The following is a 72,089-nucleotide window of genomic DNA, read 5'->3' as shown; positions in this document are numbered from 1 at the left end:
TATGGATCAATTTTACAAAAGGTATTTTTTTTATGTTTTGATTCTGTGTTGGTTTTGATACAGGTTAAAAACACTGGTTACAAGTATTTTGATATAGGTTGGTTTGAAAAAAAAGAAATACTAATAGGTCATTTTGAGTTACTTTAAGGTTTCGAGTAATGACTAACATATGATTAAAATATTGCAGGTGCAACCAAACATTCCCACACACAATTAGCTTTTAATCGGTTATGTTGGTCAACAATCTGCATATGGGGCAATTTTACAAAACCGAATTTTTTTACGTTTTCATTATGTATTGGTTTTGATACGGGTTAAAAACAATGGTTACAGGTATTTTGGATATAGGTTGGTTTGGAAAAAAAATAATAGCAGTTCATTTTGAGTTAGTTTTAAGGTTTCGGGTGCCAATCAAAACAAAAAATTTACAATCAAGGGCAATTTTGTATTTTAAAAAAAAAATAGGAATACAAGTTAGGTGATCTTTTGGACTAGGGTATATTTTTGACAGCTTGAGATTTAACAGTATGTTTTAATTGTTTGCTTTAATGGTCCCACTGAAATGTGTGAGTGTAGTTTAATTCTTATTGCAACAAATAAAAACATGAATTCATTATTGAGATAAAAATACAAATGATAGTAAACAAAGAGATCACGTCCCAGTTGGCCCGTGGGGTATGGCTTTTTATCAACTTTACATCATCTATCGGTGTCAAATGGGTCATGTTTGCTGTTTTACAGGTACATAACCCCAAAATCGTTAAACACACAAGAACCCGAACACGACCCGCTTGACCTGAAAGTTTTTTTTTTTATTAATGTACATCCATGAATATGATGTATCTTAATTTAGTAGTAATTATTTGTTGTATACTTGGAGTGTGCCACTGTTAATACTCTTTTTTGTTGGTAAACATTACTTATTTTTGTGTGTGCAGTTACATGCTTTGTAGAAAATCGTGTTACTGGATGTTTGCATGTTTGGATGTTTAAGTTTCCCTTTCTGTCAATAGGTTTGTTTGTTTTTTTGGTTGCATGTTTCTGTACTGACTTTAGTATGCCTGTTATACGTGCTTTAGCTTAGATTTTGGAATTACATTGACCCAGACTATAAATACGTGACCAGTGACTAACATATGATTAAAAATTTCGGTGCAAACAAAATTCCCACACAATTAGCAATAATTTTTATCATCTTTATATCATCGGTATCAAATGGGTCATGTTTGCAGTTTCGCAGATCCAGCACCCCAAAATTGTTAAACACATATGAACCCGAACATGACCCACTTAACCTGAAAGTTTTTATTAATGTACATCCATGAATATGATCTTATTTTATTTTTAGTAGTAATTATTTGTTGTAATTGAACAATATTTTCAATACTTGGAGCGTGCCACTGTTAATGTTCTTTTTTGTTTGTAAACATTACTTATTTTGAATGCATGTGCTCATATATTTTGTTATTGGTCGTTTGGCATTGCTTATTGAAATTGTTTTAACCATATTTATTTATTACACAACTAATGTCTATTTATTTACATACAGGTTTTGCTGTTGCTTTGATTTAAAAGTTGTTGCAGCTGCTTAGTTAGAGGTCAGTGTCTTTCCATCTATATGTTTACTTAATCATAGGTATGTTCCCTTTAGTGTTGGTCTCATAGTTTAGGTTAAGGTATTATTTTCGTAAAATTTGTAACCTGTTTCTTTAACACCTTGCTAGGTTCTATGTGTTTTCAAGATATCATCACTGGCTAGGTTCTATGTGTCCCCCTCCTAATGAAAGACCTCGTTTCTTGCAAATGTATATTTATGACACTGAGAATGAAATCTCTAATAGACTTCATGCTTTTAGTAATGACAATCAATGTCGTCTGAACGTTGAAACCGTATCTGCATTGGTAAACGTACTTGAACATTGCAACGAGTTGGTGAAACTTTTTAGAACTGCTAGAGATCTCATCTCCTCTCATGAGACCCCCAGTTTTAGTGTCTGTCTTTATGGTTCTGATAGGATTCGTTCGTACGATCGACCATCCGGCGGGACCCTTGGGGCCATTATTTCTGATGGTGACCCAACGTATCATCAGTATGACATTGTTATTCGTCATAAAGATGATAGAGTACAACGAATAAGCAAATTACACCCATTGTACATGCCACTTCAGTACCCATTGATTTTCCCATATGGTGATAGTGGATGGTCACCGAGTCTTATCTTATATGTTCCTAATGGTACGCGCGAGAAAAGGTTGACTGTCAACATATACTATAGTTATGTCCTTCATGATCAGCGTAATCTGTATACTTTACCTTTGAGAAGTGGTCGTCTGTCACAACAATATATCGTAGATGCTTATATATGTATTGAGGAAAATCGACTGGACTACATAAGAAACAACCAAAACATATTCCGTACCGAGTTTCTTCAAGGCATACATGATGCAGTCCAACGTGGTGACACTGAGGCTCGAGACGTCGGTAAACGCACATTCCTCCCATCTACGTTTACCGGAGGGCCACGTTATACGTATAAGCATTATCAAGACGCGCTGGCCATTTGTAGAGGACATGGTATTCCTTAGTATTTCATCACTTTTACATGAAATGTTAAGTGGCCAGAAATTGAAAGACACATGTCCAAATTCCCGTTAATAAAGCCACAAGATCGTCCTGACATCATTGCTAGGGTCTTCCAACTGAAAGTCAAATCGTTCATCAAATTCCTAAAGACAAAAAAGCCTTTTGGTGAGGTTGCTGCAGGTTGGAATCCCCTCTTACTATATGTGTATTCTTAAACATGTTCTGCCTTTAGAACATAATGATCTAACCACGCCTTTGTTTTCGTGATATTATAGATGTTTACACAATTGAGTTCCAGAAAAGAGGTCTTCCACATTGCCACTTGCTTCTGTGGGTAACTCCTACATACAAGTTAAATATGTATCTGATGTTGACCAATACATTTCTCCACAGATTCCAGACCCTTCCGCTGACCTCATTGTATCAGATTGTTACTGATCTTATGATACATGGCCCATGTGGTTTGTTAAAGCCGACATCACCATGTATGTCTTCAGGAAAGTGTTCCCAAAGTTTCCCTAAAGCTTACCAACAAGAGACATCATTTGACGACAACGGTTATGTACATTACAAACGTCCATCAGACGGTCCTAATGTAGTCAAAGGTGGCGTAAAACTTGATAACGGATTCTTTGTCCCATATAATCGCACTCTTTCTTTGCATTTCATGGCTCACATTAATGTTGAGTATTGTTGTTGGAGCATGCTTATCAAGTTCTTTTCAAATACATATCTAAGGGTGCTGATCGTGTTCGTTACATCATAACAAGTATGCAATGTCCGGCAAGCACTTCACAACAACAAAACCTGTAACGTCTAAATGAGATTGAAAACTTCCTCGATGGTCGTTTCATATGCCCGCATGAGGCATCTTGGAGGATTTCAACTTCCGTATTCATGAAAGACATCCAGCTGTTCAAACCCACGCTGTTCATTTAGAGAATATGCAGAACATAACCTTTAGGGACAATTACCTTCTTCATAACATTTCGTCAAACAACTTTAGCAGGCGAACCATATTGACAGAGTGGCTTCGTAACAACATGTATGACAGCTCCGACCGTCACCTAAGATACTTAGATTATTTTACAGAGTATTCATGGAAGTCACAATCAAGATCTTGGGTCAGACGTTCGTTAGACATTCAACCCACAATCGGAAGACTTATTTACATACACCCAAGCTGCGGTGAGACCTTCTACTTGCGTATGCTGCTAGGATACTAAAAGGGATGCCAAATATATGATTGCATACGCATAGTGAATGGCAACTACCATCCAGCATTTCGTGCAGCATGTGAAGGTCTAGGGCTTCTAGGAGATGACAAAGAATGGCCATATGCAATTGATGAAGCATCAGATGACAAAGAATGGCCATATGCAATTGATGAAGCATCATGTTGGGTGTCCGCGTCAGAATTGCGTGCACTTTTCGTACATTTACTTTTGTATTGTGACATCTCAAATCCTGTAGAACTCTGGAATAAACATTGGCGAAAGATAGGAGACGATGGTCAACGTATATATAATATTCGCAACGAAGATGACTTAAGCAATACGTCCTATGCATGCCAATGCCAAATGAAAACATGTTATGTCTTCAGAACAAGCTACTTATGGAAGAAAAAACTATGACCGACATTCGTTAGCTACCAAACACATGTCCTCCCTACAACTACTCAACCGACAACAAAGGTTGGTAGATGATCATGTTATGCATGCTTTGTCATTAGGTCAATAGGCATTATGCTTCGTGACGGAACAGGCAGGACATTTTTGTGGACAACAAATATTGCTGCCCTATGTTCCACATGTAAAATTGTTTTGGCTGTTGCAGCCTCTGGTATTGCGTCACTACTACTTCCTTCATGAAGAATAGCCCACTCCAGGTTTAAAATCCCATTAGACATGGCAGACGAGTCAACATGCAAAATCAAAAAGAACACCCAACTTGCACAACTCTTGCAGGAAACATCTTTTATCATATGGGACGAGACACCGATGAATCACAAGAAGTGTTTTGAAACACTAGACAGGTCACTTAAGGAATTATTCAATAATTGCCGCCAACCATTTGGTGGCAAATCCATATTACTTGGTGAATAGGCAAACCTTACCAATAATACATAAGGCATCAAAGGAAACTATAATAGCATCTTCCCTAGCAAGGTCTCACTTTTGGCCACACTTCAGTGCGTACAAGCTTACAGAAAACATGCGATGTAACATCCCGAAAAATTTCATAATTATTTTGGACTAAAAATGTCAATTTTGAAAGATGAGTGATTAAAAATATTCTCAAGACAAGTAATGGGAAAAATATTCTCATGTTAAAGAAATAAGAAAATCCATCCCGTATGGAAAGATGGAAGAAAGTGGAAGCATTCCACATGGATATAAATAGGAAAGATAACTTTCATCTCACATGGAAAGAAGGAAGAAAATTGAAGCTCTTTATAAGGAAGAGAGTTTCCATAGTAATATTCTTATGTGGCTAACCACTCTCGCTAGTCCTAGTGGAGGGTGCAAAGCACCCAACGCGCACTCGCTCGGACTCGGACTCGGGCGATGGACGTAATGTGGCATTTTGATAGCGCACTTTGCACTTCGCACGCTCGCATCACCGCATAAGGGCCGCTTTAGTATTTTTGGATAGTACAAGTACTAAAAGTAAAATTCTGAATTTCCTTCATTCGCATGACGCGCACGGATTAGATATAAGGTCTTCCCGCTACGCAAAAAACAAAATACTGAAACCGAGAAACCGACATTGAACGTCTTCATGCTACGCGAAGTACCGAGATAGGTTTTTTCGCGCTACGCGAAGAAACTATTCTGCATGCGTGACACGTGGCGACCCACCTGATGACTCAACAAATTGTTGGCGGTTCGCGCGACGCGAACAGCTAGATCGTTTGTCCTTTGCGCGACGGGAAGGAGCCCAAAATCCACTATAAATAGGTGGGTGTATGGCACTTTCCAAATCACACATTACTTTCACATGTTTAGCCTCAAGAAGCATGCTGAGTATCGTAGAACGTGCCAAGCTTCGAAGTTCTGATGGTTTAAGCAAATGTTGTAAAAGTAGGTTTACAAGGCCGAGGGGGAGTACTCGCTACAAGGTACGTCGCTGAGGGGAGTTTCTTTAACTCCGCCTAGTTACTAAGAATCGATCAAAGATGGTCAACCTCAGCCAGAATCACTTGTAGTTGGTGGACTTTAGCCGATGTTTACTTAAAAAATAAAACATAATTCTTATTTCTATAATATTAAAGAACAAATATTATTATTTTTTAATTAATGATTAGTAATTCTTAGAATAATTTTTTGTGTATTCTTCTATGTATATTGATATTTACATATTTTGTTATAAATATTAGTAAAATAATGTTATTTGACATATATATAATATCCAAAAATTAATTTTCTTTATATTTACCATGTTCGAGTACTCTCCGAGTACTCCCCGAGTACTCCAAGTACACCCAACTCCCCAGTCGACCGCCTAGGGTCTGCATATTTACTTTTGCAACCATGGATTAAGCTCTAGAACGCGATAGAGAGTAGAAGTGTTGCTTGATCAATCTTAGGCATCTAACTCCTAATACCCGTGTAAGGTAGGGGTTCCGCTTAAGTATTATTTTATTGTTATAATGGCTTAGACCATAGTCGGGGGTATAGCCCAAACCTTGATCCCGGTTAAGCATAATATAAATTTTCATGAGTAAAGGTTATAATTAAAATAATGTTTCTTTATGATTAAGAAACGTAAGGGATATAATAATATTTCTTTATGATTAAGAATATATAAAAAGATTATAGTTAAATTAATGTTTCTTCTTGTAGAAGAAACCCAATATAGATGTTTCTTCCTGAAAAAGAAACATAGTATATGATTGATGAATAGACAAAGGGACTAAAGATCCAAATGTTTTATAGAAGCAAATGATTTGTCAAGGTTAAAGCTATACAAAACAGACTATAGGTCTGAAGCTAGATCATTGATCTAGATATTTATACAAAGGTTATTCTCGTACTATAGGTCCGAGATAGCAGGAACACATAAATCAGTAAGACACACTGATCGAACAAAGGTGAATACGCTCAACCTTTTTATAGTATGAATACGCTCAAACATAAATACGCTTAATATGTTTAAAGTTTCTTTACGATGTGAATACGTCTATGTATGGTCTTTTTAAAAGATGTTTACTCTTTTAGATTATGGAGAGTTATCTATATGTAAAGAGTTAGAAAAGTTTTTTATATGAGGATTAGTACGAATCCTCTATGTTTATGAAATGTTTACTCTTTTAGATTATGGAGGGTTATTCATATCTAAAGAGTTAGAAAAGAATTTACATGAGGGTTGGTTCAAATCCTCTAAAAACGTTTTGATACATGGTAGTACTAAACACTCAGATTAAAATACATGTGTCTAGACTCTTACATATCTGTAGTGGGCACTGTGCCCACTACAGGCATATTAACCATGAGGCAAGTGATTGTCTTTAGGGCGAGTGAAGTCCAATTATCTACGGGTATTTTTAGTTCCGATGAGATGGGATTGAGACCCACTGATTCGTTGAACGCTATTGGTGTTGTGTCATAACAAAGGTGATTTTGTATTAACGAATGTGATTTTGTCTTGATGAATTATGAAACCTTTTATTGAGTCAACGTTATTCACTAGCACAAAGTTGACGTATTTTCCCCCCATTTCAAGGAAATAATAAAGGTTAGAACAGACAAGGAAGGCAGATTAGAAGATTGGGGATATAGTCATAGACGTTATCTGATGGCTTAAATTTTTATTCAGAATATTATAAAGAGTTATAATTTCAAAGACAGGTATTTTGAAATATTAAACACGTATTCAAATCATGAGTTTTCAATGTAATGATATTTATTCAAAAGACCGCTAAAAGAACATAACTCTGATGTATTTACAAAACAAATACCAGCTATTGGTCATACGCCTAAGCCCTAGGTCGGGGTGTGACATGCAAATTCAAAGACCCACCTAACTACTGAACAAAGTGATCATATCTCCTCTTTTTCGTCATGGTTGGTAGACATAGGTGATGGAAACGTTGGAACACTGGATCCTACTGACCCCTAAAGTACAAAGAATGTTGAAATCCCTACACAATACCTGGTACCAAACAAAGAGGATGCATTAACAGATCTCATCAACTTTATCTATGACAATGAAACTTTACAGAACCCATCTACAAAATCATTTCATCTCTACAGCTATTGTTTGCCCTAAGAACGAAACGGTTCATGAACTAAACTCATCAATCTTTGCTATAACTCCAGGTATAACACAAACATACCTCAGTATTGACTCGGTAGTAGTACAACCAGGAGACCGCACTGACAACGAATCTATATACCCTATTGAATATCTTAACCTGCTTAACATTAAAAATCTGCCGCCACACAAACTAGAACTAAAGATTGGGGCACCAATAATACTTCTTAGGAACCTAAACCCTTTTGACGGCTTATGTAATGGTACACGATTAATCATCACACAGCTCCTACCAAGAATAGTCGAAGCCCGCATTATGACAGGAAAGTTTATAGGATGTCGCGTCTATCTGCCTAGGATCACACTAACGCACAAAGATAAAGAGTTACCATTCGATATGAAACGCACTCAATTCCCGATACGACTTTGCTACGCAATAACAATAAACAAGAGCCAAGGACAATCTCTAGACAAAATAGGCATATACCAACCACATCCAGTATTTGGGCACGGACAACTATACGTGGTGTTGTCAAGAGCAACCTCACCACAATCATTAAAAATTTTGATAGTTCCACAAGACAATGAAGAACCTTAAGTCACCAAAAATGTAGTGTATTCTATTTTCTACATGAAATAAGCAAAACATGCAACTAACATAAAAAAAAGTAATAAGTAACCATAAGCATAGTCATAACATATAACACACAAATTTAATCGTCACCAATACACATACATACTTAAATTAAATTATTTCATTTTTTCTTCTTCGCATGCTTCTTTATACAGAAATGAGAACCATATGTATTACCAACATAAAAGAAGGACAAAAACCAGGGATCATCATTGTTCGTGTACTAAAAAAATGGACATCAACAGGCTAACGTCTAGATGTGTGTTACTTATTTGTTGACCACCATGTAAGTAGCAAACAACATTCACAACCCTATTTGTGAATTTTGATATTTATTTCAAATAAATTAAACAATATCATACACAACTCAAACTAATTTCATCTGTTATCTTGCTGCAGAGAGAAGCAATGGATGTTGTCGCAAACTTACATAACAAGTCACAGTTTGAATCATTGATCAAGGTTCAATCATGCTACAACATAACCGACTACGTCGCAATCCAATCAAAAAGATCAATGTCAGTTACTTCACACAACGCTTCAATATGAATCGGGCTCAAAGCTGAATTCGAACTCATACATGATGACACCATTCCAAAGTCCTACTACAGCTTCGTAAGACATGAGGTCCTAGAAGAACGGCTTGGATCATGGAGATACTCACAGGTAAGCATAAACTTGACAAAAAAATAATAAAAAATATCACACACCACCTCTAACACTCTTAACCAAAAAAACGCAGATTACATCGGACATGCCATCAACAACTACCTGGCAGATGTAAAAGAAAAGAAAAAAAAGAAGTCATGAGAAAGATAAAAATAAAAGACGACAGGTAAACATCAGTAATCTTTCAACCCATTATATATAGTACTACCAGTAACACATTACCTAACTTGATTTGAATGTCAAACAGCAACAAGGAGGTCCTCATAACCTTATGGCCAGACAAGAGAGACCTGGTTGACAGCACAACTACTTTTTATAATAGCAATCACATCACAAGAGTGACAAAATATGACTATACGTACTTACACTAACATATAAAAAGATTACAATACAAAGCAAAAAATAAATATGAATTGTATGCAAACATGTAGTATTAATCACGCATCATCAGAAGTGTAGGGGTTGTATTGTAAATAGTTGAAACTATGTTTAGTTATGTTTTGTAGATGTTGTAAAGTCTAGGGTTTAGAAGTGTCAAGATGGAAGTTTGTAACTTCCATGTACATGTGTCAGTATGTGAACGATGTTTGAAAGGTTGCAACCCTAGAATCACACCTTTTGGTGATCTATAAATAGGGGCAACATCAGAACGTTTAAATTATTCAATCAAAGTTATAGTTTGGATCAAAGTTTTGTTATGCTTATCATCTTCATCTATTATCATATCAATTCTTTTATCAAAGATCATCAAGTCTGGGCCAACATTGGTATCAGAGCGTTAGGGTTTTCTTGAATTGATTATTGGTTTGAACAATTAAATATCGATGGTAGAATTTCGAGATCCGAAAACAAGTTTCCGGCCAGAAAGAAAGTGCAGCAGCAGTTTCCGGCGATAAGTGCAGATTCCGGCAGAGTTTTGGGCCGTCGCGGTTTTCAGGTAGGATTTTTCGGACAGATTTTGAACAACGATGGTTATCAAAGGTGGTCTCCGTTGATACAGTTAAGGTTCCGGCAAGAAGGAGAAGCAGCAAACGGGCTTTTCCGGCAATCATGGTTTTCCGACAAGGGGATTCCGACAAAATCGTTTTTACGACAGAGGTTTGATTTGTGGTGGTGGCCGGCGGTATTTTTCTGGCAAAGAAAGGAAAAAAAACAGTGGTTCGGTGTCTTTCCGGCTGCTGATTTTGTGGAAATAAATTGGAAGTAGTGGTGGTTGTTTCCGGTAGAACAGGGGCAGCGGTGGTGGATTATTAAGTAGGCTGCTGAGTTCTTACGGTGGAAACAGAAATTTCGATAGCGTGATATATCGAAAAGGAAAACAACGGTTCAGAATTTTGGTCAGGGGAATTAAAGATCAACGCAGGAGGCGGGATTGATAGTTAACGCAGGAAAGCGGGATTGATTGTCAACGCAGGAGGCGGGATTGACTTTCAACGCGAGCGGGATTGACTATTAACGCAGCGGGATTGATCGAGATCAACGCAGAGAAGACGGGATTGATTGTTAACGCAGGAAAGCGGGATTGACTTTCAACGCGAGCGGGATTGACTTTCAACGCAAGGCAGGATTGATTGTTAACGCAGGAAAGCGGGATTGATTGTCAACACAGGAGGCAGGATTGACTTTCAACGCGAGCGGGATTAACTCTCAACGCAAGGCGGGATTGATCAGAACCAGTGGATCAAAGAACCAGGGAAGAAAAGTTTGCCAGAATAGGGAAAAAAGATACGGAAGATGTGTCTGAGAGGTTACTATTCAGCGGGACAAACGGAACTTAGGCTTTACAGGTGTGAATGTCCAAACTTGGAAGAAAGAGAAGAAGCGAATTTGGTTCGAGATGAAGACGAGGAACCAACTTTGCTGTATGCATATCTTGAAGAAGATGATCGCGATTAGGGGGGTGAATGTAGTATTAATCACACATCAATAGAAGTGTAGGGGTCGTATTGTAAATAGTTGAAACTATGTTTAGTTATGTTTTATAGATGTTGTAGAGTCTAGGGTTTAGAAGTGTCAAAATGGAAGTTTGTAACTTCCATGTACATGTGTCCGTATGTGAACGATGTTTGAAAGGTTGCAACCCTAGAATCACATCTTTTGGTGATCTTTAAATAGGGGCAACATCAGAACGTTTAAATTATTCAATCAAAGTTATAGATTGGATCAAAGTTTTGTTATTCTTATCATTTTCATCTATTATCATATCAATTCTTTTATCAAAGATCATCAAGTCTAGGCCAACAAAACAGATATGGAACAGCTGGAGTCAACCCATATAACAGACGCCATTGTCAACCCAATAGGACCCCACTTCCAACAACACATTGACAAGTAGCCTACAAATATTTCTTTTCAAACAAACAAAACGCATCTACAACTTCATGTTAACACTAACACAAACATTTGATAAAAAAACAGGTTGATGCAACTTCCATATGCCCCACAAGACACTGACGACATAAGACCAATAACCATCCATGAGTTATTGCAGACACTACCTCCACATGGCTCGGTAAGTAACCACAAACCAAAAATACACTATGAAGGAAAATTAGATGAAAATGGGACATTTTATTTTCAAATAAAGCATAAATTTGGATTCCGATTAAACGAGTTATTAACTATTTGGCTAAATGGCTTCCTCGAAAAATGAATATACATGCTTGACGGGTGTTGCTGAATAGACTTCCAACCAGAGTAAACTTGGAGAGTAAAAATTTAGATATTTTGATCACTTTATGTCCGATTTGCCAAAACAAAGAGGAGTTTAATAAGCATATTTTTTGTAAATGTGAGTTTGTAAATCATATTTGGCATTTAATTATGTCTTGGTTAGGCCTTCTGATGATGAAATCGTTTAGTCCGGGCTATTTTTTTAACTAAGTGTCAATTTTCATCTAATCAAAACATATCATCTTTAAAAAAGTTTCAAATCAAGTCATACTTTCTAAAAAACATCAACATCCGGTCAGGTTTCAACCTAAAATACATCACCAAAGCACAAACACAAAACCTATTATATGTTGAGCATTCATAATGCCACAATATGTTTGATCAATTTTAAATTTTTTAGCTTATTTTAATACTTCATTATTCTTAATACAGTTGAACTACTGAATCGCCCCTTCGTTCAATACACTGATACTACAATTCTTATTGTGTTTTAGCAGTTTGCTTCATAACTTGAGATGCAATTATTTATGTGGACATTAACCACTTACAATGAAAACACTACTGCACAATTTGTATCAAAATATTATTTATGTATATGCAGCATCAAAAGAAAAACTACACATGCAAGGCCAGAATCTATGAAGTTGAGACTCACAGAAATTGGTACTTCGCACGATGTTTAGATGCAAGAACACACTACAAATACAACATAATGCGAAACCATCATTCGCATGCGCTGACCACGAGATTATGACCCCAAAATTTCAGTAAGTATAAATAGCAATTAACTGTTGGTATATCAGAAACACAAAATTGATAATATGCACAACAGATTTAAACGAATATATAATGGATTAATGAATAATCTTGGTGAGTTTACAATGATATAGATGAGTTTCTTATATAGCCTAGGGTTTGAAGGGACGCGACGTTTAGAAAGGTCGCGATGGTTAATAAGAAACCATCAATAACGGTTTATATTAACTGCCTGCAATTAATTCTGCAATCCAAAATTAAACCCTAAGTATAATCCTAAATAATAATATGTCACAAATAATAATACAAATAAATATAAACTTATAAACTAAATAATGTTTATCTTATATCTAATATTCCCCCTTAAACATTATTAAGGTTAAGAGGGTTCTTGGGTAAACTTGAACGGGCTTCCTTTACTGCTTCCGTTGCCTTTGCAAAATCGAATGTCTTCCTTTTGATTAATCTCTTTGCTGCATTCCAATCTCCTCCTAAATAGAGTGCATAATCTTCTTCATATATATCACCTGTTTCATTAACTTTTGTTTCTTGATTACCCAATGTTCTTGAGATTGCTTCTTCTTCTCCTTTTCCTCGTTGCTTCTGACCATATGATATCCCCATTCCAAGACATCGAGATATTGTGCATAAAGAACCCGAACCAAGTTGTAATCTTCATATTCTAAATTCAAACCTTTCGCAACCAAGGTCCACATATTGTATTCTGTGACCTTTTGATATCCACCTTCCATCTTAACAACCATGTAAAGATCAAATAATTCTATTCTTTTACTTTCCTTAAACATTGGTGGAATTGGGCGATCCAGAATCATTAAATAGAAGTGTAAAAACCAATCCACCATTTGTAAAAACTTATCTTTCAATATTTCTCGATGAGCCCAGACATCATTTGTTGTTTCAATCAAATCCAATAATGCAAATACAATCATTAAAAGTACGAAACTTCAAACCATTTATCAACCTATCTATCTTATGAAACCGGGTTTGATCTTGACCTAATTCAAGAAGTTCAAAGTAATTATTAAGATGCTCTTGTTCATAGTTATCATGCACCGTTGAACTTCCCAAACTTAACAATAATAATTTGTCTGACATAACATCATGAGTTTCTCTAAACATATTCTTTAGTATACATTTGCCATTCTTCAATTCTATCACAATTCCTTGAAGCCTTAATTGCTATAAACTTAACACGTTCTTGTCTAAATTAGGGGAATAATATACACTATTAATCTTGATCTTTTTCCCATCAATATCTAAGAGAACTTGCCCAGTACCCCTAATGAATGCAACAGTATTTCCTCCTATTCGGGTATCTATTCCAAAGGAATGTTTAATTTTCTTAAACTGAGAAAGATTACCCGACATGTGTTGATGAAAACCTGTCCAAACAACCCAAATTCCTGACCATAGTCCGGTTCTCTGTGCCATGTATAATGTATTCCTCAGTGTAGTCTGCAGCGTTGATGTTCGTCTGAGTCCCCAGTTCTACCGTCTGGCGAATCAAAAACCGTGGTATCATCCTGCTCTTTGAGTTTACACTTATGAATTAAGTGCCCTGGTTGTCTGCAATAATAACATAGTATCCGTTCCTTTTGGATTCTTTTCATAAGATTTCTGTGTTTTCTTCTTTCGTTCTCCATAATCAAGTTCTGTGATTTTTGTGGTTGTGCGATCTTGTTAACTGGCTCTGATACCAGTTTGTTGGTATATCAGAAACACAAAATTGATAATATGCACAGCAGATTTAAACGAATACATAATGGATTAATGAATAATCTTGGTGAGTTTACAATGATACAGATGAGTTTCTTATATAGGCTAGGGTTTGAAGGGATGCGACGTTTAGAAAGGTCGCGATGGTTAATAAAAAACCGTCAATAACGATTTATATTAACTGCCTGCAATTAATTCTGCAATCCCAAATTAAACCCTAAGTATAATCCTAAATAATAATATGTCACAAATAATAATACAAATAAATATAAACTTATAAACTAAATAATGTTTATCTTATATCTAATATTAACAATACCAAATACAATAAACCCAACTAAATCCTAATTACTATACACACAGGTACTGCCTAAATGCGAAAAATAGCGATGACACGGATACAATCAAAGTCGTAATCTACAATGAAACAATCATGGACTTCCTGCAAACCGACTGCCAGGTGATGGTGCAGGACATGGGATACTACGAACAAAAATTGCTACCACCACCAATCTCTACAATGATAGGGGTAACCATGGACTTCACCTTAACAGTGAGGAAAGACAAGTCAATTACCATATCCAAGATTTCAAAGACATCCACCAATGCAACTCAATCAACTTCAGCTACTACAACCACAAGTCTGCCACCACCAACAGCAGACCACAAGTCCAAGAGACCTATGCAAGAAAGCCCAGGTACTGACATAACCCTAATCCACATACCTATGCCATCACCTAGCAATATTAGAATTATCAAGTATTATAACTAGACAACTAAACGAGCCAAGCTCTAACAAATGACAGATCCGGGCGAAAAGAAGTAAAAATGCAATGAAGAAAATAGGGGCGCTAGCATTTTGGGAATGATAATAACAAACCGAAGACAATGCTACTGGCAACATAGGCCATATTTTTTTGGTCAAAAACATGTAATAGCTTCGTAAATCCTAGAAAACCCACATAGAACATAGTCGGAAACCTAGGTTCTTTTGTGTAAAAAATACATGTAGTTGCTTAGTATGTTATCTAATCTCATCCATTAGACTTTTATAAATGTATGTTAGTGCCTGTGTGTGTGGATATATATAGCTAGCCATCAGGGCGCAATGTGAGCGACCGGTTAGGGCACTAATTTTCGGGATATATAGGGGATGGTTCAAGAGAGAAGTCATCTTAGTGTAAGAAGTGCGAGAAGTGAATTATGGCCATTAATTAAGATTGATCTATGAATTACATTGAACATGGCGTTATTGTAATTATTGGTTGTTGATTTTAATGTTTTTTAGTAATAAAGGATAGTGTTGTAATTTTACTCCAACATCAAATGTAGAAATGTCCCTCAATTTAGGAATTTATCACAATCTGATTCCCACTTTTCTAAAGTGAAACAATGAAAATTAATCTTTAAACAATAATACATTATTTACTTCTTTGACTTAATTCTTTTGCGGCGTCGCATTTTTAACTCAAATATGATACTTTTAATTTGTCAACTTATATTTAGGATTAAATTCTATATGTCACTTTTCAAAATATGTAAATGTAAAATTTACTTTTACAAAGTTGTTTATTTTACAAAATTTCATTATTTATATTTATATGATTTAACATAATAATTTGTGCACATCTTTTTAAATTAAACATCTAAATTATTTTCTTTTTTACATCTTAAAGATGTTATCTCAATTTATAATATATTATTTAAAATCAATGGTACTTTTCTTTCCTACATTTATTATTTAAAATCGATATATTTACATCCTACACAGGATGTTTTATCCTATACAACCTATTTACGCACTACATATTTACACACCATTTAATCCTACACAACATACACGCTGTATTTACATCTTACACAACATATTTACGCACTATATATTCACACAACATTCAATCCTACACATTATGATACATCCTGCAAAATATTGAAAGGTTGTGTAGGATTAAATGTTGTTCATGATGTAAGTATATTGTGTAGGTTGTGTAGGATTGAATATTGTGTAAATATATAGTGTAGGATGTAAATATATGGCTCAATAATTTTCAGACATTTGAAAAGTAATTGAATCAACTTACGCATTTGGTCTAGAATAATAAAAATGTGAATAATTCATAAATACTGAAATTGGTATGATCTACTCACTAAAATTGAATGAACGTGTGTTGATCGATCTTTTATTTGAAGAGGTTATTAGTCGATGATTTCTTTGAAAATTTGAACGTAGGATCTTGATAATATTTGATTTAATTAAAATATGTGTTTAAAAAATAAAAGGAGATCAACAAGTTATAGCGTGACACGATTTCTTTTTAAATCTTAAATAATAAAACAAAATAATATATATATATATAGGAATAATATTTAATCATAGAGCACACATTGGAACATTCGTTGAAATAAAATAATATAACAAATAAATAAATAAATAATAAAAATAAAGTTGAAACTTTCAATTAAAAACATTAATAATTACCATATATAAAAATTATAACCTTTACCATTATGCCCTCATATTTAATTAAATAGAAAAGAAAAAGAAAAAATCTGATTGGTTGGAATTATTTCTTACACTTCTCACACTAATATGACTTTCACATGAACTTAACCCTATATATATATATATATATATATATATATACATACTAGCTTTTAGCCCGAGTGTTACACGGGTTACTTAGTTTTTTTTTTTTAATTGTGAATATATAGTTTTCATGTGTTTAGGTATTAAATTAAATTAAAGGTTACGTGAACGTATAAAGTATCTTATATTTATTAGTTTGAGTTCAATAATAGTTTGTTAGTTTTATTTTTCGTTTTCATTTCAAATTGGGTCTTATGGATCTATCAGTTAATGTGGTCCAAGAGGGCACTTAGATTTGACTAAATCCAACTTGTGATATTTAATTACTTCTACCAGAGAAAGAAGTGACTTCACTCATACCTGTAATTTCCATAAGTTTGGATCTCCTCATCTTGTGATTTGATCCGGTGCAGTCCAAGGTAATAGTTGACCACACTTAGAATGAAAAAAACCAACTTGTACACTTTAAAATATTCCATCAATGTAATGGCTGTACAAATCATAAGGAATCCAACATTTTGACTATGACTAAGAGCATCGTTGACTTTTATTTTCTGAAAAATCTATAAGACGTTCATTTTGCTTTCCTTTTACTTGGGCTCATTCACTTCTTTTACACACAGATTGTTGCTGGAACTTATTCGTGTTCTTTTTCTTCCATTTCCCAACATAAATTATGAGATCAAAACTGTGTAAAAATTTTCACAACCAAACCAGTGTGTTAGGCCAATCTTTACTTTCTCAAAGTCAACAATGCGCTTTTGACCAAATTGATACCCACTTAAAACGATCCATTCACCCGAACCAAATTGATTTGTTAAAGGACCCATTTTTACCCAAACTATATCGTACCTTTTTATGGCCAGTTTTGAGCCAAACCAAATCGATATGACTTTAAAAAGACCCGTAAAACCCTAACCAAATCAATACCTTGTATAAAAAAACAAAAGCGTTTAGTACAAACCTTTTAACTACTCTCAACCTTTTTTCCAAAGATATGATGGCCTTTCACGTTAAGCACTTGGTTTCCCGAATGTATAATACTAACTTTCAATTATAATTTTTATAATAAATTTACTATTGCAAAACATCAAATGAATACATTATACAGAATGAAAGTTTTAATACCGTATATAAGGGGCACTCACCACTAATCAACAAACTTCGTCTTCCCCTCTTTTTGCTTCTCTTCAAGCTCATCCTAAATAACAACAAATCAATAACTGAACATTGTAAATCACTACATTTTTTAGCATTTGGTATTAGACTATCAGTCTTGCTATTCATGATATGTTTGAACAATTATACCGAAATATTTTATAAAAGGTCATACAACTTTCAGTTTTATAAACTTTTCTCCTGAAATAGTCTTTAAATAAACAGATAAATACAAATCACCCACTAATGATTTTGTTGTTAACCCCTAATATATGTAACCCGAAATGATCTTTTGAACCAATATATATCAGCAACCTAAAGTCAAATTTAACCCGAAATAAACTTGTGACCAAAATGCCCTTTCATCATATCTGAAAACCGAGACCAAATCTAGTCAATCAAAATTACTGTAACTCGAACGTTGAATGTTACAACATTACGTTTAAACTAAAAATCAAAATTAAGTCTTAATGACATGTATTTATCTTTGACACGAACTATTGTAACCTGAACCAAAAATATCTCAATATCATGACCCAACTTACTTTTTTAAACCAAACAAAAAATATTTCAATCTCTTAACCCGAATACTTTTATGAACCGAACCAAAAATATCTCAATATCTTGACCTGAATTACTTTTATGACCAGAACCAAAAAAAAACCCAATCTCTAGACTTGACCCATTTCAAAATTTTTAGTTTCCTATTATCAAACTTTAATTTGCAACTACACTTGACCCAAACCGATCTTTCAATAATAATGACTTCGATCTTTCAATAAAATGGTTCACAAGGCTCTATGTAATAAAAGTAACCTTTATACAACTTTCAAATCATTCGATCCATTCAATTTTTAGTTAAAAAACTGTAAACCTGTTTAATCAATTAGTTGTTCAAACCTATTAATAAGTTAGAACACGTGCTTCATATTTAAATAACTTTTAAAAATTAAACATAATTTAGAATAAAAATATATAAAGTTTTTCAAAAATCAAATGTACCAATTCAGGGTATCTTGGCCACTTAATGCTTGCAAGCAAAAGACCTTCTTTTCATGCTTTTATCAGCATACTCCACTCTATATAACACAAAATTCCCATCAAGCATATATTAATGTTAACAAAGTAAGAAATCAAAACTTATAAATTGAAGCACACCTCATATATATTCACACTACAAAAATCAATCATAATGACTTCATAAGAGCAACATTAATTGCACCCGTCTCCAGTTCAGGGGTCCCAACTTCTTTTTGCATATGCAAATGCAAACGACATTATTGCAGTGAAATATATATTGCATGTCTAAAATGAAAAGTAAATAAATACCGACCAAAATCCCATAAGTGCATTAACTTTTCGAATAATAAGAGCCGGTTTCTTCAGTTGGAAGTCAACTTAAATGGTTCTATTTCCTATACTTGTTGAGATATCATCGTATATTCTTTCAACCCTGCATTCAAAACACATAAATGAACTCCTAAATTATTTTATTTCAAAGTTGAGATTATCAATGCAAAAATATAGTGACGTTTAATCATTTTAAACACGTTAATTATAGATGCATTTACCACGCCTTGCCATCTTTGTCTAAAGCCAAGGTCAAAATCAGCTTGTAGTGTATAACCACTCAACAACTGCATATTTCATGTAAACGTCTCGTGTTCCACGATTCCTGTTGTGAGTCGCTCTCGGCTGCCATATCTTTAGCAATGGATATCTAAACATAACAATAAAAAAATATAGCGTTAATGATAAATCTCACATAATAAAAATGAAATATAGACCAAAATTTGAAACTGTTTTTATTAACCTTGCTGGCTAAGATAAAAGAGGCCACTGAACCATGGGAGCAAAGTTGGAATTTTTTGGCATTTGAAGCAATTCCATTTCCCAGAAAACAAAATGCATTATAACATAATAATGTGAAATAAACAAAGCATTTAGTAAGACTGTGAAAATAAGAATATAATATACTCAAAGTATCATCATAGCCACAAAATGAATGTCAAAAGGCCTAATCATAAAAGGCTCAGAACTGTATCATGGCTGCAACAAAATTCGCCACGACAAAAATCAAATCAACAAAAGATGCCACGCCAATAACCGAATCATCATCAAAGCCATAAGCCAACAGATCAAAATAGTGTTCAAAAACCCGCCATCGCCATAAACGGGCGGAAATGGCTGCCCACAACAACATCGCAGCCCTAAAAGATTTGGGTTTTTAGCAGACAGCATATCAAGAACAAAAGTAGGGTTTTCACCCATTAGCATCTTATCGCAGTTCCGGTGAACACCCAAATTAGGTCAATAGCAACAGTGCATGTCGGTCAAAGCTCAGGAGACCATCATTGCTTCAACGACAAAAAAACGGAGGCCATAATCTTCATCAAAATATAAACATAACATGATTGTCTCAACTGCAGCCACATAACCCAAATCTTATAAATAACATAAAGAACTTGTTACCTTGCATCGAGCAAACGACGGAAATCGTTATACTTCGCAATAAATGAATCAAAGCATTCAATCGGCATCCATCTTGAAGGAGTAACCACCACTGGTTGTGCTTTGGAGGTCAATTAAGGCTGTAATCAGGACCTAGGGTAGCGGTTGTGAAAGGTTAGCGTTTAGAATGGTGAAGAAACGGGTTAGTTGATATCCAGGTTTGGAGGATCCATTTGACACCCGTTTGACCCGCGAATTTCTTTTAAAAATCACAAAGGCCATCATTTTGAAATGGAGCAATCTGGTAACACGAGAGGATGTGGGGAGCAACGTGAGGGCTTTAGTGGTAGGCAATTAGTTAGATAGTTAGATTAGATTATATATATATATATATATATATATATCATTTCAGAAGTTTTCTTATTGCGAGAAGTGCGAGAAGTCTTTACAGCCAATCATATAACTTTTTTTTTTATGTTTAATTAATTACTAGAGCATATTAGTAAAATTTTCATGTTTTGTTTTTTGGTAACTACTGAATAAGTTAGGAGTTTCACATATTATTTTCTTTTTATCCTTTTTTATATTATATTGATTATTAATTTTTCATTATTTCGAAAGTCTTTTTACAATTCCAGATTTTAATATAAATAAGAAAAACTCATTCCGAATAATTATCCCTACACATTAAAAATATATGCTACACACCAATGTTAATAACATATCCTATATACATCATACAACATATCCTACACATTAAAAATATAGGCTACACATCAATGTTACCAACATATCCTACACATCATACAATGCATCAGACAGCATATCCTACACAATAAAAATTCATTCTACACATCAATCTTAATCATATATCCTACACATCATATGACATATCCTACACATTAATTAATCAACATATCCACAACCCATATATGAACCTACATAACACATAAATGATCCTACATGTAATAAAATTTACACGTACAAAGTTCGAAATACGACCTGCACAGTACATATATAAACTTACGCGCGAAAAATTTACACGTACATAATTCGAAATACCACCTCCACAGTACATGCATGAAGCTACACACAATAAAGTTTACACATACACAATTCAAAATACCACTTACACAGTACAAAATAAACTGTTTTTTTTATATATTAAACTATGTATAATAAATAGCGGATCATGCTAATAACCTACAATTATAAAATTTTCACATACATGAATGTCTAGCTTAATGAAAGAAATAAAATAGTAAAAATTACATATGACACCATAATCATTGATTAAACATAAAAAAATGAAACCGCTAAATATCACTTACACAGTACAAAATAAACTCTTTTTTATATTAAATTACATATAATAAATAGCGGATCATGCTAATAATCTACAATTATAAAATTTTCACATACATTAATGTCTAGCTTAATAAAAGAAATAAAATAATAAAAATTATATATGACACTATGATCATGGATTAATCATAAAAAATGAAACCGCAAAATGCATTAATGTCTAGCTTAATAAGGGCTACATCACAAAGGACATATGCACCCTTTTTAATTAAAAATATGTCATAAACATGTATTTGTATTTACGAATTTGCCATTTCTTTTGTTGACCATTGATTAAACACAGTCAATGGTTCATATTATCTTCTCGCACTTCTCACTGTAATATCACTTCTCGCAAGATCCATCCCCTATATATATATTGTGTATGTATGAATGTATGTATATATGTATGAAAAGAAATATGTATATTTAATGTTTTACTCTAATTATACAATAATTAGCTTGGTCTAGTGGTAAAGGGGTATGAGTTCCAACCCAAAGGTTGTAGGTTCTACTCCCACTTGAGATAATTTTATACAGAAAGTTTTTACACAACCTAAATCATAACCAACCAAGTAAGCCCATTAAAATTTTTAATTGTTTAAACCAAACAAAAAACCATTTACATAAGGCCTAAAATTTTTTTTGCTTATATTATTTCTAACTCATTAGAGTCTACGGACCTTTTTTTTCTGGATCGGTCGAGACATATAAATTCTCGGAGACGGCTCTGCCAGCCATATATAGATTATTAATCAGACATGGAGGATGACACAACCAAATAGCATCATAATATGAACTAAGCCTCATATGTTTGCGTCAAACAGTTTACGGCCCGACTACGCCACAACGCGGCGGGTAATTCCACTAGTAGGAGAACATATAAGGAGCATCTACTAACAGCCATATAACCATATAAGGAACATCTACTATCAAGCATATACATACTAAATACAATAGGTAACCTGTCTTTGAATTTACTTATAACCTGACCAAATATAAGTGTACTCGTTTATTAACTTGCAGCAAAACATTACCATTACCATGTAAATCTCTTCGTATGTATACAACCCTAAAATGTTTAAAGGAAAAGGGGTAAAAAAAACTCATATATATGAATTATCTTTATCGAACTTGACTAAGTGAGGTCCATTCTTGCAGGCCCGGGTCCGAGAAAGCAAAAAAAATTTTGGGCCGAAGGCGAAAATTTTTTTGGGCCTTAAATAAAAGAAGTATTTTGTTGTTGGGTTTAAACAATTTAATTTTGATATGGGTTTAGTTGGTTATAAATTAGGTTGTGTAAAAAACTTTTGTATAAAAATAGGATTAAACATATCTCAAATGAGACTAGAACCCATAACCTTTTGGTTTGAGATAACACCTCTTTGCCACTAGACCAAGATAATGTTTATGCAAATGAGTTTAAACACTAAATATACATATTGTTTTAATAAAAATACATATAATTTAAAAAAAAAATCGAGCTTAGCGGGTGTCGGGCTTATGGCTGTCGGCCACCCAGCCCCCCCTATGGGCCAGCCATGCGTTCTTGAATACTGGTCTTGTTTTGTTGTTAAAAAATAGTTATTGATTAATAACCAAATTAACATAAACTAACTAGTTACATAAGTATAGACCTTAAGTGATCCCTAGTTCAACACTTTTAAGTGATCCTTAGTTCTACACTTTTTAAGCGATTCACATTTTTAAGCGATCTAAGGTTCAAGCATGCTTTTAAAGCAAGTTTACTACTTTAGTTCATATCATGGCCCGATCTACTTGTTTTACGTATTTTTTAAGTAGTTTGCCAAGAGCATAGATCTATATCAGGTACAGGTACGTACGTTATTATATAGGGGAAATTCCCCAAATAGCCATTTTTTACAAACACTTTCCCAGAATAGCCACGGTTTTGAAAAAATTCCCAAAATAGTCATATATTATTCCGCCGTATAAAACGGAAATAAGAATTGATCCGATAGATTAGTATAGCCTATCGGATGTTGACACGTATTCAAATATTCCTACGGATCAATTTTTTTAAGCTATTTGATGGATTTGTGTTCTAGACGACGTAATAATAAAGAGTCTGATCTCATGCTTCCGTTGGATCCGACTGTTTAATTTGTCCGTTGAACACTAGATTTTCAGTTCCGAGGTTTTTTATTTTGAGTACTAAAGCGAAATTGAACACTATGGTTGTGTTCTCCTCAAAAAACTAAGCGATTTACACTATGGATTTGTTTGATTTTGTGAAGAAAGATGGAGATAAAGGTTAGTTATGGAGGTTTAGGGTTTGAGAGGTAAAAGAAGAAGAATTATGTCGAATCCATTAGAAATTCTGTCGGATCCATTAATACATTGACACGTGGCTCGTTTTAAAGGTCCACAAATTCCAGCAGACAGTTGTTTGGTTTTAACAAGATTATCAAAGTGATAAAACCTTACTTTTACCAAAAACGCAGCGGATAAATGTTTTAAATCTTGTTAGTTTATAGTGTTTAAAACCAGTTTTATACATGCAAAACCCAAACCCGGATTCATATATGAAATACATACTATCAAACACATGCATGTCACTATAAGTTCATGCATGTTAAACTACCTTTCAAGTAAACCAAAACCGGGTGAAGAAAGAGTGATTGAAAGACAAGAACTTGAATATGGAAGCTCCTCAAGCTAGCATACCCCCAAGCCTCCGACAATACACCTTTGTTTAGCTAGGATTCACTTGAAAAACCAACTCCTCCTTGATGTTCTTCCTTGTGGCCGAAAATGGGAGAGAAAAGGAAGAGAGAAATGTTTTTTTTTACTTGCAAAAATGTTGTAAGAATGAATGAAAGAGAGTTAGGGAGTTAATGGAAGCACCATTCATGGCACTCACTCACATCCAATGCATGTCTCCACTAAAGAAAACATAATAATATAAAATAAAAGGTGTAAGAGAGTAGGGGGGGGGGGGGGCGGGGGGCGGCCACCCTCTCACCCATTTCAAATTTTATATATTTTTTTCTTTAAATAAGTTTTATATCATAAAACTCACATTGTGTTATTTCCCAAAATAAATATAACACAATATAGGTAATATGTTTGGTAACCATTATTCACATATTGTTATTTAACCATCTTAAATAATACTATGGAATGCTCTCTCTCAAAGTATAAATCATCCATATGATTTATTTATTTCACAAGTACAATGTATTTAGAAACCCATTTCCAAATAACTCAAGTATTAATATTTGTTTGTTATGATCATATCATATATAACAAATATTATTGGTGTGTGTCTAGCTTGTTATTGGGTATGACCCGACTTGGATCATAACGTACTAGCCACATCAATAATAATATGTGTCTTGGACAGACCGAGTCCAACAACAGTGTTGAAATTCCATCGGATCTGATAGAAAATAGAAATGACTATTTTGGTATTTTTTTCAAAAGCGTGACTAAAATTAGAAAGTGTTAAGTAAAAAATGGCTGAGGGGAATTTTCCCATCCTATATATAGTTTGTACTGCATGAAGTTGTAGTACAGTTGACAACATGATCCACGTACGTACGTAGTGTACTATCAATGCTAACTCCAACTTATTATCATTATTCATTATCCTGTTACATGCGCTGCTGCACACATAAGCTAATGGCGTCCGTCACCACAATCGCTCCCCATCTAACCTGCGCCTTTGTTATCGCCCCAGGTTTTTCCACATGTTACCCTTATAACTACACTATTAACTGTTAATTATTTATATTTGAATCTATTGCAGAATTTGGTAGATTATCACATACCTTGAACCAGTCACATAGGCAGGTAAGTTGTCCCTGGTCAAATTTTTCGTTTATAATCTCAACAATTTTTAGGTATTACATAAAATGAAGTTAGGTTATATGATGTTCCACAATTAAATGTCATCATATCCTTGTGTTGTAATGGCAAATGGCAATATTCACTCAAAAATGCCCTTTCAAATTTAAATAGATTTGTTATTTTTGTTTACTTTTGTTTGAAGAAACTAAATATGTTATGTAGAGAACGAGTACTAGAAAATCTGTTTATGGGACAATATCAGCAAGCATTGATTTGAAGCCACCTCCTTATGCATTGGTATGGATTTTTTTTTATTTTTTTGTAATTCTAGGTGGTTTAAGAGACCCCTTTGTATATGTAAGTGGTTTATTTATTTTTTTTTTGTGAAACTAGATAACTCGCAAGGGAGGGGGGGGGGGTTGCGAGTTTAACCACAAATTATAAACTCGCAATGGGGGGCGGCGATAAAAAAAAATCTGACAAAACTTTTAAACTCGCAAGAGGGGGCAGCGTGGTTTGAATACATCAAATCACTTTCCGTAACTACCCATGCTTTTATTCCATGCATATTTTAGAGTAGGAATCTTATAACTCATTCACAAATCATATGTTTTTTATTCCCTCCATATGTTTTATATATCAAATCATTCCCCACGTTGATGCTGAATGAAATATAGGTCCACTCAAGAAAAGCATAGTCAGTGGCGGAGCCACATAGTGCCCACCAGGTTCGGTCGTCTTTTTTGATTTTATATATAACATATGTATCGAATTAACGAGTGAAACTAGTATCATTTTAAAAAATTCGAACCCATTAATTATTAAAAAAATTAGTAATTAATATTTTTTTTATAAAATCTAAAAAGTTTTAAAATAACTATAAAATTACTAATAAACATTATAAATGAACCGGTAATAACTGATATATATATATATATATTATTAAAAAAACCTAAAATTATTCATAAATGGACCAATAATAACCAGTTAACTTTTTTAAACATAATACCTAAATAAAATTTAAATTAAAGTTGCGATTGAAAAGGTGTCTTTTTTAAAGTCGTGATTGAATATGTTATGTGATTGAATATGTTATGAGTCGTTTTCAAAACATGAAAACGCGTAGAGAACTATTATAATATATAATATATTTTTAATATAATTTGACTTTGTATTTATTGATTGTTGATGACGTGCTTTTGTTATGATAGTGATATTGCATTTTATCTATCTGACCGACCTGATCGACCTATTCAGGTCCGAAAATTTGGCGTTGGAAAAAATCGAGCACTAAAAAATCCCAAACCCATAGGAAAAAAATGTCTAGCTGCGACAATGGATGTAGTGTAGTGATATGTTATGTTGGTGAACTTATTTAAAGCATATAATGGATTCTTGTGTGCTTATAACAGTAAAAGAGGAAACAAAAGATGTTTTTATTTTTATTTTTGTAAAAATTACGTATAAAAGCTTTAGGAGAACCCGTGGCCACATCTTTTTTTTTTCAATAATCTCATCATAAGAATCTTTGCTGAGAAAGATCTAATGTATCAAACATATGCTATATTAAAACACATACAGGGATAAAAATATAGGTAATTTCTAAAAGTGATTTGATGTATTCAAACTTTGCTCCCCCCCTCCTCTTGTGAGTTATCTAGTTTTACAAAAAAAAAAACTACAAATACAAATGGGTCTCTTAAACTACCTAGAATTAAAAAAAAAAATCATTGGTATGAGTTCCAAAACTGTACTATATATAAGTCACATAGTTTTATTATTTGGAAAAATGACCAAAATAGACGTTTTGACCACCCAAATTCCAAGACTAGCCTCCCTTTCTCGAAAATACCCAAAATGCCCATCCAAGAACAATCGGTTCGACTAGGTTAAAACCTGCCATCCACCAGATTATGGGACCATCAAGATCGATCTAGCCACTTGTCCTAATAAAAAAGGCAGGTCTGACCGAATTTTAAAAAAAACGATGATTTTTAACTATTTGTAACAAGACATATGGACATCCAAAAACAGTCGGCCCAATGAATTTCAAAGAACTTATGCCGGACCGACAGTTTATGGACCCGCCTTTTTTATTAGGACACGTGGCTAGATCTTGATGGTTCCGTAATCCGGTGGATGGCAGGTTTTAAAGGGTGGACCGACTGTTCTTGGATGGCCATTTTGGGTATTTTTGAGAAAGGGGGGCTAGTCTTGGAATGTGGGTGATTAAAATGACTATTTTGGTCAGTTTCCCTTATTATTTTTTAATGCGTGTATTCTGTTTTGTGTTGCATGTATGGTAGGATGCTCTATAACCACATATGAGCAAAGACACATTGGAATATCATTGGGGAAAACATCACAGAGGTTATGTCAACAACCTAAACAAGCAAATTGAGGGAACTGAATTACATAAACTGTCATTAGAAAACATAATATTAGCTTCATATACTAAAGGTGATACTCTTCCCGCCTTCAACAACGCTGCACAGGTTTGGAACCATGAGTTTTTTTGGGAATCTATGAAACCTGGTGGTGGTGGAAAACCGACCGGAGAACTTTTAGAATTAATAAACAAAGATTTCGGTTCATTTGAAGGCTTCATTAACGAGTTTAAGCAAGCTGCTGCTACTCAGTTTGGTTCGGGTTGGGCTTGGCTTGTATGTAAGTGTTTGTTCCACCAGATGATAACCGAAAATCTGAAATAAGTTTGACCCTTTTTTGGATCTTAATTTATCTGTAGATAACACATCCGCCTCAGAAGAGGACAAGAAGCTTGTTGTGATTAAGAGCTCAAATGCAATTAATCCTCTTGTGTTGGAGTACCATGTGAGTATTTGGTTATGTTTATTTTAAATGAATTCTTAATTCTTGTGTTAACCAGTGTAGCAATGGATGAAATAGTTTTCGGCGTTATAATTCTTGTGTATAAATATGGGAGGGAATCACATCTAACATGAACCCTAAGGTCCACTGGGCTACTTACAATGACGACGGTAATCTTAACTATTGTGTAACGTATAATTCTAACAAGCGGTTTCTTTTTCTTTGAATTTGCAGCCACTTCTCACCATAGATGTCTGGGAGGTAACATTTCTTCACTTACATTTTCCTCAATATATACACTATATATGTCCATGACGCATTCACCAACTTCAATTTGAGTCTGAACTGTGATTGCAGCATGCATACTACCTGGATTTTAAGCCAAGAACTTCCTACTTTCATACAGAAGCATTTATGCATACATACATGCACACAATGGCTGATCTATGCAAAAAACACTACGTACTTCGAGAACACAGAACAAAATGAACCGCTAATTTTTCAATATTTAAAAACTTAAATAATAGAAAATAGTAAATGAACAGTTTCTCATTAAATTCAAACAAAAAAAAGTACCAAAATTATATTAAGTGTGTGCATGAGTTGGTTAACGGTAGAAAATTATAAAACATATGAACAGTTTAGTTTGATGGACTTTTCACATAACCTACACGTGTGTATGCAAGAAGCGCAAAGTTTTATAACCAAAGAAATGGAGCATTACCGTTAAGAAAATGAACCATTGATCAAAAAGTTAGACAATTTTGCTTTGTTCGGTTTGTTCTCTGATATTTAACGTTCCCAATGATCCCCACCCTATATATGTTGGGGGTATTCAACTGAGTGCTAAAATCACTTTTAATTGATAAGGTGATTCTGATTGTGACGCCTAAATAATAAGTACGTTTTGCTAATAGGTTTCGTATCTGCCATACAAAAATGACCATTTAAGAAATATTAAGATAATTAGCATCCCACATTTTCATTGTCAATAATAATTCTAGCATAATATAATTGTTAGAATTAAATAAGCTAGAATTTACTTTAAAGCTTCATTAACAAATTGATAAGAGATTTTCAGCATCAAATTATAATCAGTTGTAAAGTGCATGTCCAAACACCCTCTAATGCTTGATTAATGTCACACTAATGGTATTAAATTTATTGTCGGTTACAGAACCTCAGGTCCGATTATATATCAACTTTCCTCGATAAGCTTGTATCATGGGAGACGGTGAGTTCCAGGCTTGAAGCAGAATTGATGCAATTGATGCAATGCATAAAAACGTCACGATAAAACCCAAGAACGGGGCTGAGGATTTAATTTCCAGATGATGAATGTTTGATTTTGGTGTTACGCAACTGTTGTTTTGTATCAAGCTTGAATGACAATTTCGGTCAACACTAAATAATTGTATTTGTATTTGTTTCTTCAGTCACTTGGGTCAAAATACTAACTTGTTTCTAATGCTTATAGACTAAGAGCCCGTTCGTTTCACGGACTTTTTTTTAAAGGATTTGGAATTGGAATGGAATGTTTGAGAATCCCTTTCATGTGTTTGGTTGGTTAATATGTATTGAAATTGGAATCTTCTTCATTTTCGTTTTTTTTTTTTTGAAGAATGAGGACAACGAAGGAAACGTTTTAGTTTTTTTACATTTTACGTTTTTTATTTATATTTTGAGTTATGATTTTTTTTATTAATTTTTTTGAATTTTTTTTGAAGTGGTTTTTATTTTTCATAACAATCCTTTCAAATAGGTGGGATTTTGAAATCCCATGAAATGTGAGATTTGATGAGATTTAGTTTCCATTCCCATTCTTTCATTTAATGAAACGAACATATCAATTCATGGGATTTAAAATCTCATTCTTTAGAATTCCTTCCAAATCCTTGAAACGAACAGAACATAAGAGTTTGATTATTTCCCCTGCTAGGCAACTCGCTTTCTAACTTTACACTTTTAGCCCCAAACTTTAATTCTCCGCAACTTTTCTTGAAACTAAAACATTTCAAGTTAAATCCTTTTTTATTAATAACCGTTTTTTTTATTAAATTGATATACTTGATTTATTATACATACTATTAAAATACAAGTGCAGTACCCTTATTAGCTATTGTGTTTATGTTACTGTAGCTTCTTTAAACATTTTATTCGTTGAGTTTTCATTTGGCATTGAATTTTGGGATTGACAGTAATCTGCATTAGAATGAGTTCATCATATCATTGACCTCCATTTTGACAGCTTCAATCAAGAGCAGCATAATCCAAGTTCACTTTGACTTTTATCAACCTCTCCAAATTAGTCATCATATGAACTCAGCCTTCGAGCAATTGACTTCCGTTATGACCAGTCACATAACGGCTCCATTCTAACCTTTTGTAATCCACCCAGAAAACACGCTGCGGGTCTTTATTGATTGTACTCCGGCTATTGACAATGCACTAAGCTTTCGCAAAATTTGAGCAATTATTCAGTTGACTTTCATCGACCCACTTTACTAATCTCCAAAAATCAATCAATACATCATTAAAATTTTGACTTTAAATTTTGAACACTCCAATTAGACCGCATTAACCTTCCTGCTCCATCTCAAACAGTCCCCACGACCCATTTGACTGGATTAAAAAAAGCCTCAATTTGAGAATAAAAAAGTTTGACCTGAAAAGGTTTCCATTCAAATGGTCAAAGGCCAAAATGACCAAACCGAAGAAGACTCGTGATTGACTCAAACCCATAAAAAAAATATTCGCGGTCCCAATCCACACTGACCAATTAACGCCAAGCCTCAACACACCAACGTTTATCTTGAAACATTCCAAGGATTTTTTCCTGCCAGATGAAGTAAACCGTTGAACCAATACATAGTCATTAAATGATACTTCCAATTGATTTATTCTTTGGCTAAGGGCTTATATGATGAATGAGCAACATTCAAAATAATAAGTGGTTATGGCTATCCAGTTGAGATTTACAAAATGCCAACTTATATTATCTCTTGCTTTGAGTTAATAAACTACTTTTACATTTTGTAGCGTTCGAACCAAATTTTGTCACAAATGAGTTTAAAAAACTCCAAGATGAATAGCCATATAGAATCTATATATGGATGACTCTATCCCTTTAAACTAATTGTAATGCTTAATATATGTATATTGGTCAAGTAATTTATTGAATTACAAAATCAGGATTACAGAAACGAATGCCATACAACAAAAAGTTAATAGTACGAATCAATATTTTATTTTATCGGTGTCAATTAACCCATGAAAAATAATATAGCAAGGTAATAACATTTAATCTTGTCTTTTAAATGGAGAAAATCACAAATATGGCCGTTTGTTGATATATAATAATTTTTAATTACCTGATTACTTTAATTTCAGAAATTCATACAAATAAAAATGAGAATTATTGTGTATGGTGGTACAATTCTTTCACTATTATGCCATTATTCTAAAACCATAGCCTTAATTACTCAAAAGACTGATGCATTCTACATTTACAAACTTGCATAAATCAACTAAAACAATGCATTTAGTGATATATAACATTAAGACTGATACATTCAGTTAATTAACTTACACTGACTGTTTGAACATCAGTTGGAGTCGATCAATTGCTTCAACAATGATTGCCAGAAAGAATATGGATCGCAAATTAGTACACCATTGATATATGCCTACACGAAATGTCATCAATGTTACTCTACAACCACTTCCAAAATTCAAATCAAAATAAGACCATTAATTAAAAATTAATAGAAGAATACCAGTAATAATACTTGTTTGCGATTGAAATCATTCCTTGAGTTCATGAGGAGATTGATCATTTTGTGAGTGCTTAATGTAGAAGGAGGCCGTGTTTGTTGAGATTTCTAACAAGGATGTAAAACCATACGACTCAAGCCGCCACCTCGACCCAACAATAAACAGACCTTTCAGTTGAAAAATGCTCTGTGGAAGATGCCTTATACCTGCATCTTTTATATTTAACTCTTCCAAACTTTTCAAGCATCCAAATTCCTCAGGCAATTTCTCAACTAGAACACAATTGTTGAGATCTAAATGCACTAAACTTTTCATCATACAGATGCTATCTGGAATATCTCGTAAGGATAAACAACCCCTTAGGTGTAGCTCCTCTAAACACTCTAATCTGCCAAGGTCCTTTGGTAACTGCTCAAGAGCCAGCAAGATTTAAGATTAAGATATTTCAGATGTTTCAACATACAAATGTTATCCGGAAGATGCTTAATCTCTTTCATGCATAAAGTTAGCTCCTCTAAACTTTCTAACTGGTACAAATCTTTGGGCGCCTCTGGAATACCACCTTCCAGTGTAAGCTTTCTTAAATGCTGTAAACCACAAATACTTGCTGAAAAAGAATCAAGGTTTGTGCAAGCACATAGACCAAAAGATATGAGCTTCTCAAGATTTCCAGTGGATGAGTATTCAGGTTCATCATAAAAACATTTAAACTGAAATTTTGGCAAATTATTGTTAAGATGCAGTGGGCATGTATCTAATGACTCCGCAATTAGATGTAACATAGCAGCGGAATCAGGACCATACTTTTTTTCAACCATAAAATACTCAAACCTTGAGCATCCACTTAAATTTAAGTAGACAAGCCTTTCTAGACATCCCATGGGAGCGTGAACTTCATGAAGATAATAACATTTTTCAAGTTTTAAGTTCTCAAGATTTGGAGTGCGTCCTAGGGTAAGGTTATTCACCTTAGAGCTACTTAGGTTGAGTGATTCGAGCTTCCAACAATTAACGGGCATGTGGAGTTCTACAAAGTCATTACATCCTCCAAGATCTAAGGTCTTGATATTTGGAGTGAGCCCAACGTTAAGGTTACTTAGCTTAGAACCACTTAGGTTGAGAAATTTTAGCTTTGGACATTCAATGGGCATATGGAGTTCTACAAAGTCTTTACATCCTCCAAGATCTAATATTTTGATATTTGGAGTGAGCCCAATGTTAAGGTTACTCAGCTTAGAACCACTTAGGTTGAGAAATTTTAGCTTTGGACATTCAATGGGCATATGGAGTTCTACAAAGTCTTTACATCCTCGGATCTAATATTTCGATATTTGGAGTGAGTCCAAGGTCCAAGTTACTCACCTTAGAACAACTTAGATTGAGCAATATGAGCTCTGAACATTCAACGGGCATGTGGAGTTCTACAAAGTCCTTACATCCTCCAAGATCGAATCTCTTCATATTTGGAGTGAGCCCAAGGTTAAGGGCACTCACCTTAGAAGAATTGAGGTTGATGTTTTTGAGATTTTGGCATTTAAAGGGCATGTGGAGTTCTAAAAAGTCATTACATCCTCGAAGGTGTAATGTGTTGAGATTTGGAGTTATCCCAAGGTAAAGGGTTCTCAACATAGAACCATCAAGGTAAAGAAATTTTAGCTTGGGACATTCAACAGGCATGTGGAGTTCTACAAAGTCACAACAGTTTTGAACATATAACGTCTCAAGATTTGGTATCAACATGAGGTTAAGGGCTCGAACCTTAGAAGAATTGAGGTTGATGTATTTGAGATTTCGACACTCAACAGACATGTGGAGTTCTGCAAACTCATTACATTCACCAAGGTCTAAGGTTTCAAGATGTGGAGTCATCCCAAGGTTAAAGGTACTCAACATAGAACCACTGAGGTTAAGAAATTTCATTTTGTGGCATTCAACGGGTATGTAGAGTTCTACAAAGTGATAACAGTTTTGAGCCCATAAAGTCTCGAGATTTGGAATTAGCGCAAGGTTAATGGTTCGGACCTTAGAAGAATTGAGATTAATGTATTTAAGATTTCGACACTCAAAAGACATGCTGAGTTCTACAAATTTATTACATCCTCGAAGGTCTAATGTCTCGAGATGTGGAGTCATACCAATATTAAGGGTACTCAACATAGAACCATCAAAGCAAAGAAATTTCAGCTTGGGGCATTCAACAGGCATGTTGAGTTTTACAAAGTCACAACAATTTTGAACCCATAATGTCTCAAGATTTGGAATCAACGGAAGATTAAGGGTTTGAACCTTAGAAGAATTGAGATTGATGTGTTTGAGTTCGTAACTCAATAGGCATCTGAAGTTCTACAAATCCATTACATCCTCCAAGGTCTAATGTCTCGATATGTGGAGTAAACTCAAGGTTAAGCGTACTCAACACAGAACCATCAAGATAAAGAGATTTCAGTTTGGGACACTCAATAGGTATGTGGAGTTCAACAAAGTTGCAACAGTTTTGAATGTGTAACGTCTCAAGATTTGACATCAGCCCAAGGTTAAGGGTTCGGACCTTAGAAAAATTGATGTTAATGTATTTGAGATTTCGACATTCAACAAACAAGTGTAGTTCTACAAAGGCATTACATTCTTCAAGGTCTAATGTCTCGAGATTCGGAGTCATCCCAAGGTTAAGGGTACTCAACATAGACCCACCAAGGTAAAGAGAATTCAGCCTAGGACACTCAACAGGTATGTGGAGTTCTACAAAGTCGCAACAGTTTTGAACCCATAGCGTCTCGAGATTTGGAATCAGCCCAAGGTTAAGGGTTCGGACCTTAGAAAAATTGAGGTTAATGTATTTGAGATTTCGACATTCAACGAACAAGTGGAGTTCTACAAAGGCATTACATTCTTCAAGGTCTAATGTCTCGAGATTCGGAGTCATCCCAAGGTTAAGGGTACTCAACAAAGAACCACCGAGGTAAAGAGATTTCATCTTGGGACATTCAACAGGCATGTGAATTTCTACTAAGTCACAACATTTTTGAGCCCATAAGGTCTCAAGATTTGGAATCAGTTCAAGGTTAAGGGTTCGGAGCTTACAAGCATTTAGGTTAATGTATTTGAGATTTCGATACTCAATGGGTATTTGAAGTTCGACAAAGTTGTCACATCCTCGTAGATCTAATGTCTCGAGATGTGGAGTCCATCCAAGGTTCATGGTACTCAACGTAGAACCACCTGGGTAAAGAGATTCCAACTTTGTACGTTCAACAGACATGTTGAGTTCTACAAAGTTCCTGCATCTTTTAAGATGTAATGTTCGGAGATTTGGAGTTATCTCAAGGTGAAAGGTTCTCAAGTCTGAATAACTGAGGTTAAGGAACTTAAGCTTATTAAGAACCTGAAATTAGAAAAAAAAATGGAAGAATATTAATGTAATGATAAAATTTGGTATAGTAATGCATAATGCAAAACCTTGATTTATTGTACCTTTCTTTCTTCCCCTTCCCACAATTGAGAGAATATGCTCCGTTCCATTTCGAGGTCAACAAGCGTATTTGCTTGAAATGTTTTAGGTAAGCACGAGAAACAATAATTAGACCAATGGAGAGATTGTAGAGTATTTGGTAAGTACTGGTCAATTTGATTAGGTTCTGATTGGATAAATTCTTCAAATACCATCAAGGAACCTAAGTTTCTTCATCTTTCTAAGGCCTTTCATAATTATAGCGGGATGGAGATCCGTATTCGTCAGTTTTATACTTCTTGTTGCTTCAGTACCCTGTGAATAAAATCAATGCTGACATTTACATTTTTGTCATTACTAATAAATATGTGTTACTTTTCCACCTTACAAGGAAACTTAAACCTTACCAAGTCATTAACCAATATATCTTCAATTTCCTCTTTAATCCATAGTCTAGTATGTTTGTTAGGCTCTTCAGGGTGCAAACGACGAACAACATTCCTTCCCATCTCTTCTATATGGTCATGCATGAGCAACTTGTCATCATCAGATATAGTTATCAAACATTTTTGCTCAAGAACTTTCAAACCAATTTGAGCACAAAATCCACAACTTTCAAGTACTCTAATTGCTTTATCCTTCTTTCCACCTTTCAGTATGCATGCAACCTCTAGGAATATTTCTTTCTGATCATCCTCTAGCCCATTATAGCTTAGTTCAAGTATTTCCAAAGTTTCCTTTAATGGAATTGTTTTTAGTCTTTCAATGGCATCTACCCAATATTGCTTTGTTCTACCACAAAGAAATGAACCCAAAACTTTGATTGTTAAGGGAAGACCAGCAGCATAATGTACAACCACTCTTGATAACTCTTCATACCCTTGAACCGGAATCTCTTTGCTAAAAGCGTACCTACTGAAAAGGCAAATTGCTTCCTCACGTGTTAACAAACTGATATCATGAATAAAGTTCACTCGGTGTGCTACCAACACTTGCTCATCTCTTGTTGTGGTGATAATTCTACTTCCAGGCTTGAACCAATTTGGGTTACCTGCTAACGCCTCAAGCTGGCCTATGCTATCCACATCATCTAGAACAACAAGAACCTTTCTACTTCCCATCATTTTTTTCATCTTATTTTTCCCTTCAGAAACACTTTTTACAACGATGTTTTGATCATTAACACATCTGAAAGGACCTGTTTTTGCAGTTCCTTCAACCCAGATAAAGAGCCTCTTGAAACTTCTCGGACATTCTCAACAAAGCTTACACCTTCAAACCAAATGGATATATGATCAAAAACAGCGCTGGCCAAAGTCGTCTTTCCACCACCTCCCATCCCCTTGATACCTATCATCCGAACATCATCAATGCCAATTTCTAAAGACGAAATCACATTCTTTACCCTGGTCTCCATGCCTACTAAGTTCTCATCAACGCTCCAATTTATGTAACTTAGCTTTAGTGAAATGTCAATAACGATTTTTTGGATGAATTTTGCTTCATGTCTGTGTGTTTAAGAATATTCAATTAGATTACTCAAATCCCACATGAATAGATAAATTCAAATCTCTAACATACAGTTAAGTTTTGAGTTAAACTTTATAAAATAAAAACGAGATGAAGGAATTACCCATCAGCAGTGCTTTTCAACTCCCACCCAGCAAGACTGGCTGCGTCTTTTAGAGCATCTCTCCATCTCCTAACAGCCTCTTTCTCTACATGCTTTTCAAAGGCTTCTCCAACTACCCCACTTTGGTTGCGGACTTCCGTGGGCTCCACATCATAGAAGACAGGGTAAGCAGTCTGATCGGTAGCATTGTGGCACTCCATAATCTTTACGAGCTCATCTAAGCACCACGATGAAGATGCATAGTTCTTGGAGAATACAATGATGTGAAATCTCGACTCTTCAATGGATCTCATGAGCTGATTATTGATCCTTTTCCCTTTCTCAATTCTCTCATCATCTTTGTAGGTGGAAACGCCTCTATTGTGAAGAGCATGATAAAGATGATCAACAAAGTTCCTACGGGTGTCTTCGCCTCTAAAACTCAAAAACACATCATACTTGTAGCTCTTTTGAACGGATGAAATTGAAGCAGATGCCATTGAATGTATGCTTCAAGAATCTAATAAAATGAAAGCTTTATTAACTATGGGAAGTTTATATGAACTGATTAGAGACAAATCTACAAGACGACAAGGGTGTAGTATTAATATAATTTATAATCAGCTGAGGAGAAAAAATTCTTATTTGCATAATAAAATATAAAGGCCAGAAAGACAAAGAGTTAACCTTTAGAATATTGATTACACGTGATGACCATTTACCAATGTAAAAAAATGATTTACTTAATTTATTAATTACTTTACTAAAAATTATTTACAATATATATTCAATTAGCCGGCTTTTTCAGTGGTTTTGAAAAATAGAACAATTCAGATTACTTAGCTACCAATTAAGGGAGATTTAATCATTTGCATACAGATCATAATATAATTTCAGTACTATCTTCATAAAGCATACGAGTCAACAGAAAAACGTTTTATTTCGGTCGCGGCATCCATGATGCGTGAATACCACACATTTAATTGTTAAAAACACTACGGGTAAATCTTACTTACAAACACAAGATACAAAATAATACAGTTACAGTCTCTAATGAAAAACCGTTTCTACACAAACAGGTTCAAATTCCTCTCTCGTTGAGAATGTGATACAACGAGATGAATGACCAATTGCCACTACGAATTTTAATTACAAGAAGTATTATAAGTTATAACATCAGTTAAAAGGTGCGTGCGTACACCTAAACCCGACTAAGATGTCCTGTGCAAGTAGCAGGTTACATACTCGCTGGGCATTTTATCGAACAGTTGGAATGCATCATCTTTATAAAGCTGATTCTAATTTGTATAATTTAAACAATATTGCAAAAGCTCATGAGTGAGCTGAATTAATTAAGAATACCCATGTGATTCTGAGAAACAAGGTTTATACAAATTCAAAAGGCATGATATTAGCATAAACAGTTGGCAATACCCACATAAAGTTCAATTCAATAATTGAAAAGGATAGAAAGAACTCCCTAACTAATTATAATTAGTTAAAATAAGAAAGAATCTAACCTTATGATTGATGTAATTAAGAACCAACTGAAATTTTGTAAATAGAAGAGAGATGCTACTTGGAGAGATGAAAGAGGGAAAAAGTAAAGAGTGGTTGTGTTGTTGGCAGTGTGTCGGCTAGAAGATCAGTAGTCGGTCCTAATCGGGCATTATCGGACCTTAAGAACTTGTGTTCAAGAGTCTAGTTAAAGGAAGGAAAGGAAAGAAAAGGAACGGAAAGGAAGAAAAAGATTTTGTATTTGGCTGAGCGCGGTTCGGTTCGATTCGGTTTGGTTCGGTTATTTAGGTGAAACCCAAACCGATACCGAAATAATTAGTTATTTGAATATGCAAACCGTTCGGTTTTCTGGTTTCGGTTTTCGGGTTTTCGGTTAATTTCGGTTTCACTTTGGTTATTTTCGGTTTTTTTTCAATTATGTGTTGACATTGCAAAAAAAATTAAAAAATAAAAAATGCATATTTTAAACTTGTATAAGAACGTGCTAGAGTACCACAGTCCACATATATTGAATTCAATAAACAAAAATAGGCACGTATTACGTGGAACAATACGAATAAAAAGTTACTAAATAGAGTTTAAAAATTAAAAAGCATTAAAAGTTTTGTCCCGATCTTCATTCATCATCTTATTTATTTATTTTAAAAGTTTAGTCCATTCCTCATCATCTTGATAATCTCTATCATCCCTAATCGGTTCGGTTCGGTTTTTAAAAATGGATAACCGAATCGAAACCAAAATTTCGGTTTTTCAAAAAAACAAAAAATTAACCTTCGGTTAATGCTTCGTTTCGGTTTTTTCGATGCGGTTTTTTCGGTTAATTCGGTTTCGATTCGGTTAATTGGTTTTCTGCTCACCCCTAGTGTTCCCGAGTTTCATTAAAGGAAGGGAAAAAAAAGGAAAGGAAAGGAAAGATAAGGCAAATAAAGGGTAAAATGGGTGAGTTTGTTTTCTTTCCAAATTGGAAAGAATTGAATGGAAAGGAAAAGAAACGAAAGGAGTTAGGGAAATGGAAGTGAAAAGAAAAGAAAGGAAATGATTCCTTCCTTTCTCTCCTTAATTTAACTTGGGAACGCAGTGATGGAAAGGAAAGGAAAGGAAAGGGGGAGAAAGAAAGAGAGGGTGGTGTTACTGAGTTTTTTTAAGGAAAGACAGGGAATGAAAGCAGATGATAGTGTGTTTCAGAGTTTCATTAAAGGGGAGAAAAAAAAGGAAAGAGCGTGAAATATTGAGAGAAAGAAGACTAAATTGTTTCTTTCCAAAATGGAAGGAATTGGATGGAAAAGAAAGGAAAAGAAAATAAAGGGTAAGAAAGGAAAAGGGAGAGAAAGGAAAGGAATGAAAATGGTTTCTTTTCCTTTCCATTATTTCGTTAAGTAAACACGGGAACACAGCGTAAAAGTAATGAAAAGTTTTTTAAATTTTACCTAACAAAATATCCTTTCAAGTTACTAAGGGCGCGTTCGTTTCACAGAATTCATAGGAATTCAAAAGAATTGGAATTAAAATCCTATTACATGGCGTGTTCGTTTCGTTAGAATTGGAATCTTAATCCATTTTGGTGTGTTCGGTTGTCAAGGAATTGGAATTAGAATTAGAATTCAATTCCTTCAAATTCTTTTAAATAAATGGATTCTAAATCCTTCCAAAATGTGGAGGATTTCAAGTGAATTCGTTGGAATCTTTTCTCGAGTTTTTTTTTTTACGAGAACAATGAATAAAATATTTTAGTTTTTTTTTTTAACTTTTTTTTTGTTTTTGGTTTATATTTTGAGTTATGAATTTTTTATTATTATTTTTGAATATTTTTTGAGGGATTTTTTATTTTAATAGAAAAACCCTAAAAATTCAAAAAATAAAATAAAATAAAAAAATTCATAACGCAAAACATAAATAAAAAACAAAAATTCTAAAATAATTAAAAAGTTTTCCCCGTTATCCTCGTTAAGAAAAAAAAACGATTTTAATTCATTTGTCAAACGAACATATTATAAATATTTATATTGTCCCTATGAATACTAGATGCTTATACTATTCTCTTGATGAGCCTATACTCTTATAATAAATTATTATAAAAAATGGCTTGAAAAATTAATATACGCAGATGGTACATTGAACACACGAAATAGGCATTACGCAATAACTTAACATCCCACAAACACAAGCGTCTCGCAAATATACATTTTTGCAAGATGATACGTTTATGCAAGATGGCATGTTTGTTGGAAAATGAAATATAGTGAATGAAGATTAATTAGAATAATTAATATTAAACTCTTCATTTAGTCACGAAACTCTTGAGTAGAGCCTTTTGATTACAATTGATTAGTTTTTATTAGACTATTAAATTTCTAATTAAGTGATATTTTACTCACCCTTAACTCTTATATATATATAATAGGCTATGTGCCTTATTTGAAAGGAACTAGAAAAAATACAAGTTAGAAAATTCAATGAAAAATGCATGCATGCAAGAAGAGTTATTGGTGAAGAAATCTTTAAAGACTCATATGTTGGAAAACTATAGAGATGAGTTTCCAAACCTATAAAGATGAGTTTCTCTATTTGATTCATTTACTTCTTTATTCTATTATTTTTTCCATAAGTTCTAACACTACACTTTAATTACCCCGATGTAACCTCGGGCACGTGGACATCTCCGGCAGTACTAACTGCTTCGGTTGTTGTACCCTAGGAGACAGACGCATTGTCTTATGTAGAGGCGCGGAATCTGTTTTAAAGGAAGCGTGTTGAACACGTGCCTCAGCCTCAACCGTCAACTTTTGTTTCATTCATTCTTGCAGCCAAAGAGACTACTAAAAGTTGTTGATGTGGTAAAAGTTGGAAACTTTATTTTTTTTTAAGTTCGTGTCAAGAAGATTACAAGAAAATGTTGCTGAATAACAAGTTGAAGACTTTATCATTTGAAGATCTTAAGTTGAATCATCTAACATATTTGGTATGTTATTTCATTGTTTATTATATTTTATATTACTGTATTTGTACTACTTATTTTCTTATATTAATAACGAGAGTATCGTTATTATTTATATTAATTTTAATATAATAAGTGACCCATATTCCTACAATCTTAAAACAGATTTTCCAAGAGATTGTTAAGGCAATCTTAAACCTTTTTACTAAGGATATTGGGTTCACGAAAAATATAACAATTATTTTGTGATTGTTGCGACAATCTTGTATATTTGTTTTTGAAAATATGTATGTAGTACTAATTGTTGTGTATGGATTTATAGAGATGTGATACAATCTTAAATCCTATACCATGATACAAGACGAATGATTTATGATTCAATCGTAATATTTAAGACGATTTTTCAAATGTTATTTTTTCTAACTTGTGTGTTAAACCGTGTTTATTGGTGTAAACCTATGTTCTTTGTGAACATTAAATTCTCGAACGTGCATGTTAGACCGGATGTATTTTTATAAACAATACATTTTGTAAATGTTTCATTTCCTAGCATGCGTGCTAGAAATTATTACAAGTTATAAGTATTATGGTTTAGAGCGTTTGTCCAAATGTCTCGTTTCTTAAACCGAGTGTGAGAAGCAGTTTATTTTATATAAACTAATAAGCCTCATAATGATTTTTGTAATCATTTAATTCTTAATAAGCGGGCTAGATTTAGTTTATTTTTATGAACCAATAAGTTTTATAACGGTTTATGTAATCGTTTATTTCTAACAAGTGTGTTAGAAAATAGTGCACGGATACATCCATTGGGTGCATTTTGGTGAAATACAAACATAAACTTCCATGTTTGGGTTACAATGAACTAGTGCATATGAGATTTTGATGTGTGTCTATTAAGATTCCTCTCATTAAGTCACCAATAATCATAGCCTTAATTAAGTGTTAATGGAAAACTTAACTAAGTGTTATTGAAAACTTTAACTATGTGTTAATGACTTTTGGGCTAATAAGGTTTTATGAACTAAAGGTTTCATGCTATACTATAGAAAAACAAATAGTTTAAAAAAGGTTTTGTCTCAATGTTTAATTTTTCTAATAATAAGTGTGTTAGAAAGAGTTGTTTTATAACTTTAAACGACGCTTGTCTAAACATTTTAATAGTCTAATGTGCGTGTTAGATTCTATTTCTTTTGTGAAACCAACGGTTTTAAACCTTTTCTAAAGAAACAAATTATTTTATAGAATAAACAATCAAATAAAAACTTGGTGTTCTTATGAACGTAAGTTCTGTTAAAATTCACAACGTGCTTTTAGTTAACACCTTGTTGTTTTGGACAAATTTTGATTGTTTAAGTATATAGTTTCAAGATGAAATAAGGATGTTATCCTTATAAGTTCATAAAGAACTATTGAGGGAGTACCTCAAGTCATGGCATAAAAGGATATCATTGTGATGATTTCGATCGAACAATGAAGGTATTGAAGATAATAACACTTTGAGATTTGTTATCTAGATGTTGTCTTTTTATCCGTTTGAATTACTTTTAAAAAGTGTTTTACACTTTATTTTGTATGTTCGGTTGTATTGTTATTTTGTGTTCAGTATCTTCGGATAACACATGCAATTATACAACGAAATAAATCAGCATTTTAAAATTAAATGGATAATTTTAAACGGATAGTGAAAGAAGAATTTACATAAGAAGCAACTTATGAGTTATTGCATTGACTAAAGTCTACGATGAGACATCAAAATTATAACTATATTATGAGATGGTCATGGAAGAACGTGGTGAGTGTATAAAATGCAATACACAAGAATATTATATTTATATCATTGAAATTCACTAAGTGTGAGTTATAACATATATATGGACTAATATATGTTAATGAGAAATTAAGCTTCTTGAAAATTCACTAAGTGTGAATTATAACATATAAACTAATATATGTTCATAAGAAATTGAACTTCTTGGAAGTTCAATAAGCATGAATTAATATATGAATTAATATGAATCAATATATCCTGGTGAGATATTTAAATTCTTAAAAATTCATGAAAGATTATATCTTTGAAAATTCACCGAGTGTGAATCATAAACACGTTGATCATATATAAAGAAATATATATTACTATTGTAAATGAATATAAAAAGAAAATCTTAAGAGATTCATTAAAATATACTTACAGTATTGATGGATATGTAGACTTTCTACCACCATCCATGTTGTTTAACTATGTGAGAGTGTTGTCTTTCATATTGGGAGAGTATCTCAATAAATGGCTTTAAGAAGCAAATATGAATTCCAATAATTTAAGTGTCAATCTAATTGACTTTATCTCAACATTATAGTGACTGTAGACAAGTAGCATTCATCTCGTTGGTGATGAATGTATATACCAGAATTATTTGGATTAACACTTGTGTTTAATGTTCATATAAGTCCATGGTGAAGTCTTGAAGATCAAAGGCAAAAGAGTTATTTTTCTTAAATGAATGATGAAGTTATTTATGTGCTATATATACCAACTTGCGAGACTTTCCAAAATACTAACGTTTTGGGATTGTGAACAAGTCTCATAACTTTGTCTAAGCTAAAGAGTGAATGTTTCAATGTGATATTGTAATAATGTTTTGGCTGTGAAGAATCAGAATGATGCATCTTCTGTTCACATGCTAAAGTATTGTAGTCTAAAGCATGCTAGATTAGTACTTGTTATTTATGGTGCTTTGCGAAGACAAGTTAACGTGAAACATTCAAAAGATACACAAACATGTGAATGAGTTTCTGTATAGACAAATTTGAAGTGGGTTTTCATTCAATATAAGGAAATAATATAACTTATGAGCATCTTAAAAAGACCTTAACTTTCTAGATTTGCCTTAGAGGGTGATTTAGAATCTTTCTAAGTTGGTGATGTTTGATAATAAACTTATGAAAAGTGTTACTTTATTAGTAAGCATTGATTAACTCATTGATACAAAGACATGGTCTTGTTCAAATCATGAGTTTCAAATTGTCTTCATAAGTAAAGTTAAACAAACTATATCAAAATGCAAGAAATGTGGGGGGAAGCCGTTTAATAAACTACTCTTTAGAAGTATATAGAAATGATAATTGATATGATTTATCAAACTTCTGTTAAAAGGAAGAACCTTTCTTTATCTTTACCGCATTCAAAAGTTGGATGATGTTATCCAATAGCACTTAAATGTGGAGGTGTCTTTCATTTAAACTTGGAAGGTTTGGCAATGCGGATTATTGTAATCCAATCTAGCATTGCAAACACACGACTAAGTGGAGGACAAAAGGATCGTGGTGCATAATGGAGATGTGTTTGCCTTAATAATAAGTGTATTTACAAAGACAAATATTATAACCAGATTCAGGTCGCTACTGAGGTTATAGTCTTAGAAAGTTAACGTTAGGCAAAATTAACTTATAAGTTAAGAACACATCATGACAACTGATCTCAACTACACAAATTATCTGTAGTGACTAGACAAAGTCAAAGATAATGTTATGGATCCAAAAACCTGAGGGTTTAGTAGAGATCAAGTTGTGGAATGAGACTAAAGCCCATGAAAAAGGGTATATGAAGAAAACCTAACTTAGTTGACTGGAGATCCCAAGATCTAAGTTCAATAGGACAACCTAATTATATATCTATGGGTGGTCACTGTGGGGGCGTAGCTTATGTATAAGGTAACACTTAAGCTAATATATATATCCTCCTAAATTATCAAGGGAGTCTAATTACTTCCTAGTCCATTCCTATAACAACAGTGACATATTGTGAGACTAAGCATAATATATGGTTAATGATTTGTGTAAATTATTATAACCTTAATGCTTTTAATGATTTAAGGATAATCACCTATGTGAAAGAGAAGTGGGGTCGCTTCGAATGAAATTGTGGGGCGCACAATTCCTAGAGTTTTCACAGAACCAGGCTAGTGTTCCAGGACCATGATGGACACGACAATGAGGGGATGTGCCTGGCTAGAGAGAGTATTGTGTAAAGTGTATTGTCGTCTACGCAAATGGGGATTTGTTCAAGGACATCACGTCTACTAACCGCTAGGAGACTAAGTATGCTTCACAAAGGAAGGTTCAAAGCTAACACCTACCTATCCTGCAATACTCGACTGTCGAGGTTCTATTGGACATTTTGGTGTGTTTTGATCAATCTCCATTCATGTGGGGGATTGTTGGAAAATTAAATATAGGGAATGAAGATTGATTTGAATAATTAATATTAAACTCTTCATTTAGTCATGAAACTCTTGAGTAGAGCCTTTTGATTACAATTGATTAGTTTTAATTAGACTATTAAATTTCTAATTAAGTGATATTTTACTCACCCTTAACTCTTATATATATATATATATATATATATATAATATGTTATGTGCCTTATTTGAAAGGAGCTAGAAAAAATACCAGTAAGAAAATTCAATGGAAAATGCATGCATGCAAGAAGAGTTATTGGTGAAGAAATCTTTAAAGACTCATGTTAGAAAACTATAGAGATGAGTTTCCAAACCTATAAAGATGAGTTTCTCTACTTGATTCATTTACTTCTTTATTCTATTATTTTTTCCATAAGTTCTAACACTACACTTTAATTACCCCAATGTAACCTCGGGTGCATGGACATCTCTGGCAGTACTAACTGCTTCGGCTGTTGTACCATGGGAAACAGACGCGTTGTCTTATGTAGAGGCGCGGAATCTGTTTTAAGGGAAGCGTGTTGAACACGTGCCTCAGCCTCAACCGTCAACTTTTGTTTCGTTCATTCTTGCAGCCAAAGAGACTACTAGAAGTTGTTGATGTGGTAAAAGATGGAAACTTTATTTTTTTTAAGTTCGTATCAAGAAGATTACAAGAGAATGTTGCTGAATAACAAGTTGAAGACTTTATCATTTGAAGATCTTGAGTTGAATCATCTAACATATTTGTTATGTTATTTCATTGTTTATTATATTTTATATTACGGTATTTGTACTACTTATTTTCTTATGTTAATAACGAGAGTATCGTTATTATTTATATTAATTTTAATATAATAAGTGACCCATATTCCTACAATATTTATGCGTGATGGCATATACTACAAAAGGGAACATTTTGCGTAATGACTGGCTTTGCGTGATGGTATGTTTATGTGTGATGTCCTAGGTATATGTGATGGTAAGGTTTTGCGTAATGTCATGTTTTGCTAGATTGTCAAGAATGTGAGATTTTGTATGCTAGTTATGATACCTAGGCCTTGTGCCTCGTACAGTTGTCCAGGTTTTTGTATGCGAGTAAAAACGTTAAGCAGTTTAGGTGATTTTCTAGCTTCTTTCTTTTAACATTTTGAGATTGTGTAGATACTCACAAAATGACTTAAAAGGGTAATGTACACGGAAGACATGACTAAATTAAAGAAATACAACATTTGCCATCAAGCTAAACATAAACCTTTAGTGTGGACATCAACTGAATTATTTAAGTACCCAAACTCATTATGGCTTTTAAGAAATTATGGCACCAACATGCAATATTTATCTTATATATATGTATAATAGTAAAGTATGAGCAATGATGACCTAATGAATTCGTAAACTAAAACCTACTCAGTGTGGCTGACTTTTAGTATGCACACAGATAAATGATCAGGACCGTGGGAATAAGGGTGCATGCTATGCTATCTATGATGAGAATGGCATCCAAACGAAGAGTTTTATGTTATCTTTGAAACGAAAAGTTTTAAGTTTATGTTTAAATTGAATGAATGTTAAAACATTTAAATTTGAAAAAACTGAGGTATTTTTTGCAATGCGTAAAAACATCACAAGAAAACCGGAGAGTGGGGTTGAGAATTGATTTTCCAGATGATGAATGTTTGATTTTGGTGTTAGACAAGTGTTGTTTTGTATCTATCTTATCTTGAATGACAATTTCGGTCAACATTGAATAAATGTATTTATTTCTTTAGTAGCTTTGATCAAAATGGTAATTTGTTTCTAATGCTTATAATTAGATAATAGATATATTATATGGTGCTGTGAAACTACCATAATACCAAAAGAATATGTGAAAGAGTAATTAGACTTGAAATTAATCAAGAAATTAACATAATTTAAGAGTCAAATATAAAAGTCAAATTATCGTGTAAGTAAAGTCAATATATGGTTGAAAAATACGTTTGTTTTAGAATGCGACGTTTAGATGTAGATACCCGGACAGTTAGCTGGTTAGTTCAAACAACTAATTGGCTGTCCCTTCTGAAGGTACACATACCCCCCCCCAACCCACCCAATGCACCGACATATTCAAGTGTGTTAATATTATAGGTTCACTACGCATTCACGTGCATACAAAATCTGTTGTTCATACTAATAATGAAGTAAGCACATTCTAAGAGAATTTCCTATCTTTAAATTCAAAATTATTCTAAAAATTATAATTAGATAATACTTTTTATACATTTATCATTATCTTTTCTCTTTGCTTTACTCACAACCATTTTCAAAAATATTAAAAAATTATATGGGGTGAACAGTAATTTTTCAAATATACAAAAAAATTATTCATTTTCCCTCTATTTTACTCACAACTCCCTAAACTAGAAGTGCATAAATCAAGTTTTTCTAATACCTAGTTCCGGTTATGGAACTGAGTTCGATTCGGTATTGAAAAATCAGGTATTTGCCTAACCCGGTTCGGGTTTGGGTCTGGGTATTGGCTCTAAAAACCATACTCTGTGCACCGGGTTTGGGTCGGCTCTAAAACTGGTTATTTGAATAATCTATTTTCGGATATTGAAAATACCCTATTATTAGTTTTTTTCTGGTTATTTTTTTGGGTATAGATTGGTTTTTTAAGTTGTTGCACTTTTTTGGGGTATTTTTAGGGTAATTTTTATGTAATTTCGGGTATAGATAAGGTATTTGAAAAACCCGGTTTCGGGTATTGGAAAAACCATGTTCCAGGTATGGAACCGGATCCGGTTTTTAAGTATTACCGGGTACAAATCGGGTCCGGTTATGGGTATAGGTTTTGGTACTGAAATGCAAATCTTATTCGTACCCTACGGGTAGGGTCAGGTACAAGTTCATGTGGTAAAAACCCGGGTATAAAAATACCGGTTCAGGGTTTTTTTTGCCCGGTTCCGTGCTCGGTTTTTTTTTTGTGCACCTCTACCCTAAACCACTATTTACATTATAAAAACCTCACTCACAAAATTTGGTGGAGGGAACGTGAATGCTCTTAAATGATAAACGATTGATGTGCTAAAAGCAGTTTATAACTTAACCTAACATAGATACTTTAGTTTTAAATTTATAAACCTCGACTCTCCTAATGCTAGACCACTGGACAGGCAAGTGTATCTATCGACTGTAGTAAAGCGTAATGAAGTTCGGATATCAAATCTAAAGGACAATAGCGACACCTAAACTAGACTCTGACTAAAAGCTTAATGATTTTACTGATTTGACAATTAACTACTTAAAGTAAATCTGATACGGACAGACTTCGGCACGATCACCTAAACGAACTCAAAGATAGGAGAAGTGTTACCTATGTATGAATCCTATTTGTTGAATATTAGAATTCACTCGGCTTTAAAAACTATGATAGAACCGGGATCTTAAGATACGACACCCTTAGATAACCTAGTGGTCCCAGATGTTCTCCGAGTGTGACCTAAAAGGAAACCCTAAAGGCGTGTAAACTTACCAATTGGTTGGATTACTTGTCAATCTCTCCAACAATAATAAGTTACCTTGAAGATAGATTACCTGTCAATTTCACTATCTTAGCACACTCTAAAATGCAAGAGGTAATCTAATAACAGTTAATAAGAAACGAGAAGATAATGAAAGTAAGGACAATATTGGAAAACCTTTTGTCAGAGCGTTTAAACCTAAAATTCTAATCCCACAAACAAACCCGACTATCTATCACCCGTTAGTTATTATAACAAACCATAATAAAGAATAAAATAATCAAAGAAAGAAATGAAGAAATGAGAAAGAAAAGAGAAGAAGTAAAAGGAAGAATGGAAAATATAAAGGAAAATTCCATCCCACATTGGTGAAGGAAAGAAAATGGAAGGCTTTCACCATGGTATAAATAGGATTTCTAACTCTTGTCCCACATCGCTAGACTACAAAACTTGTAAGCTCTTTATAAGGAAGAGAGTTTCACATGATAATATTCTTATGTGCAAAATCACACCCAGTAGTCCTAGCGGAGGGTACGAAGCACGCGCACGGGATCGGGCTCGGGTGAAGTGCGATGGGCGCAATGTGGCGCTTTGATGACGCACTTTGCACTTCGCGATACGCGAAGAAGTATACTTAAGATTCTTCGCGATACACAAAGTTGTGACGTGAAAGTTACGCAACATTGACGCGTAGCCTGACACGTGGCATAGCTAGGGCTGACTCGGCAACCCTACTGCAGCTTCGCGATACGCGAAGATGCTCAATTTCGAGTATTAATAGGGAGGCTTATCGGACTGCACAAATCGTTCAAAAAAAAAACTTTTGATCTCTCAAAAATTTTCTTATATAAGGCTAGTATTATACCAAGTAATTGTAACGGTACCTCTCCGATCAAAAGGAACTTATATCACGAATCCAAAAGCTCTACCTTAACAAGGTATGACATTATGTCATCGTGTAAAGTTTCATGTCTCGTGATTATCGTTATAATTATGGGTTTATACTAATATAGATATACTACATTGTGCTTAATCTAGGTGCTTAACATCAGAAGGCTTGTTAAATATAAACTTGCAAGGTGAGACATTCGAGTTTTTGCACAACTCACATTTGCGTGAGACAACTGATTTTCAAATACTGTCATGATGCTTTTCTAAATCCATTAAACTCATGACAGATAATCCAAATATTTTCAAACGATTTTAAATACATTACAGTGATTAAGTCTCTGTAGACTTACGGGATGGTTACTACTGGTATTGTGGGGTTTTGTATACAAGGCTTGCCTACTGGGCTATTACACGTTACTTATTGGACAAGTGTTAGCCAATAACTAATATGACCACAATCACAAATACGGTCGAGTGACAAGTACCTTTCGGTAATTTGGAAGCAGGCAGATGTAAAAACATCTTAATGCTGTAACTGTAAAATGTGTCATTTATAAATGAATGTACTCACCAGTATTCCTGCTGATCAAATATTTTTAAACATGTTCCAGGTGACTTGTTAGAGACAAAGGAATGATGCCTACGGGCTTCCAGCTTAAATAACTGGCTTGTCACTAGAATAAAGAAACGTGTTTTGTAAATTAGGGTTATCTCTATAAAACTTATGTTTGTATAAAAATGGGTTTTTATCTCAATTTATAAAATAAGAATTATGGTGTTTTTTTATAACTCTGATTAATTTTCCTAACTACGGTTCTGATGAAATATTCCGCTGCAAATTATTTTAATAAACATCGATACCACCACTCAACGTTCATGGCTCCCCTCCCGGGGTATAGGGGTCGGGGGCTGTGACAGTTATCTAGATAGGTTGAACATGTAGCACTAATTGATCACTAATTAAAAGTTCATGTGGGTCAAGACTCAAGACGTCAACAAGTCATCAACGAGTCACAAACACAAAGTAAGCAACCTAACATGCAAATATCAATGAAAGGCATTCAACAAGTAACATATGGAACGATAATTGATAATGGGTTAGAATTGTATAAGCATAATCACATCAAATAAACTGAGATCGGATCGTTTACAATACCATTAGTCCATCAACATTAAACGTAAAACTGACAAACAACCATGAATTAACAAATAATCATCAAAACCTAGGCAACTAGAATGGTTTAGCCAATAAACATGTTCAACATAAAAAAACACGAAGTAATAATCATGAACATTGTCTGAACAATCTGGTTTTTCCATATAAATCAATAACAACGATTAAACCCTTATAATACCCAAATATGATCTCCGGTCTTTAATCTCTACCCCAAATGCTTTCTCTTGCTCTAAAATCGTTCCAAAATTCCAAGGGGACGACTGCAAGAAGTCTCTCACAATTAGGGTTGTTGAAAACGTTTAAATATGGTTTTTCTAAACTTCTCCAACACATCAACGACCTAGACAATAAAAGAGAGATATTTCATTGATCAAGTGTACAACACAATGGTAAATGAGATAGAGAAATAGGACTGTCAATTATACATGAACCTGATTAATCTAACCAGACTCGAACCGAACTCGAATAAGCTAATTATGGTTGGTTAAATAGGGTCCAAAAGTATTAATCAGGTCAACCCGAATAACCCAAATTGTTAATAGGGTCGGGTTTCGGGTTTGTTTTTTATTATATCGGGTTTTGGGTTAACCCGAATAACCTGATTAGTGGTTATAGTTAACTTTAGATACAACCAGTGTTTTACCTAGCATATTGCCCCAGGGCAGAATAAGAAAACCTAAGCGTTGTTAGTCTCGAGGTTGAGGCGATAATCTACGCGAATTCAGTTGGTTTTGGTTATGTGCATTACTGTACCGAAAGTAATACCAAAAAATAAAACAAAAAATATATAATGTGATAGACCAATAGGGTGGCATCGGTCGATAAGACTCGAGCGTTGGTAAAACCTGACCGTTGTCGATCCCGAGCGTAGAGGTAGTTAGTCTATGCAAATTCAGTGGCTCCAAATGTGTTCGTTACGATACCGAAACTAAAATAAATCAACATCAGGTCGGTTTTCTTTACGCTTGTTATGGTACTGGAACTAAAACAAAAGGCAATGAGTCTAGGCAGATTCTGTCGGATTCCGTCAGTTCGTTATGATACCGTGGGAAAGCTAAGCGTTAAAACTAAAAGAAATTGTCAAATTATGATATAGAAAAGAAAATATTTAAACGGCATTTATTCGATTGGAAAAACTCTAGAGTTACCGATCCTGGTGTTAGGGCACTGAGTAGACGTGAATTCGGTCAAATTCGGTTACGTTTTGATGGTACCGAAACTAAAACAAAAGTGTCTGTAAAACCCGAGCGTTGCCGGTCCCGAACGTTGCGATGGCGGGTCAGTAAAAACTGGGCGTCGGTAAACACCGAGCATTGTCGGTCCCAGTTTTGGGGCACTAGGACACTGAGTTGAAGCGAATTCGTTCGTTCGGTTTCGGTTACGTTTGTGACATTACCGAAACTAAAACAAAAGGTTGGTAAAACCCGAACGCGACTGGTCCCAAACATTATGATGACGAGTCAGCATGAGTAACCGTTTAGTTATCAATTTAAAAAAAAAACATTTTATGGCTTGGTCCTATCATACAGTGCCACATGAACCAATCATAGGTCATGTTGCACCAAAGTTATCATTTGTTATATATAATATTGGTGCAAATACGAAATACTAATAAGTCAAAACTGAAAGTTCTATTGAGGAATTAATTATTCTACTTGTACGTAAACGGTTAGGTGGCCGGGAAGCTTGTTTATGTTGTGTTTATTTAGTTAAAAAAAGAACATAAACACATGTTTCATTCGTTCTTTATGTACGTGAACGTTCATTTATGATCGTTCATGTATGTTTGTTTGTGTTCATTCATTTTCGTTTAAAAATTAATAAAAATTATTTTTATTTTACAAATTATATCACCCTGTTATGTTTTATATCTTTTTGTTTGTGTCTATTTAAGTGTGCTCATTTATCTTTGTTTAATGATGTTCGTTTTTGTTCGTGAAATGTTCGTCTAGATTTAAATGAACGAACAAGAACATGTTTATTTTTTAAACAAGCGAACATGAACACAAATATGTGTTCCATTAAGTGTCCGTGCTTGTTTAAAGTTAAATTGACGAACACAAATAAGATAATTACTTGAGAAAGAAATTAGAAATTGAATGGAATGAAAAATATTGCAGCCCGCTAGTTAACAACAACAAAAAAAATCAACTTAAAAATACTAAGTAAGCTAATTAACCCGATTAACCCGACTAATCCAAAACCTGATTAACCCGAACCCAACTAACTCGAACCTTAATAGGGACAGGTTGAGGATTAGATTTTTTTTCTAAAAAAACCCCCACGGGTTGACTCAATCAACACTGAGGGATATCTCGTGGAGGGAAAAGTTAAAATACAAATGGAGACAAAAATGAGAAGTGTGAGAAGAATTTGTGGTCACATAAAAAACCCTAAAAAAATTCCAAAAAATTAATAAAAAAATCATAACTCAAAATATAAATAAAAAACAAAAAAGTTTAAAAACCAAAGATGTTTCCCTCGTTATTCTCGTTCAAAAAAAAACATCTCCGAAAAGACACAATGACGAAAATGAACAAAAGACTCAATTATAACTAAAAAAGACACAATAAATCGCAAAATATAACACAATGCCGAACAAAATATAACACAATGTTGAGTAATATAATACAATATCAAGAAAAAAAGACACAATGTCAAGGAAAAAAGACACAATAAATGACGAAAATAAACACAAAACACAATGATAAACAAAAAGACACAATGGTCTTTTTCACTCAACATTGTGTCTTTTTCGAGTTTTTTTTTCTTTTTTTAGAACGAGAAAGACGGTGGAAACATTTTTGTGTTTTTACTTTTTTTGCTTTTTTATTAAATTTTGAATTATGATTTTTATTTATTTATTTTTAATTTTTTTAAAGATTTTTTAATGTGACTATAAATACTTCTATTATTCTCATTTTTGTGTTCCTCAGTATAACTTGGCCCATCTCGTGGAATGAGTATGTAATGACAGGCTAAATTTGTTATTGAAATTGAAAATATTATAATTAACATGTCTATTATGGTAACTTTAGGGTAATTTATATATGGCTGTACTGCATGGTGGTGTAGTACAACTGAGACATGATCCATGTACCAGGTGTACTAATAAGTACTATCAACGTTAACTCCAACGACCCAACTCATCACTCTCATCTTATAATGGCGTTCCTCTCTTTAATCAACTGCAGAATTTTGTAGATCATCACAGAGCTCACACTCATAGAGGCAGGTCAGTTGTCTAGTCAACTTTTTTGTTACATAAATATACACAAGGCTTGTAAAGATTCCGGTATCTTGCTTTACTTTATTTTGAAGAAACTAAATATGTTGTGCAGAGAATGAGTACCGGAAAATCTGATTCTGGGACAATATCAGCCGCCATCGTTTTGAAGCCACCTCCTTATGCGTTGGTATAATTAGTTAAATACTTTAATCATTATTCATTAGAAAAATAACCAAAATAATCATTTGGTAGGATGCTCTAGAACCACATATGAGCAAAGAGACATTAGAATATCATTGGGGAAAACACCATAGAGGTTATGTCAACAATCTAAACAAGCAAATTGAGGGAACTGAATTACATAAACTGCCATTGGAAAACATAATATTAGCTTCATATAATAAAGGTGATACTCTTCCCGCCTTTAACAACGCTGCACAGGCTTGGAACCATGGATTCTTCTGGGAATCTATGAAACCTGATGGTGGTGGAAAACCGACCGGGGTACTTTTAGAATTAATAACCCGAGATTTCGGTTCGTTTGAAGGCTTCATTCACGAGTTCTCGCAAGCTGCCGCTACTCAGTTTGGTTCGGGTTGGGCTTGGCTTGTGTGTAAGTGTTTGTTTGTTTGTTTGTTCACCAAAACTGGAAATAATATTCACCATTTTTTAAAAATCTTTTATGTGTAGATGACACAGAGAACAAGAAGCTTGTTGTGCTGAAGAGTCCAAATGCAATTAATCCTCTTGTGTTGGGATACTATGTGAGTTGACAATAATATTATATTTTTTTTGTTATATTGGTTTTAGATGAATCTATAATTCTTGGGTAATGAGATATGGTAAGGTTTTTTCTTTTGTATATGGGAACCACCTCGATCTAGCGTGAGCTCTAAAGGGCTAGGCTACTTGACTGTAATTTAAACTACTGTGTAGTATATAATCTAGGTATCTGACAAGTGGTGGTTTTTTTTTTCTTTTCGGAATTTGCAGCCACTCCTCACCATAGATGTTTGGGAGGTAACATTTCTTTCACTTACATTTTCCTATACACTATATATGTCCATGACATATTCACCAACTTCCGTTTAAATCTAATTTGTGGTTGCAGCATGCATACTACCTGGATTTTAAGGCAAGAACTTCTTATTTCCATATATATATATATATATATATACAGAAAAGGAATATAATTAAAACCCTTCCCACTTGAAGAAACTTTGAAAACCCATTTATAACCATTGATTCAAGTTCATCTATTGTTAGAATTTAAAGTAAGGTTTTTTAATAAATGAATATAATTTAATAATAAACAAAGGTACAAAAAGGGTAAATTAGGAACATGTTTTTCTCTCATTCCTCTTTATTTTCTTTTTTCTCTTACCCCTATTACATTTGAATCTTATTAACTTTTCAAAATTGGGTTTTATTTTAGATTTATATTAATAGCTTCAACATACAAATAATTATTATATATTAGTTCTAAACTATGCATGTTTGATTGTGTGAGCATCAAACTCCAAGACTCAATTTTAATAATAATTAATATTAAAATAGAATATAATATTAGTTTATTTAAAATTGAATTACTTTATGTTACTTACGAAATTAATATAGTAATATAAAAACTCCTTGCATATTAATGTCGCTGAGGAAAGAAAATGGATTGGATTAAAGGTTTTTATTTATTAAATGTGAAATAAAAATGAAACAAAATATATTAAATTGCTGAATAAAAACTTCCATTAACATCTAGTGTTGTTCAACACTAAATTGATAGCAACATCCAATGAGTACCAAAATAAAATTGGGGATAAGATTAGGGTTACCTTTGATTTTGAGATAGAGAAAAACTGATGATTGTCATGTTCACCTTCTTCACAATCTGTGTTCAAGAGATTAGTATGAGAGTAGGAGGTTTTCAGCAGATCAAACCTATCCATGGTGTTCAAGAGAGAGAGATCAGCACGTATTTTTGTCGAGGTGATGGTGAGAAAGGAACGTGACATGTGGGTTGAAGGTGTGATAGACAGGCGGTGAATAACACGTGGAGTGGTATACAGGTTTGACTGCAGGATGTACAACTTCTTATGCGCAAAGTTATTTGTAATTATATATAATAACACGTTTTGTAAATATATAGCAAATTTACAAGTATACATATTCGTAAAATTGTAACAAAATATATTAAATAACATGATTTGTAAAAATTTAAATATGTAACAAATTTTACAAGTTTACATATTTTAGATAACATATTTTTTAAGTGTGTAACGTATCTTATATATTTTAAAGTTTAAAAATTTATGTTAATTATTTTAAAATATGTTAATTATTTTAACGTATTTTCCAGTATGTTAACAAATGTAATTTGAAGTCTTTCAACTTTTGAAATTTAGTTTACGTTTTTTCATATGTTTACATATTAAAATATACTTTAGCAAATAATTGGTTTTAAATAATACATATTAAAATATACATATTATTGGTTTTAAATAATACAAATATATTTTGCTCTTTCAAAAAAAAAAAAAAAAAACTTTAGCATATTTACAAATAATTTGACATATTCTTTGGTATGCAAATATGTCATTGGCTTTGTTAATTAAAATGTTTACAAATTTTTTAAATTAAGATAACATATTGTTTGATTAATATGTTTACGAAATAATTTAACATATTGATAACTAATTTAACATATTTTTTAATATGTTTATCAAGCCAATATATTATTATCATCCTCACATTCAGTATGTTAAATTAAAATTTTAATTTGTTTTGGCAAGTGAGATACATCCCATGTGTTGAATAGAGTGAAAGTGTAGGTATTGAATCTTAAAGGCGTAGGTGAGTCTTGTCATGATGAAAGAGAAAGTGCTAGAGGAAAGATGGTCAGTATAATTTGTGTAGGACATCATCAAATTGAAATAATTAATGAAAGTGGTGTATGCGGACAAGTTTTTAAAGTTTTTACAACTTAAAGGGGTTTTCAACTTAAACATCTCATATATATATATATATATATAATATAAGAATAGGTTAAAATAAAAACCCACCTCACTTAAGAAAACCATAAAAACTCTTTCTAGACCATTGATCATTCTCCATCAAGAATCCATGATTGAAGTTGATTATTTTATTGATTTATTTAACTAAATAATTAGAAAGGTACACTAAAGGGTAAATATAGTTATAAGAAGAAAATTTTCTCTCATCTGACTTAGTCATCAATAAAATTATACATGAAGTCCTTACTTTTTATATTTGTTTAATGATTATAAAGTATCTTTTAAATATAAATAATAAATAAATAAACATTACAATTCTAACTCTATTCTTGAAAGATCAAGCGAGAATGTATTAATGTTGCAAAAGAAAATATATATTCAAATGTTTTCGTATTATAATTTTGAAGTGAGTATATTATCATCGATGTTTATATGTGTAACTAGTTTGCATGCATATTTAATTTATTTTTACGTAACTTATTTTTGTAATAAAACTTTTTTAAACTTGTTTTTTAAATATATTTAAACATATGTAATCTTGTTTAAAAAATGTGTTAACTTACTTAAAAACATTTTTACATATATTAAAATATGTGATCTTATTTAAAAATATGTAAACTTATTAATAAAATATTTTACATATTTAAGAATTCCATGTTATCTTATTTAAAAATATGTAAACTTAATAGTTAACACATTTGTTACATATTAAAAATATGCAAACTTACTAAAACACTTGTATTGTTAAGTTATATGTTTTGATATAGTTAAATGATTTTAATTTAATAGTTAATGTTATATGATAAATTAAAAAAAAAATATTTTAAGAGAAAATATAATTGTCTAGCAATTTTTCTTCTTTCACTCTTCTGAATCCCACCAGAAAAATGAAACCATTTAGAGAATTTAAGAGAGAGAGAAGAGAGATATGTTACTAAATATGTTATTTTGAGAAAGATGTTAAGAAAAGGTCTGGAAGAGAAAAGAAAATGATAAAATTTAAGTGTTACAAAAATACCTTTTTTTGTTTGTAACAAATGAAAAACGTGGAGAATTGCAAACCAAGTATTGGGTTTCTAAGGTTTTCATAAGTAATAAGGGTTTTCAATCTATATATATATATATAAACAAAACCTTAAAAGCTCTTTGGCTGCTTTCTACTTTTTCTCAAACTATCAGATTGCTTTATTTGTAAATAGAGACTTCTCATGCATTTGACCCGAATTCACGAGGTAAGGTCTCACCAAACCCAGATAACCCTTAAATGGGTTATAACATCTCATAGTATTAAAAATTAATTTCACCAAATATCTGATATGAAAATCCTATAAAATAGAGATATACTAAAAATTAATACCTATTTTTAAAAAAAAAGATCTTTATATTAAGAAACAATTTTATAGTGAAAGAAATAAGCGAATCATGAATCTCACCAAACCCAGATAACTTTTAAATAGGCTATAACATCTCATTAATTATGAAACCCTTTCATCATCAAACCCTAAATATATTGTTAACTTTCTTATAATAAATAAAATTAAAATTCAAAAACTATATAAATTAGAAACGAAAAATGAAAATAACCCCGTAATACAAGGGATAAAACCTTGTGTGTGTGTGTGTAGGGAGAGGATTAAGAGAAAACTCATCATTAGAGAGCAATCTTAAAAATTGCTAAAGAATTATTTTTAATTAAAAATAAAAAAAATATTTTTCAAATTTCCGTTTTTACCATTATTCTTATATTTTGTTACCCTTCACTCGAAAAAAATAAAAAAAGACATTGTAATGCGCATACGTATTACTATGCGATACTATTGTATAAACATGTGTATTACTATGTATTTTTATGTTCAGTTGTGTTTAATTACATATATTTAATATCTTGTGTATTGTATATGTGTAGTAGTGTTGCATTAATAATAATAAAATAATAAATAAAACATAAATGTCGATATAGTCACATTTGCATTAATGTTGTATTACACAAACGTACTAATGTATATTCGATCTGTGTATTAGTCTTAATTGCGTATATACAATAGCGTGTATCAAATATTTGCAATAATGTTGTATTCTATGCAATACAACACTCTTGCATATATGCAATGCACACTATTACACATGTGTACTACACCGATGAGGTTTTTTTTTTTTTGGAACAATATCAACATATAAGAATAATAAAAAAAAATAAACTACAAATTTTTTGTTAAAATAAAGTTAAAAATAATTCTTTAAAAGTTTTTAAGTTTTCTCTTTAAAAAAGTTTTCATTTGATCTCACCCCTAATATATATACTAGCTTTTATCGATCCCCGTATTACGGGGTTGTTTTACATTATTCGCTTATAATATATATATATATATATATATATATATATATATATATTAGTATTTTAATTTATTTATTCTAAGGAAATTAATAATATACTTAGGATTTGATAATGAAAGAGTTTCACAAATAAATGATATGTTATAACCCGGTTTAAAAGCTGCCTTGGTTTGGTGAAACCTATGACCCGCTTTTTTTTACTATAAAATTGTTTCTTAATTATAAATAGTATATTAAGAAAACGGATATTAATTTTTAGCATATCCCTATTTTATATGATTTTCATATCACATATTTGATAAGATTAATTTTTAATATAATGAGTTGTTACAACCCGTTTAAGGGTTATATGGGTCTGGTGAGACCCATACCTGTGAATTTGGATTAAATGCATGAAAAGCCTTCATTTACAAATAAAGCAATTTGGCGGCTTGAGAGAATTTAAGAAGGTTTTGTTTATACACACACACACTAGGTTTTATCCTTCGTATTACGGGAGTTGTTTTCATTTTTCGTTTCTATTTTTTATATAGTTTTTGGATTTTAATTTTATTTATTGTAAGAAGGTTAACAATATACTTAGGGTTTGACGATAAAAGAGTTTCACAAATAAATAAGATGTTATAGCCCGTTTAAAAGTTATCTGGGTTTGGTGAGACCCATAACCCACTTATTTTTTTCACTATAAAATTGTTTATTAATATAAATAATATCTTTTAAAAAAATGGATATTAATTTTTAGTATATCCGTATTTTATAGGTTTTTCATATTAAATATTTGGTGAAATTAATTTTTAATGTTATGAGATGTTATAACCCGTTTAATGGTTATCTGGGTTTGGTGAGACCAAAACCCGTGAATTTGGGTCAAATGCATGAGAAGTCTCCATTTACAAATAAATAATCTGGTGACTTGAGAGAATGTAGGAAGCAGCAGAGAGCTTTTAAAGGTTTCATTTTTATATATATGTATGTATGTATGTATATAATTCACTAGTTTTTATCCCCCCCCACCCCGGTATTACGGGGGTTGTTTAAATTTTTCGTTTCTAATATTGTGAATGTATTTTTTTGAATTTTAGTTTATTTAATGTAAGAAGTTAATAATATATTTGAACATATTTTGATTAATTTATGTTGGGTTATGTTCATTTTTTAATGAAACGTTGAATGAATTATCTACTTAATTTTTATATTTATTTGTTTATGTTCATTTGTTATAATTTGGATGTTATTTTGTGAAACTTTTCATTTAAGTTAAACTTAAAAGAAAAAAGAATCGATAATGTAACTAAATCCATATTGAGAAATTAAATTAGGGTTTGATTATGGGGTTTGTTTTTTTACGATTCTAATATTTATATATTTTTTTGTATTTTAATTTTATTTATTATAAGGAAATTAATAATATATTTAGGATTTGATAATGAAAGGGTTTCACAAATAAATGAGATGTTATAACCCGTTTAAAAGCTTTATGTGTTTGATGAGACCCATGATCCGCTTATTTTTTTACTATAAAATTGTATCATAATTATAAAGAATATCTTTTTTAAAAAAAAAAATTCAGATATTAATTTTTAGTATATCCGTATTTATAGGATTTTCATATAAAATATTTGGTGAGATTATTTTTTAATATGATGAGATGTTATAACCCGTTTAATAATGGTTATCTTGGTTTGATGAGACCCATATTTGTAAATTCGGGTCAAATGCATAAGAAATTACCATTTAAAAATAAATCAATTTGGTGGATTAAGTGAAAATAGAGAGGTTTCGTTTATATATATATTTAAGATATATAGGATCTATTCCTTATATACTAACAAGCAGAAGTAACAAAATGAACCTTTAGCTTATCTGATGCTTGATTAATGCCACACTCTAATGGCATTAAAATTTATTGTTTGTTACAGAACCTCAGGCCTGATTATATATCAACTTTTCTTGATAAGCTTGTATCATGGGAGGCAGTGAGTTCCAGGCTTGAAGCAGCCAAGGTTAAAACAAAGAAAAATGAAGGCAATTGATGCAAGGCCTAAAAGGACACACAATAAAACCCGAGAATGGGAGTGAAACAAATAAAATGTATTGTGCTGTCTATGTTTTATGGTAATGTATTGCACCTTATGTTGTAATTCCTAAAATAAAAAACGAACTTCCTTCTGTTTTTTTTATAATATTTAAATTATAAAATATGTAAAACCAGTTCACGAAACGATTCCAACTTTACCTGGTTAATTTGTACCCGTTACAGTCAGAGGTGTAGTTCACGAATAAGAGAAAGAAAACAGAAACTGAGAAGAATTTCATCAACATATTCGTAATCCTAAATATCATATCATTAGACATTGGGTTGAAATGTTGAATAACACTAAAAGAACTAAATGCTACATAGTAGACCCTTAACAATACGAAAATTACAATTTAAACCGCTAAACTATTAGTGCCATAACATTGATACCCACCCCCTTCAAAGCATCCTTGACCTCCCCTTCCGACATTTTTCCTCCCAAAAGCAAAAGCACCAGACAATGTTGTATTATTGGCCAGATTTATTGATCGCACACAACTAATTGTCAGATGAGTAGAAGAAAGAATTGAATCAACAAGAACTTGTAAAAAAACTTGATAATATGATATACATCGTGTTTTTTCTTGACAAATGAGTGGCCTTTACAGTACGTAGCTGACCAAGAAAATTTTTTCACAGGGTCGGAATCTGTTGCTGTCAAATGACTATCACGGGTCGGTTTGGTAGCTCAAGTTGGGTCCAGCTCAGCTGTTCGGATCGGTTCGGTCATTCATATTTCTTTCATAGTATATATTAGCATTTTTCCCAAGTTCATTTGAGGATGAAAAAAAATGAATGGAAGGAAAGAAAAAAAATATTGTGTTCTAGAGGTTTTTTTAAGGAAAGAAAAGAAAGGAAATAAGAGAAAGCTGTGTTCCTGATTTTCATTAAATAGAGGATAAGAAGACAAATGGAAGTAAAACAATGAGAAATAAATAGCAAGTTGGAAGGAAATGTTTTCTTTTCAATTTGAAAAGAAATGGGAAGAAAAAAAATTAAAAATAAAATCAGAAACAACTGAAAAAACAATTTCTTTTCTGTCATTAACGCATTGTTCTCGAGTTCACTTAATGGGAGAAAAGAAAGAAAGGAAAATTCTATTTTTATCTTTTTTTCTATTTTGTCTTTCATTTCTTTTCTTCTCATTTCATTCCAAATTAGAAGAAAGCATTTCCTTCCAACTTGCTTATTATTTCTCCTTATTGTCCTTTTATTTTTGTTATTTTCCTCCATTTAATGAAACTCAGCCTCACAACTGTCTCTAATTACTTTCTTTCCTTCCTTAAAAAAACTTCTGGAACACGATAATTGTTTTCTTACCTCCCATTTTATTTCTTTTCCATCCTTAAATGAACTCGGGAACAGAGTGTTACCATTGAACTCGGGAATAGAGCGTAAGGGTTCAAATCAGTCATACCTTTAACAATACTGATACCCTACTCAAATAAACTCAGATTCTAAAACCCAACTCAAATAAATTAACTAAATCAAAGAAGGTAATCAAAATGAACAATAAAGAACTAAAAGTGAACAATAAAAATAATAATAACAACAATAATAATTAAATAACTAATACACAACTTTCAATTTTGATTTTTCAATCCTTGAGTTTGGAAATATTCAAATTATTACACCCAATCGAACGGTGGAACATGCCGGGGCACAACAATATTTGTATCATAACTCAAACATACTAAAATAATAAAGCGTCAATATCTAAATTTATTTATTCAGACCCTAAAACTCTGAAAATATGTGATTGGTCACACCATTAAACTATGCTAACGTGGAGACTTAACATCTCAAACTTAAATATATTATTTTATAACAACTTCTAAATGTGGTATCGTAATTAGGGACAAGTTATTCTACAAAGGAGAATAAAAGTAAGAAGGATGAGAAGGACTTGTGGCCTTAAAAAAACCTTTTAGAATCATAAAAAAATTTATAACTCAAAATATAAATCAATACAAAAAAAAGTAAAAAACCTAAAATGTTTCTTCCATCATCCTCATTCAAAAAGAAAAAAACAATGTTGAGAAAAAAAAAGATCATTGTGTTTTTTTATTTATCTTTGTGTTTTTTGTTTATTTTCGTCATTGATTGACCCTTTTTCCGTGATATTGTGTCTTTTTTCCTCGATATTGTGTTATATTACTCAATATTATGCTATATTTGTTCGGCATTGTGCTATATTTTGCGATATGTTGTTTCTTTTTTTATTTTTCACTATGTTTTTATTTTATTTTTGTCATTTTGTCTTTTTTTCCTCGACATTGTGTCCTTTTTTTGGAACTAGAATGACAGGGAAATATTTTAGTTTTTTTTTTAGTTTTTTTCGTTTTTATTTATATTTTGAGTTATAATTTTTTTTAATTATTTTTCTTGAATTTTTCTTAAAGGGTTTTAATTGAGGCCACAAATCCTTCTCACGCTTTTCATATTTGTCTCCGTTTATATTTTAACATTTTCTTTCTATTTGTGGTTAAGTTATGTTTGCTATTTTCGATAACCAACTTCCGTTATCACACTTTTCTCCGTTGCGATTCGAGGTGTGACATGTATACTGTTAGATCTAGTACTAGCAAACCAGCATTACCACCTGTTGAATATAACGAGAGTTTCACAAGTATAAAAAGAAGAAGAAACCAATGGACGCCCTAGGAAAAAGGTAATCACAACTGAGGCTGAAATAATTTAAAGTCAAGGAAAATCTACTGAAGTGAGATATCATGAAGGGCCAATCTTTGAGTATATGAAGCCTTCGCTTACTCCTCTTTCTAGTGTCACGAGACCGGATGCAGATGCGACTGTTTATCATATTCCTACTCAAATCATTCAGTTGATTCAGATTAGTTGCACTTTTAGTGACCTAGACGATAAGGACCCTAATGCCCACCTTCAGTTGTTCTTACAGCTCTGTGGCATGTTCAAGATAAACAGGAAGTTAGTTGATGGTTCCATTACCAATGAATAAAGTTATAATTCATTTCATTAGTTGTCAACATGCATTTTTATCTTGGAATAAAAGTTGAATATTTCTCTTTTTGATAAATATAATGTATAATGCTAATATTAATATTAATATTAATTGAACACGTCACAAAGTTAAATGCTACTTGGAGCCTCAAACCATTTTTTTTATCAAGCAAGAAAATTCAACAATAGATAAGGGAAACATGATTCCATTAATTAGATTGAGATTAGATTAATCCTGAAACTAAATTGTTTGATGTTGTCACAAACAGGGAAGGTGGAGATCTAGGTGTCACGATCAAAGCAAACACTCAAATATTTGCATGGCTAGTAGACCATGGTTGCATGGCTAGTAGACCATGGTTGCAGGCGAAGTCTTGTAGCTCTAGCATGTGAAAAGCCCTAGTGGAACCTTTGTGGCAAGAGCTCGACTGCTTCCCTCACCATAACTCACATGATTGAACCTCCCACGCATCCTCAGTTCCATGCATTCTAAGTGGATCATCATTGTCTCGCGATTTTATGTGTCTTGTCTCTGCATCAAAAGCAGAAACCCGTAGAATAAAAAACAAATATTAAAAGACATAAACTCGAAATGCACTAAGCAAAAATCATAAAAATCATTACGTGGATTTCGAGTAGATTATGCACCATCCTGAACTCGTGAGATATACCATCAGATGGAAAAGGATTCTGATGATTAAATAGCCCATTTGATCTGTTCATGTTATTGTTCACAAGAGCAGAATCTTGACCTACACAAAGTTTAAACACACATTAAATCTTATTAAAATCAAAAGCGATGTTAAAAATATATCTAGTTAAAACTCATACCTCCATTGATGTTTATGCTTCCTAGTCTTCTTGTCATAGTTGGCGCCATTAGATGACACCGAAAGAGAAAGGGATATAGATGGTATTTGATTATACACTCATCATGATATAAAAAGATCGTATAGAGGGTTGAGTGATGTCGTGACGGTGAAAAAAAATCATGATAATCGTGAAGTATTCCACATGATTCATCATGAAGTATACCACGTGATCTGTGTCATGTATATTTGAAGAAACGTGGATCTACTCACTGGTAGCAGATCTACTTTCCTCGGGTATGATTAAACTGTTTCACCGATGGTTCCTTCGAATCCGTGTTCTTCCACCTACAAAATGAACAGCGCCGTTACTTACCCCTCAGAAAGGGACAGAGGGGTCCTCTTTGGGGTAACCCTCCGGCGTGAGAATCAGTATCTTTGTGGAGAAGATAATAAAGTGTGAGTCAGTGAAATCTCAAGAGTATTGCTGGATCGCTGAATACTCTTGATTGTGTGACTGTGTGTTTTTTCTGTAACTGACTGTGAGTGAATATAATTCAATATGATTGAATGTGATATCACTACTTGTAACTGTCAATGATTGAGTGTGAATGAATGTGTCATCAAAGTGGAGTTGATGCTGTATTTATAGTGCTAGGGTTTCCACTGGCTGGGCTCAGCCTCGTTGGCCTCCTCCAATCGCACTGCGCCACGTGTCCTCTGGGACACCTGGCGCTTTCTCGTTGGTTGAAATCATGTGGTAGCACATGTGTCATGCTGAGTTGTCGACCTTTCATTTGGCAGCTGTCAACATCAGCATATTCTTACTCCTTAAAAAGATGCCTTCTAGAAGAGTGTCTGACGTGCACAATCAAGGTTGCCCTGATCCTGATTTGGATAAGGACGAGGTTGATTATGTGCACGTGTGATATGCGCCCATCCTGAGGATGCGCGAAGTCTTCTTTTTATTCTCACGCGCAGATGTTTCATGCGCAGGTGTGATATGCACGAGCGTGTGATATGCGCCGCGCGCTGGTGCGCCACGCGCATATGTGACACGCGAGCATATGTGATGTGCAAGAGCATGCGATATGCGCCGCGCGCATATGTGATGCGCGAGCATATGATGCCTGAGCATGTTTTGTATGCGCGATGCGCCTGGGTTTTGGCTTTGTGCCTTCATAATGTCTTTATCTTGTGGGTTGACCCGCCTTGCTTGGTGTTGAGGCGGGCACATACCTCTTCAAGCCCCCCCAGTCTAATGTGTGTCTTATCTTGCTTGAGCGTGGTAAGATAGATATTAGACTCACTGAATTGTCCTTTTATAGGGGGTTTTGTCGTTTTCTTTGTTGTTTCCACCGTCGCGCGAAGTTCTATCCATTTGGTTGAAAACGAAAGGTCCAAACACGTGGTTGGTTGGTGATGACGTGCGCCGTAAACGTGTCAGACGTTTCGTGTGCTCGAGGTGCTACAGTTGCCTTTCACGTCCCCTCACACAGCTGTCTTGAACACGTGTCGCACTCGCATTGGTTAGTACCTGCGAGTGGGGGCGCGTCTCTGTTCCGTGGCAGGTCGGTTACATCTTTTTGTCCCCTCACACAGCTGTTAGGGACACGTGTCGCGCCGTCGTTGGGTTGCCCCTGCGAGTGGGGGCGCGTGAAACCCGATCAGCTGCCACATTTCTCTCTCCTGGGCCTATAAAAGCAGGCCCTTAGGAAATTTTTATCTTCATCTTCATTGTTGCTAAAATTCAAATTTCTGCTTTCACATTCTGATTTGAGTGTTTACATCGATTCGAATCCTCGATTATCGGCTATTACAGTTGTATGTCTGATAGTTCATACTCGTCTAGCCCTTCAATCACCTCCGTTGCCTCTCGAAGACGCCGTGTGAAATCTGTGGTGATGTCGACATTGAAGCAAAAGGGGAAGGGGAAGAAGGTTGTTGAGACCACATCGGAGGAAGTAGGGAGGACCAAGGCCACCAAAAGGTGGAATGAAATCCCCTGCAAATTGAAGCAGGCAGATCTCGACAACCTGATCACCTCTCAGGGCTTTCCCACCCTGTTTGGCTGCATGTTGCCTAGGTCCGGGCAAACGGCGGCGGACCCGCCTGCCGGCTATATATCCCTATATAGCCACTTTTTCTCCCACTGCAACCTTCGTCTCCCGATGACAAGGTTTGTGGGTGCACTGTTGAAGTTCTATGGGATTCACATATCCCAAGTCCATCCGTTTGGACTCGTGCGCGTGACTCACTTTGAGTTCATGTGCAAATCCCAGCGCGAGGAACCCACTCCTCGGCGCTTTCAATATTTTTATAAGGCCAAGATCCAAGACAATTGGATCTCTTTTATTCCTCGCAGTCAGAAAGTGAAGTGCTCCACTGTTTCATTCAAGAGCCTTCATGACTGGTCTGAGAGGTTTTTTTACATTAAGGCCGGTGTGATCCCCATCCGTATGACCATGCGCTCTATTACTTCTGCGCCTGCGGATGAGGGTGTCCTCAAGAACCCAACTGGCGCATGGGTTAAGAAACTGACCGCCGAACCATCCCCCGCGAAGAAAATTTGCGAGGAGGCGCTGGTTGGGGTCGGCATGAGCAGGCTCTGGGCCGACAGCGCGCTTGAGCCCGTTATCCAAGTCGACGGGTTGTGTAAGTTTTTTTTTTTTTTTTTTTTTTTGTTTTTATATTTGCGCGAGCATCGTTCTTTTGCTGATATCATTTAACTTTGCTTTTCGCAGTCACCAAGGATTACATCCTTGCCGCTTATGATGAACATGTGGAGGGCGGCTCCGTCGAACTTGGCGCTGGGGAGGTTGGTTTCCCGGATCGCTTCGATGACCTGTTCATCCCAGTAGATCTGGATTTTGACTTTGACGGTGACGCGCCTGGTAAGTCTTCGCACTGCTGCTCATTCCTTTAGAATACCCAAGTTTATTAACATTTCTGTCGCTTGTTTTTGTAGATGCGCTTGAAAACTACGAGCTAGAGCTCGCGGAAGAGGAGGAGGAGGAAGAGGAAGAGGAGGCGCCTTTACTAAAGCGCAAAGCTAAGGGGAAATCTGGCGCAGGGGCCAGTAAGAAACAGAAGAAAGAGGACACCCCTGTCGCTCATCCCCATGCTCAAACGAAGGGACCTAAGGAAACCCAGGTGTTTACCACAAAGGTTTCTTTAGCTTCTCTGCCTGTGAGAGTGGGCAGACCTCCTGTCCACTTGAGGTATGGTGGCGTCGCCTCCTCCTTTCGCGCGGCTGAAGAGAGAAGCAGTGCCGCGCCTGCAACAGGTATACTTTATTTATCTTCATCTGGCTGAATTGTTATTAAACCTTTGCTCCTTTAAATGTTTGCAGAGGCAGCGACGGTAACAGATCAGCCGCAGGCGCCACAAGGTGCCACGACTGCGCCGGGGACTCCATCGAAGTCCCCTGTTCTACCCTCTGAAAAGGGTAGAATGGATTTTATGGCGATGTTCGATGCGCGAACAGAATTGCGCCAAGGTAAGTTTTGCACATATGTCTTCTAAATTTTTCCCTTTGGAGTCAGTCATAAACAATTTTTCCTTGTTTATTTGTTCATAGGAGTTGTAGCTGGCGCAACAGTTGCTGGTGATACTCCCGGCGGCACTTCCGGCGCCGCTGGTTCTGGTCCTGCTCCTGCTAGTGCTGAATCTCCCCTTATTGGGATTACCAAGGAGCAGGAAACCGTATTGCGCGCCGAACTGGCGGCGTCGAGACCTCCCTCGCCTCCTCCTGCACGCAGCCCTCCCCGCGAGGCTGGTTTGGAGCCTTCCAGGTCGCAGGAGAAGAGGCCTGTTGAAGAAGACGAGGAGGACGAGGGGGTTCAAGTTGAAGACTCCTTGGGAGACCGCGCCAGCCCTGCGATGCCGCAAGTGTTCGCAGCGCAGACCTCTGGTGGGGCTGGCGCTGACTTTCCTGCTTCATCCCCGCAGGTATGTATTGATTTGTTGGTCCGCTGCGCGTATTTCCATATAAGTATGCTTTATGACTTAGAACTTTTCTTGTGTTTTGCAGGAAGGTGTCCCCGTTTACCGCCCGAGATGGAATATTAATGAAGAGAGTTCCTTTCAATCCATGGGCGTATGCGAGGACTTCTGGGCTCATGCCGTGCCTCCTGCTGAAAGGAGGTATCAGGAGGAGCGCACCCGCGCGGACTTGCTGAACGACCATGTTTTCGCTGGGTCGGCTTTCTTCGCTGCTTCCCAAGAGCTTCGTCGTGATTATGTTAAAGTACGCGACGCTCTTGTGGAAGCCCAGCGAGAGGCTAAGGTGGCCGCCTGGAACCTGTCTGATGCTCGCGCGCGAGCTGAGAAACTCCAGGCGGAGCTCAGTGAAAACAGAGCAAGTGCCAACACCGCATACATCAAGCGCGGGCATGAGCTCCAAGCTGCGCGGGAGAAGCAGCAGTTGGCGGAGGCCGAAGTTGCCAAGTACGCGCGCAGAGTGCGTGTCTTGGAACAGCAGGCCGAGGCGCGTGACCAAGCTATCGTCCAGAGTATCACTGAGAAATCATCACTGGAGAGCGAGGTTGCGCGCCTGAAAAGGGATTTGGCGGCCGCGCAGGCCGATAGAGATGAGGCCTTAGCGACGGCTGCGTCTAGCCAGGAAGCACTTGGTGCTGCGCAGGCGGAGAAAGAAAAAATTTTGGCGGCAGCAGCGTCTGATAAGGAGGAACTAAAAAAGACTAAGGAAACTGTTGAGTTATTAAACTCTCAGGTTCCTGCCCTCGAGACGTCTGTTGCTGGCCTCGCGCAGGATCGCCAATGGCTGGTGTCACAGGGCATGGCTCGCTGCGCTTTGGCGATGAAATATTCCGCCGAGTTTCAAGCCCTTGTGATGGACTGCAATGCCGCCGCGCGTTTGGTGGGCCGAGCTGAAGGGTTTACGGATGGGTATGAATATGGCATGTTGAGGAAGGACCCATCCGAGTACCCTTACAAGAGCGATGCGGCCTGCGCGGACATGGCCGCGGTGGGGGAAAAATATATGAATACTCTCATCCCCATCCTTATGCAGGTACCTTGATCATAATGAGTTTTTCTTGACTAACTTTTCTAAGTGTTTTGTACTCATTACTTTTCTAATGATTTACAGATAGCTGCGCTTGCTGACCAGCCCGACCTCGGCGCGCTAAAGAAGTTGCTTGATGATTGCGAGAGGGCTGGTGGCGATGATGGTGGCGCGGGGGATGTTGCCCCTGCCAGCGGCTCTGGTGGGGCGAAAGAATCTGCTCGTGACACCGTTGTGATCGAAGACTCCAATGAGGAGGAAGAACTTGACTATGGTCAGTTCGGGGATGAGGAGCAGACCGCGCCAGATGCTGCGGGAGATGATGAGGATGATGAAGCGGCTGACGTCGACGTGGAGACTTGAGAAGCCCTTCATCAAATTTTGTATATTTATTTTTTATACTTGTAATTTGTAACTCATCATACTTGTAAATTTCGATCCAATGGAATGAAACTTGTTCTCTCGTTTTCATATCTTGCGCATTTCCATTCATCTCTTCATGTTTGGTTTTATAGATATAAGATATGCTTGCACGTTAAAATAAGAACAAGGTTGTATGGAAATTATTCACTTAACCTCTGTTCTATTTTGTTTGTGGTTCTCGCAGTATCTTGCTCATGCTGACATGCGCGCTAACTTGTCGTTATTTTCCTTTTCGCGCGTCGTTGTCGCGCGGGCTGGAAGTATGAGTTTAGCCATTACATGTCAGCTTGTGTTACTCAGATATCCACTATGATTCCGCGCGCGGCCTCGACCTGAGACCTTAACATGATATGGCATGTACTTTGCCTTAGTTATGTTTAAGGATTCTTATGATCAGGCTGCGCGGGATGTAAGATGGATGTTTTGTGAGTGTTTTGAGCTAAGGCTCTTTGTTTTGGGCTAAGGCCCTGACGTTTTTAGAGTTAAGACTAATTAACGTGTTTGAGCTAAGGCTCATAAGTTTGGGCTAAGGCCCTGACGTTTTAGAGTTAAGACTCGTTAACGCGTTTGAGCTAAGGCTCGCGCATGTATGTTTTACTTCACTTTATTTTGTTTTGAAGTCAATATAGTGT

At 34.3% G+C, this 72,089-nt stretch overlaps 1 protein-coding gene and 1 pseudogene across 2 annotated transcripts; one reads left to right on the top strand and one right to left on the bottom strand.

Annotated features, from left to right (window-relative positions):
• Window positions 1-25,473: 25,473 nt before the first annotated feature.
• LOC143600168 (superoxide dismutase [Fe], chloroplastic-like) lies at window positions 25,474-62,290 on the top strand. Its single transcript, XM_077077931.1, has 8 exons — window positions 25,474-25,552; window positions 25,622-25,665; window positions 54,911-54,985; window positions 55,051-55,411; window positions 55,489-55,562; window positions 55,792-55,818; window positions 55,910-55,933; window positions 62,060-62,290. The coding sequence occupies exons 1-8, from the start codon at window positions 25,495-25,497 to the stop codon at window positions 62,171-62,173; spliced, it is 777 nt and encodes a 258-aa protein (XP_076934046.1). The 5' UTR covers window positions 25,474-25,494; the 3' UTR covers window positions 62,174-62,290.
• On the bottom strand, window positions 32,296-38,030 carry LOC143600170 (uncharacterized; annotated as a pseudogene). Its single transcript, XR_013147426.1, has 6 exons — window positions 37,347-38,030; window positions 36,121-37,221; window positions 35,737-36,028; window positions 34,685-35,647; window positions 33,760-34,287; window positions 32,296-33,497 (listed from the first exon to the last, which is right to left on the bottom strand). The product of XR_013147426.1 is annotated as an uncharacterized LOC143600170 (transcript).
• Window positions 62,291-72,089: the final 9,799 nt, after the last annotated feature.

This window comes from Bidens hawaiensis, unplaced genomic scaffold (genome assembly GCF_021521415.1).
Source record: "Bidens hawaiensis isolate Kalapana, Puna unplaced genomic scaffold, B.hawaiensis_p1.1 tig00053595_1, whole genome shotgun sequence".
NCBI classification, from domain to species: domain Eukaryota; kingdom Viridiplantae; phylum Streptophyta; class Magnoliopsida; order Asterales; family Asteraceae; genus Bidens; species Bidens hawaiensis.
This window is presented reverse-complemented; position numbering and strand designations above follow the sequence as displayed.

Bases quoted from the DNA above. Each gene is read 5' to 3' on its own strand.
- LOC143600168 (XM_077077931.1), top strand. From the start codon at position 25,495: ATGGCGTCCGTCACCACAATCGCTCCCCATCTAACCTGCGCCTTTGTT. The intron at 55,412-55,488 runs GTAAGTGTTTGT...TTTTATGTGTAG, and splicing joins GGGTTGGGCTTGGCTTGTGT to ATGACACAGAGAACAAGAAG. The intron at 55,819-55,909 runs GTAACATTTCTT...TTGTGGTTGCAG, and splicing joins TCACCATAGATGTTTGGGAG to CATGCATACTACCTGGATTT.